The sequence below is a fragment of the Panicum hallii genome, chromosome 9 (assembly GCF_002211085.1).
Source record: "Panicum hallii strain FIL2 chromosome 9, PHallii_v3.1, whole genome shotgun sequence".
NCBI lineage: Eukaryota > Viridiplantae > Streptophyta > Magnoliopsida > Poales > Poaceae > Panicum > Panicum hallii.
The window spans coordinates 16,321,173-16,390,803 of NC_038050.1; the positions used below are offsets into that span (position 1 = coordinate 16,321,173).

Below are 69,631 nucleotides of genomic sequence, written 5' to 3' on the forward strand. Positions count from 1 at the left end.
TTGTTCTTCCTCTCCTCTTCTTCATCATCGCTTGAATCATGGCGATGCTTACTCTTGTTGTCCTTGTTTCTTTTGTCCGGCTTGGGGCAATTTGGACGGATGTGTCCTTTTTCGCCACAATTGTAGCAAATCTTGTTCTTGACATCCATTGGCCGGAACATTCCCTTCTTGGAGTCAAAGTTGAAACCTTTCTTGTTGATCTTCTCATTCAAGCGTGTGAACTTTCTCATCATGAGAGCGAGTTCTCCGTCATCTTCAATATCGGATGAGCTCTCATGATGATCATCTTCTTCATTGCTTGAGCTTGAGTCTTGTTTGACCATCTTGAGCTTGCGGGATTTGTTTGTCTTGGTTTTTAGAGCAATTGACTTGCTTGATGTTGGCTCTTCGGTCATACCAAGAATGCTCATTTCATGAGCGCGAATTTCGCCCACAAGTTCTCCAACTTCCATAGCGGCGAGATCCTCCTTTTGAAGCATAGCATTGATAATGTTATACTTGGGCTTCGGGAGTAGCATGAGGATCTTGCGGTTGATGGATGCACTGTCAATTTTGGATATTTCAAGTGCGTTAATGTCCTTGACAATGACATTCAAGCGAGAATACATATCATTGCAATTTTCATGAGCTAGCATTTTGAAGGAATCATACTTAGCTCTAAACAAGTGATATTTTTGTTCACGAACTTTGGTGGAACCTTCATGTATTTCAATGAGTTCCTTCCAAATATCACTTGCTAGGTCCATGCCATTAACTCTAGCAAAGACCTCCTCACTAATAGCTTCGAAAATTGCATTTCTAGCTCTAGCATTCCATTTTAATTGGTCGGGGGTGGGTTCTCCGGTGAATCCGACTTTAGTTGCCAACCATACTTCGGGGGCAATCGCATCAAGGTATGCGGCCATGCGAACTTTCCAATAGGCAAAGTTCTTGCCCTCGAAGTGAGGCGGCGAACCACCCATCTTGGCCATAGCTCTAGGCGGTGAAGCCTAATGATCCAAATGAGCAACGAGGCTCTGATACCAATTGAAAGGATCGATGGACCAAGAGGGGGGGTGAATTGGGCCTTTTTCAATTTCTAAAACAAGATAAAACAACCTTAACTTATGCAAAACTAGAAAGGCACCAATTCACCAACCGGATAGCTAAACAACCTACACAAGCTAGTTAAGATGAAAAGAGATAAAGCCTAGCAAGGTAGAGCTAACTAGTGATCCCTAAATCAAGCACATGAACAAATTGCATGAAAGATAATGCTTGAAATAAGTAAAGTGGACAAGGGACAACCGGATTTTTTCCCGTGGTATCGATGTGTTGGCACACACCCCTAATCCACGTTGTGACACTCACAAAGAGTATTGTCACCTCCCAAGTCACCAAGACGAGGGCGCTCACTAAGAGTCTCCGTTCACCATCCCGGTGTGGTGGAGATCAAGCCACGTACAAATCTCTTCTCCGGGCTTCCACAATCCTTGGCAAGCTCCGCGAGAATCACCTCGATCACCAAGATCGCCTAGGTGATGCCAATCACCAAGAGTAACAAGCTAAGGCCTTCACTTGAGCAAGAACCAATCACAAAGAATGGATGCACACAAGCTTCTCTCTACTCAAGTCCTTAATCTTGCTTCTTGAATGATTGAATGAACAAGTGTTTGAGATGTTGAGGCTCAAGGTGGCTCTTGACTATAGTATGAGTGTTTTGATGTTGCCTGGTGTCAAGAGTAGTAGAATGACCCATTGGAGGGGTATATATAGGCAGCTCACACGAATAGAGCCGTTGGAGAAAAAGCTGCCAGAAAAACTGCGTATCGCCGGTTAATCCGACGTCCCTCCAATAGTCATCGTCGGTTTAACCGGTGAATGTAAAACTCCCCTTTTTGAAAAACTAGCCGTTACTGTTTGGGAAGATTAACCGTCGTTGCATCGGTTTAACCGGTGAGTGTAATCATCCATTGATCAACAGAAATACCAAGTCACTGGACAACTGCACCGACGTCAAATTTCAAATAGCGTCGGTTTAACCGGTGAGTCTATTTGTCCAATGATCAACTGAAAACCGAGTCTCTGGACAATTGCACCGACGTCCAATTTCAAATAACGTCGGTTTAACCGGTGTATTGACTTGTCCAAACCAGCTGACCTCGTTTAACCGACGTATAGAAAACTTGAGGCGTCGGTTAATCCGGTGAATAGGATTTTTCTGATTTTGCCTAATCTGACTTGAGTCTTGAATGAAGTCCAAATATTCTTGAGATATAAGTTGAGAACCACTTATTTGAGCTTCTAGAAACCTGAGTGACCATTGTGTGCATCCATTTTTAAATGACCATGTCCATGCTCAAGTTACTAAGCCTAAACCCCTCTTAATAGTGCGATCACTACAAAACTATAAAACCTATACTAACCTAAGTGTCCTTCTCAACCTTATGACACTTAGGACTAGAAAGATCCTTAGTCTTGACATGTTATAGAGTTGAATGCCGAGATCGCCTTTTTGAATAATGAAAGTTAGGGGCCTCTTTTGACATATAACCAAATGAGCAATAATGATTTATAAAGCTGCACAAACTCATTAGTCACAATAATGGTTGTCATTAATCACCGAAACATACCTTAAGGGCCTAGATGCTTACAGCGCCGCTTGGCTTGTGTGCCACTCACGCGTCAGCGTCACGCCTCCCGCGCGAGCAGCGTCCACACCCGCGCCTGCGCGCTCCTGTTCGCGCACACCTCCTGCCGTGCGCATGCTGCTCCTGCTCCGGCCACGAGTCGCCGCTGCGCGCCGCGCCTCCCGCGCGCGTTCCGCATCTGCCGAACCATTCCCACGCCGCTCGCTGCTGTGCACATGCTCGGGCCGCCTTTCCTGTACTCGTCCGCGCTCGCCAGGGCCCACTCCGTGCCACATCGCCAGTTCCCGTGGCGCCCGTCTGCATCTGCTCGCCCGGCCGCCTGGAGCCGCTCACGCCACTGGCTCTCACGCACGCCCAGCATCCAGCATCCAGCCGAGCCGCCGTTTCTCCCGCGCTACTGGCCTCCACGCCCTCATGCCTGCTGCAGCCGCGCCGTTCCTCTTCTGCCTGGGCCTGCTCGCGCCGACCGCTTGCCTCCGCCTGCCACGCGCCGTGCGCCGCTCGGCCCAAGCCGCTCGCCGCTCGGGCCGCTGCGCTGGCCCCGAGCGCCCGCCAGCCCGCGCGTCCGCGCGCGCCCCAGCGCCTGCTGCTGCGCTTGCCCGGGCCCGCCGCTGCCAGCCGCCGAGCGCCGGCCCGCTCCGCTTCGCGCGCGCGCGCTTGGGCGCCGCGGCCGCTCGCCCGAGCGCTCGCTCACCCGCGCCCCGCACTGCTATGCCACGCTCGAGCTGGCCTTGCATCGCCCAGCTGCCACCGTGCCGAGCTGGTGGAGGAGATAAGGGTGTAGCCGGGAAGAAGATAAGGGAGAGAGAAAGGAAAAAGAAGGATTCAATGGAGCTGCCGCCGGTGGGAAGCAAAAAGAAAGGAGGTGTCAGGATAAGAGACAGAGGAGAAGGGGGATTGGTTTTCCCCAAGGACCTATACGTAAATACCGAAAACTGCAAGGGCCTGACTGTAAAACAGAATTTCCCGTTGATTTAAAACCCGGATGAAGAAATGCCCAAAACGAAAGTTGGAGAGTTTTTCAAACTCTACAACATTGCTTTAGGGCCCAAGTTCAAAAACTCAAAATTTATATTTTTACGCGTGAAGCTTTGAGCAAAAGTTGGATTTGAATTGTTTTTGTCCTAAAGAGCGTAATTTTATAAAATTCAGGATCTAAATGCAAGCATTTATGACATGTCATAATGATGGGATAGACTCGTCATAATGAGTGGATAGACATGTCATGATGACTTGCACTTTTACACTTTAGTCCTGAGTAATTTTGAAAGTTACTTTTGTAAATCAAACATTTGCATAAAAGGACTTGTACTTTTATAAAATCACATAAATACCCTTATTTTTACCAGTTTACCCAAATTTTTTACACAATTCAACACTTGCATTTCCAATGCAACTTTTGGATAAATATATATTTTTTTACAAGGAATAAAATAAGAAAAACATGTTTACAAAACCACTTTTCACTTATTTTGAAATTACTCTTATCCAATTACATTTTGCAAAAACAACCCTAGGTTTTTCTGTAATTACAAAAATACCCTTTTTACTTACACTTTAAATTTTCAAAAACTTCACATAAACACACATACGCTTTATACAAACAAACACATATTTCACACTAACAAAATATATCTAGTATTGCAAGTACACGAACTGTCACACTCACTCTCCGAGGCGACTTGAAGAAGTCATATGATTGTAATCAGGAGGCGATCCAGTACGCTTCGACTACGTGTGTGCCAGATGCTTCAGGGGAAGTACTCACGGCCATGCAGCAGCTCTCCCAAGCCGAGCTGGAAATCCCTTTGAGAAAGGCCAGCAAGTCGAGCATCCAGTCGACAGGCAACGTGGCCCTCAAGTCGATCCAGCTCCAGGAGGGTGACTCATCCAAGACCGCCGTTCGGCGCAGGCTTAGATGAGAAATAGGAACTCGCGCTCATCAGTTTCCTTTGGGCTAACCGAGACATATTCGCGTGGAAACCAGCGGACTTGCCAGGGGTGCCCAGGGAACCGATCGAGCATAGTTTGAATGTACACCCACAGACTGTGCCCAAAAAGCAACGACTTCGAAAATTTGCTCACGACAAGAGTGAGACAATTAAACGGGAAATAGCTAAACTCCTCGCGGCTGGCTTCATTAAAGAAGTAATTCATCTAGAGTGGGTAGCTAATTTTGTCCTTGTAAAGAAAAAGAATCATGAATGGAGAATGTGCGTTGATTACACCGATCTCGACAAGCATTGCCCAAAGGATCACTTCGGGCTACCGCGCATTGATCAAGTCATCTACTCGACAGTGGGTTGTGTACTCCTCTGCTTCCTTGATTGTTATTCAGGATATCACCAGATTGCGCTCAAGGAGGAGGATCAAATCAAAACTGCGTTCATCACCCCGCTTGGGACGTACGCTTACAAAACTATGTCTTTCGGGTTGAAAAACGCAGGAGCAACCTATCAGCGCGCGATTCAGATGTGTTTTGCTGATCAGCTGCATCGGAACATTGAAGCTTACGTGGATGACGTGGTCATCAAGACCAGGAATCCCGATGACCTGATTGCAGACCTGGAAAAGACGTTCAGCGGCCTATGCAGGTTTTGGTGGAAGCTCAACCCAACTAAATGCGTTTTCGGAGTACCATCAAGGAAATTGCTCGGGTTCGTTGTCAGCAACCGGGGAATTGAAGCCAATCCTGTGAAGATTACGACCATCACCGATATGGGGGCTCCGGCCACAATCAAAGATGTGTAGAAGCTAACAGGCTGTATGATAGCCCTAAACAGGTTCATCTCCCGGCTCGGAGAGAGAGGACTACCCTTCTTCAAGCTCCTGAAATGCCAAGACAAGTTCCAGTGGACGGAGGAGGCCGAGAGAGCCTTGCAAGTCCTGAAACATCACCTTCAGTCTCCTCCGGTCCTTACAGCACTATTGCCGGGAGAAGATCTACTACTCTACATTGCAGCGACAACTCATGTTGTCAGCAGTGCCATTGTAGTCGAGCGCAGCAAGAAAGGCCATGCGTTTGGAGTGCAGAGGCCTGTGTATTTCGTCAGCGAGGTACTCTCCGAATCCAAGGTATGGTACCCGGCAGTTCAGAAACTCTTATATGCAATTTTGATTACATCGAGAAAGTTACGCCATTATTTCGACGAGTACAAGATCACTGTGATTACGGATTATCCGTTGGCGGATATTCTTCATAATCAAGATGCCACGGGGCGTATATCAAAGTGGGCAGTGGAACTGGGGGCTTTGTCTATCGACTTCAAGCCATGCACTGCAATCAAGTCTCAAGCCCTAGTCGATTTTATGGCTGAGTGGAGAGAGAATCAAATTCCAACTCCAGTCGACAAGCCAGAGCACTGGACCATGTACTTCAATGGGTCTCTTAAGCTCGATGGCGGTGGGGCTGGAGTCCTATTTATTTCCCCAAGAGGCGAACAAGTGAAGTATGTCCTCCAGATCCTTTGGGAGGTATCCAATAATGAAGCTGAGTATGAGGCATTGCTTCACGGGCTACGTTTGGCGATATCACTAGGCATCAAGCTACTACTTGTATATGGCGATTCACTTCTTGTCGCTCAGTAAGTCAACAAAGAGTGGGACTGCAACAAGGAGACAATGAACGCTTATATACAAGAAGTGCGCAAGCTGGAAAATAAATTTTCCGGCCTGGAGGTTCATCATGTGGTACGGGAGCATAATGTTGGCGCAAATATACTGTCCAAGCTAGGATCCACCCGCGCACAGGTTCCAGCAGGAGTCTTCATCCAGGAGCTGAAACAGCCATCCATCAAGTCCTCACCTCAGGTAACCACTAATGCTGGCCTTCATCAGCCTGATCGGGAGGTTATGACGGTTGGAGAGGACTGGAGAGAGGCTTATATCGACTTCATCTGGGATCAAAGACTACCAGCGGGGATGGACGCAAGAAGCGTAGAGGCAACTCGTGTCATGCGCAGAAGCAAAGGTTTCGTCCTAGTCGACTGTAAGCTCTACCGGCGTGGCGCACGATCAGGGGTGCTCATGAAGTGCGTCACGAGAGAAGACGGCTACGAAAATACTGCGGGAGATACATGAGGGCGTTTGCGGCATCCATGCAGCTTCAAGAATGCTGGTGGGGAAAGCATACGCGTTGGTTTCTGGTGGCCCACCGCAGTGTCTGATGCTGAGGACCTCGTGCGGAGATGCCTAAACTGCCAATTCTTTGGCAAGCAATCTCACGTCCCAGCTCACAGTCTCATCACCATACCGCCATCCTGGCCATTTGCTTGATGGAGCCTTGATATGATTGGGCCCTTCACAACAGCGCCAGGCGGTTTCACCCATGTATTGGTGGCTATCGACAAGTTTACCAAGTGGATCAAGTACAAGACGATAGCCAAGCTCACGCCAGATCGAGTCATTGATTTCATCTCTGATATCTTGCATCGCTTCGGCTTCCCGAATACCATCATCACAGACCTAGGTTCAAATTTCACGGCCAACCAGTTTTGGGAGTTCTGTGAAAATACGTGCATCGAGGTCAATTATGTCTCTGTTGCACACCTAAGGGCCAATGGTCAAGTCAAGAGGGCGAACGGTATGATAATTGATGGCCTCAAGAAAAGACTTTATGATGAAAACAGCAAGAAAGGAGGAAAGTGGATACACGAGTTACCACATGTCGTCTGGGGCTCAGGACTCAGCCGTCCAAAGCCACAGGACAAATGCTATTCTTCCTTGTCTACGGCTCCGAAGCTATCTTACCGGCCGACATCATATGGAAATCCCCAAGGGTTGAAATGTACAATGAAGGCGAGGCGGACGAGGCAAGGCAGTTAGAGCTCGACTCTATCGAAGAGGCTCGCTGCACCTCTCTTCTTCAGTCAGCTCGATACCTGCAGGGATCCGGCGATATCACGATCGCAAGGTGAGGGAACGGTCGTTCAGTATAGGTGATTTGGTCCTACGCCACATCCAAGACGAGTCCGGTTTGCACAAGCTCAACTCACGGTGGGAACGGCCGTTTGTCGTAAGGCAGGTTACAAGACCGGGGTCATATCGGCTACAATACCTCGAGGGCCAAGATGTCCTAAATTTTTGGAACGTTCAGAACCTGCGCAAGTTCTACCCATGAGAAAATGTGCGGGGATAGCTGTTCTCCGGGCGCCTAGACGGCCTTTTTCTTCCGAATCAATTTGGAGGCTAAGTGTCACAAAATTCGAAATGTAAATTTCTTCTATTAACATACGGAGGCTATAGCCACGTTCATGTTTTATATAAATCGACTTCTTGTCATGAGTTTTGATGGAGGCTACGGTCACGTCCATGCTTCATAAGAATTGACTTTTTGCCATGACCTTTGATGGTCGTTCGCGATGACGATCGCATTTTTCCCAACAAGTTAGATCCATTCGATCGGTTTATACCTAACTTGTTGGACGGGCTCACATGAGGAGCTATTTCGACTACGCCTAGAGTCATTGCACTTAGGGTAGTTTTGATTTCTTGCCATAAGCATGGCAGTCATGCGACGATGCTCGCGTTCTTTCCTAACTGGTTGGACCTGCTCGTTCGGGTTATACCTAACTTGTTGGATGGGTTCCTACTCGGAGCTACTTCGACTACTTCCAGGGTCGCTGCACCCGGGGTAGTGTCTACTACTTAGCCTTTGAACTTGGATGACTATTCAGTTAAGGCACATACAAGTGGAGACATCAAATAAAAATATATATACAAGGAAACGGGTACTTATTTTTACATCTCAATCTTACAGTACACTTTTTACTATCTTTTCTGCTATAGGTTGGGCTTCTTGGAGGTACTCGTTGAATTGTTCTTCAGAGCACTCCGCAGCCACACCCTGCGCGAACGCCTCTAGTCAAGCCTCTGGCCAAAACGATTTTACAAAGCTCAGAGCATGGCTGACACACGCGATGGGGGCTTCAGTGAGGAAGCTGAGGACCTTCTGCGGCGCTCCAAGAAGACTCTCCAGCAAGGGCCGCTCGTCTGCTTTGCCATCTTCTTGTGGGTCCACCATGTCCACAAGATTCTAGGCGGCTCCCCTGAGGTCCTCCAGCTCCTTTTGCCGCTGCTCCTTCTCCTCGCCTAGCGTCTTGATCTGCTGAAGGCAATCGGTGAACTATTGTTTAGTGTCGACAATAACCTTCTGCAGCTTCTTGACGTCATCTTTATGGTGATACAGCATGTTCTTCACGTCAGTAAGTAGCTTTTCTTTATATGTTAAGATTTTTCTAAGCTCTGCGGTGAAGATATTTTCAGAATTCAAGATAAATTGTTAAATGAAAGTACTCGAGGGAAGAAAAGGCTTGCCTTGGTGCGCCTTCTTTTGTTCTTTGAGTTATTCCTGGAGCTTGGAGTTGGCCTTCTCGAGATTTCGGAGATTGTTCTTGAGGAGCCACATCTCTCGCGTTCGCTCCAGCTTCAGCTTGTAGAGCTCTCTTTGAAGATAAATGTTCTTCGTCAGCTCCTCTGATATGCGTTTTTCCTTCGCAACGAGCTCCTGGTGGCCACTCACGACTACCTTCAGTTTTTCAGTTTTCTTTTGCGAGTGCTTGATCACATCCTGCATAAGGGGGAAGATTAAGACAAGCAACCCGACAACGTATACTGGCAGAGGAGTTATCATGCCTTATCAGGGTAAAATTGTACATCTCTTTGGAGATCTTCTTGAAGTATCGAATGTTGTTGTCCGTCAGGATCAGATCATCCACCATATCTACGGTGATGATGTTCTGGTATCCACGTCCGGTCACCAGCAGATCTCCAGGGCTCCTTGAGGCCCCTACAACATCTTCAGTTGATGGTCGTCGGGTACCTGCAAGTCAAGATGCATTTGGTACATAATGTCTGTGGTCTAAGCAGCTAGCTTTGGACGGTCAGACACCTACTTGTGCCATCTGCAGGAGCAGCATCAGTGGCCTCGACTTGTTCTTCACCACTAGCTCTGGCTTCGGGTTGCTGGGGCTCGGGGGGTGTTGGGTCGGGCAGTGTTGTGTCCTCCTTCGGGGCTGGTTCCTCACGAGCCAGCGGCTCGGGGGCTGGAGTAGCCGCGGTGGGCTTTGGCCTATACCTCATGTCAGTCACGGACCAAATGCAGCAGAATCAGTTATATTACTACACAAGTCGAAAAGAATAGGATCTACATTATGCAAGAAAAGATCTAATCTTACAGTGAGGATTTCTTCATGACAACTTTCTTTACTCTTAGAGCCCGTGGTGTTTCAACCGCGGTACTCGTTGCTGGCAGTGGGGTCACACCAGCTTGTTGCGCGGTGCCCGCCACGGTAATGGTCACTACTCCTGCGGAAGTAGTCGACGGGTCCGTCCTATCAGTTTCTGCGGCTTCATCTGCTAGAACAACATCCCCGGCGAGTCCGGTCTCGACCACCTCTTGGCGCTTGGGGTCGGGAGAAGAAGCAGAAGGACTGCAAAAAAGACAGTGTTAGCATGCAACAATTCCGATATTTGACAATTTAACAAGGCAACAACTTCATACCTGGAGGGTTCGACTACATGCGCTTTCCACTTGCACGCTACCCGACGACCCTACGGAACCACAGGCAGAGTTTCGGTCGAGTAACCGGCTGCCCACCGAGGGATATACCCAAGGTGGTAAGTTTTGGATGAGGAGACGCCGAGATCAGGAACTCGAAGGTGCAAGGAACACAAGACTTTTAGACAGGTTCGGGCCGCATGGAGCGTAACACCCTACGTCCTGTATGGTGGTTTGTATTCCCTTTGGTGTAGAATGACCTCATGATCTTCCGTTTTGAGGGGGGTCCCTGACCTCCCTTATATATCCGAGAGGTCAGAGTTACAAAGATGCTAACCAACCTCCGTCAAGGGATCATACCAGAACATATCTCGAGTAGATCCTCTCCGTGTTGGTTAACTCTATCTCCTATTTAAACGGGATAAACAAGAGATAAACAAAATGAATAAGAGATAAGACGGGCTTAATCTCTTAGACTACGTAATGTGCCCAGCCCGGTGGCCCCGGGTCTGACAAGCCCCCGAGCTCTTCGTAGCTGAGTACCGCAGGCTTATCGAGTACTTTCGAAGCAGTCTTCGACTTCTTCTGAAGCTTCATCTTGAAGTCCTTCTTCGAGTACTTGTTTGGCTGCGTCGAAGCTATGAGGTGCTCATGCCCCGAATTTTTGTTATGGTGTGCGATTTAAAAATCGCACTCCATATGGAGTAGCCCCCGAGCCTTAGGTTGAATCAGAGAATCAGTCTGAGGGTCCCATTTGTCCGTAATCCTCCTTATTCATCAAAGAAATTTGAAAAATAAGTAGTCGATGCCACGTACCCCGCAGCCCCCGAGCCTTGAACCCAAATCTTCCAGGTTTGGGAAAAAGGATCCAAGAATCGTGGCATTGGTGCTACTCTGAAATCTCGAGAAAAACTCTTCGCTTTCTGCATAATGAAAGTAAGCCTCCCGCTGGTTTATTTAACCGCGTGGTGACTTAAGGTTTCTTCTGCACTCTCAGTCTTCCTATGAGTCTTCTTCGAGTAGTTTTGCGGCGTCCAGCCCCCGAGCTTACGAGCCAGGAGAGCTGAAGGAGCCATGTCGAGTAGTGCGCATCGCCCAGCCCCCAAGCCTGGGAACTAGCAGAACTGTGATGGCACGCCGTGCTGCCTGGAGGGTTGTTGCCGAAGCTTGATCTGAAAAAAGACAATGCATACATTATGTAGCATAATACGAAGATACCGAGTAGTACTCAGTAATAATATGAAGGAACCAAAATTTATTCGGTGTAAAAATTTCACGTCTTGCTCTTGCTAGGCCATGTAATTTCCCTGGTCAGTTAGCCTGTTACGTTTAAGCACTCGATCCCTGATGGCCATAGACCATAGCGTAGGGAGCTTAGCTGCACGCACGCGTAGGAGCATAGGCTTACAGAAGAGTCGAGGTTTCACGGATTAAGGCGTGTGCTACTCGAGTACTTTAGCAACCGTTAAGAGAAGACAAAGAAGTCGTCATGCGACAAAGAGGATGCGCGGTGCGCATAAAGTAGTCAGCGATGTGTATCTCTGGAGGGTTTTGTACCCATCGAGAGACATACACGCATAAGTAGTCAGCGAGGGCGTGTGTGGCAACACGCAAAGATCTATACTTCCATAGGGCGTAGTCCCATGAAGCCTCCAGCACTCAGAACACAATCTTGTGGCGTAGCCTCCGTAGTCAGTGTCATAAGGCCGTAGCAAAGCCGCCAGCACTCGGTGCATCAAGTCTGTTGCAGAGCCTCCAGTACTCGGTGCACCAAAGCTGTGGCTGTCGGTCTGGCATCCCAGGAGTAGTCGATCAGGGCGTAGCCCCCGAGGATTTCATGCCCATCGAGAGGCGTACCCGAAAAGATAGCCGATCCTGTGAAGAACAAGTCGGAAAAGGTATAAATCACTTAGCTTGATTCGTGGACGAATATTGACGAAGCCGTGGAGCTCGTTGATGGAGCTGCGACGGTTTGTTGATGAAGCTCGACTAGTCGGAGTCGATTCTGACTAGTTTTCAAGTCGAGACGAGTAGTTGAAGTAGTCGTCGGCGGGCTGCCGATCGTCCTCGCGAAGTCAAAGTAGTCGAACTCGTCGCTGCTGCGCGTGGATATTGCAGCACAAGCCGAAGTTGAACCGGGTCGTCGAGGTCGACTGCGGCGGTGCATCGACGTTGCAGCGCGAGGTGAAGTCGAGCCGAGTAGTCGAGATCGATGTAGCCGTTCGCTGAAGGATCCGATCTCGAACTCGACGAATCGACTCGTCGATGCACATGCGTGAAGGTAGCAATCCCCCACCTGGTGAACTAGAAAGATGCCGTCGAGTTCGCCGGTGGATCTTCGACACGCTCCCCTACCTGGCGCGCCAGCTGTCGGTGTTTAACCGGCTGCCCACCGAGGGATATACCCAAGGTGGTAAGTTTTGAGTGAGGAGACGCCGAGATTAGGAACTCGAAGGTGCAAGGAACACAAGACTTTTAGACAGGTTCGGGCCGCACGGAGCGTAACACTCTACGTCCTGTATGGTGGTTTGTATTCTCTTTGGTGTAGAATGACCTCATGATCTTCCGTTTTGAGGGGGGTCCCTGACCTCCCTTATATATCCGAGAGGTCAGAGTTACAAAGATGCTAACCAACCTCCGTCAAGGGATCATACCAGAACATATCTCGAGTAGATCCTCTCCGTGTTGGTTAACTCTATCTCCTATTTAAACGGGATAAACAAGAGATAAACAAAATGAATAAGAGATAAGACGGGCTTAATCTCTTAGACTACGTAATGTGCCCAGCCCGGTGGCCCCGGGTCTGACAAACTCCATGGATGGTCCGGGGGAGTTGTTCCTTTTTGCCTTCCCTTCAGCTTCCCTTTCCACCAAGGGGCTCCCGCTTTCAGTGGTCTCGCTGTCGGGCAGAGCCTCGGCTGCTTGAGCCCTTTTCGCTTCGGCTGCGGCACTGGGGAGAAGACGGTCTGGTTGGGGGATGTCGAGTTGTGGTGGGTAGCTCCGGTACAACTTTGTGTGTCCCTGCAGAAGATTTTCAGTTAGTAGTGGCAGAACAGCAGAACTTTTTTTCAACAAAAAGTAGTCGAATACTTACCGGTTTCGGAGGATTTTGCGCAGAAAACAACTGCAGGACGTAGGAAACTGCATCCATGTCCAGCAGAACTCGCCTGACCCGAATGAGTGCGGCATCGTCAGTCAATTCTTCTACGCACATCCGAGAGGGATCTTCAGCGCCTATGTACTCGAAGCCTAGAGTGTGGCGTTGTTGGATTGGCTTGATCCGGCGTTTGAAAAAGGAAAACATCACGGACGCTCCGATCACTCCTATTTCCTTATGAGCTGCTATGATGGCTAGCAACTCATCGACTTGGTCCAGGTCTCCTCTGGAGAGTTCAGTGTTCCACTCTGGCCTAATGACAGGGGTTTTCCGGATTTTTCAGGAAGTTGGGGGGCATGGTTCCCGATGTAGAACCAATGGTTTTTTCATCCAGGAATATTGGAGGGGAACTTGCAGGAAATGTACCTATCACCGGCTTGTTGTCTAAGTTGGATGCCGGCGCCCCGTACGATGGATGGATTTTTGGCTGTGGGTTGTGGCTTCACTCGGAAAAGGAAGCGGAAAAGATCCCAGTGGGGTTCGATTCCAAGGAAAAGCTTCACAAAAATGGATGAAGATGGCAATGTGGCAAATGGAATTCGGGTTGAGGTGATGAAGCTCAAGCCCATAGAAATAAAGAAGGCCTCGGAAGAAAGAACAAGAGGGGAGAGCCAAACCCCGTTCGGCAAAATGATAAAATGTGATGATTTCGTCTACATTTTCCATGGGAAAAGGTTCGGAAAAGAGGGATGCCAGTTGACAAGACATTTTTCTTGGAGCAAACCCTCGGAAACAAGTTTCGTGAGATCATTGTTGGAGCACTTACTGTGAGTCCACTCCCCAGACGGTGGCTGCGACTCCTTCTCCTTCCCATCCTTCTTGTTGGATCTCTTGGGCGCCATTTCTGGATCCGCTCGCCACGAGTTGCTCGGGGGCTGCGGAGAGAGGGGCGGAGAGATTCGGCTAGATTGGGGCTTTTTCAAGGGGGTGAAGGCGGAGTGCGGCTCTGATTTGGGGAGTCGGAAATTTCTTAGCAGATTGCAAATTGGAAGCACGGATTTTACTTGGCGTTACCGCGGGGTTAAATAACCAGCGGCTGGATACAGTTTTACTGTTTCGAAGTTCAAGAGTCGTTTTGGGGAATATTCGGAAGATGAGGGGTCGTTTGGTGGATTATTTAGATAAAATATTCAATTAACTATTTTTTCAGGGTTAATTGTCCCGAAAAAAGGGGGTTTTCGAGTTCCAGATCTAACTTCCATCATTCGTACTATCACACCAGTTATTTATCATAGAAATATTTTTCTCACTGCATGCCACGACCTTTGGATCGTTATTTCCAAGTCTGTGAGATTTGGATTCAAGGCTCAGGGGCTGCGGGATACGTGGCATCGACTGCTTATTTTTTCGAATTTATTTAAAAAGTAAGGAAGATTCAAGACTAATGTGACCCTCAGCCTGATTCTCCGATTCAACCTAAGGCTCGGGGGCTACTCCATATGGAGTGCGATTTTTCAATCGCACACCATACCAAAGAAGTAATTCGGGGTATGAGCACCTCATAGCTTCGATGCAGCCAAGAAAGTACTCGAAGAAGAACTTCAAGACGGAACTTCAAAAGAAGCCGAAGGTTACTTCAAAAGTACTCGAGAAGCCTGCAGTACTCAGCTACGAAGAGCTCGGGGGCTCGTCAGACCCGGAGCTACGGGACTGTGTACATAACGTAGTTGAAACAGGATTAGGAGATAAGGCTTGCTTTATCTCTTATTTATGTTGTTTTCTACTCGTATGAGTAGGAGATAAAGCTAGTTGGTACAGAAGAAAACTACTCGAGTTGTATTCGGGTACGATTCCTTGGCTAGTATTGGACTAGGATTCATGTAACCCTATCCTCCCGGATATATAAGAGGGGGCAGGGACCCATTCAAAACACAACATCTACATCCAAGACAATACAAACCACCATACAGGACGTAGGGTATTACGCACCTCGCGGTCCAAACCTGTCTAAATCTTGTATTCCTTGCACCTTCGAGTTCCTGATCTCGGCGTCTCCTCACCTAAACTTACCACCTTGGGTATACCCCTTGGTGGGCAGCCGGTAGAACACCGACATACTCCTATACACATTCACATCCTGCTGCGACAAGATTGAAAGACATGTCAGTACTATTCAATTTAAAGCTTTAATAAGAATACGAATACTTATCCATACATGTTTTGGAGGCTCCTTGGTAGAGTACATCTTGGGAACATATGGCACGGTTTTAGCGCCCATGAGTACTCAACTTACTCTCAGAATGGCATCAGATTTCTGAATGGGGTCTGCAGAAAATCGAGAAGGGTCTAACACTCCAAGGTGCTTGAAGCCAAACCTCGATCGTTTCTGAAGTGGCTGGATCCGCCTGCCAATCCACGAGTACATCACCATCACACCAGTGACTCTTGCATCACTCTGCTTCTTGATGATACCAAGCAGCTTTGGGATCTGGCTTTCATCCTGACAGGGCTTGCTCCACTCGGTTGTGATCCAAAGCGCCCCATCGGTTCTTTCAGGCGGAGAAGGTTTGTGGTTTCCTATGTAGAACCACCTCTCCCTCCATCCTAATAGGCTAGTTGGCAACTTGTAGGAGATGTATTTCTTTTCCATCCCCTGCCTCAGCTGGAGTCCAGCACCTCCGACTTTGTAAAGGTCTTTTTCACTGGACTGGGCTCTAAGGTGGAAAAGATAGCAAAAGAGATCGAAATGTAGCTCTATTCCTAAGAAGACTTCACAGAATTGTACAAAGATAGCAATGTGGAGAATGGAATTAGGGTTCAGATGATGGAGTAGGATTCCCTAGTAGAAGAGAAGACCACGAAAAAAATTAGAGGTCGGCAGGGCCAACCATCGCTCGACAAAGTATTGGAAAAGAACCAATTCGTCGGCCCCCTCATACGGCCTCCTATCCCCGGTGGCAGCGCGCCACTGGATGATGGTTTTGTCTTGAAGAAGACCCTCATCAACCAGAGCTTGAAGATCGGCTTCAGAGCACTTACTTGGTTTCCACCCATCTCCGGTGGTGGTGGCGGCCTTAAACTCCTTTTATTTCCCCTTGGAGGCACCTCGCTTGTTGCCGGCCATCCTTGTGGTCACGAGATGCTTTACTCGCATACGCTCGGGGGCTACAGTGAGAGAGGCGGCGGAGCAAGGTTCTTGGGGAGGATGAAGGGTTGTGCGACTTCTTCTCACACTGAGAATGAACTAGATCTAACACTGGAAGTGGCGGTGGTTACGGGACAGAGAAAGACGATAGGCTCGAGCAGTAAAAAGCACAAGTGAAAGGGTGAGTGAAACCCTAGGTCACCATGCGGTTAAATAACCAGTGGTGGGTCCAAGTTCGCTGTGAGGAATGCGAAGAGTTTTTTCTCGGATAAGATTTGTTTTGAGCGGTAATTTCAGAATTTTTTGGGAAAGTTATTTGTTTAACCATTTTTTCAGGGATAACGTCCCGAAAAAGGGGTTTTCAAATTTCTGAACCAATTTACCTATTTTAACCATCAATTCAACTTTTACTTCTTTTTCGCACAACCCATGCCACGATCTTTGGGATCCTTTTTTTTTCAAACCTAGGAATTTGGATTAAAGGCTCGGGGGTTGCGGGACATGTGTCATCGATGGTTTATTTTTAAATTTTTTTGGAAGATAAGGATAAAAGATTCAAAATTAATTTAACTCTCAGGCTGATTCTTCGATTCAACTTAAGGCTCGGGGGCTACTCTATATGGAGTGCGAGTTCAATCGCACCCCATATAAAAGAAGACTTGAAAACTACTCAGGGTATGAGCACCTCACAACATCTATGCAGCCAAGGAAATACTCGAAAAAGACACCTTCAAGATGAAGTTCGGGAGAACTCAAAGACGTCTTCAAAAGTACTCGGAAGCTTGCAGTACTTGACTACGAAGAGCTCGAGAGCTTGTCGGACCCGGAGGCCACAAAACTGCGCATATGACGTACATATTCTAGGATAAGGGATGGGACATGGCCCACGCTCTACATCAGTTGTAACTACTCATACCGTAGTAGGACGAACAGAAGAAAACTACCCGAGTACTACTCGGCTCCTAAGTTCGTATCCGGCTAGTATTTCCATTTAACCCTATGCAATAGGACATGACATATAAAGTGTGCAAGTACCCGTTAGTTCAATGTGATATTATCTAGAGGATTCCAGGAAATGTGTACCGTAAAATTTGTCTATCATACCTTGTTATGACGATCACTTTGATTGAGTATTGGCTCTGGGATTTGGGTAGGGTCGGTGACCAATAGACCAGGATTGCTTGGTTCTAGCGGCGTGCACAGTCGGGCTCTGGGTGGCATACTTGGAGCGCGGCCTCCACGGTTCACGATCGGAATTTGATGCTGTCTCGGCATTTCCTAGATTTTCAAATGTAAGCACTATATAAGTAATTAAGAATACTTATAGGAATTGATGAAGACAAACTAAATTGCATTCTATACATAAACAATAATTTTAGCAATTTTAGGAATTTGTAGTAGCATACTAATAATTTGCATTCTATAAATAACAATAATGTTAGCAATTATAGAAATTTTGAAAACAAACTAAATTGCATTCTATAACTACATAACATTAGTTTTAGGAATATTAGGAATTTTAAAACACACTAAATTGCATTACATAACTAAATAGAAATAAAAAAGGAAAGGCAAAGAGGCGGCGGCGTTCACCTCCCGCGCGCGTGTTGAAGTCTGGCGGCGCAAGATTGGACATATGTCCCGGCGAGCGGAGGGCGATGTGGTGGCGCGGCGGGAGTGGTGGTGCGCGCCAAGAGCTCGTGGCCACGGCTAGGCGTGGGCGCCGGCGGCGTGCGCATGTGTGAGGCGAGCGGGCAACGTCGCGGTGGGTGCGAAGACCAGGAACGGCGCCAGCAATGAGGGCGGGGGCGGCGAGATGGCGTGGAAAGCGGCAGTGGCGGCGCGGAAATCCGGCATCCTGCCGGCGTAGTAGACGAAAACGTGGGGACTTAGAAAAATTTATGTCAGGTTGTATTTGTGCTGGCGGATGCTTATGTCGCCCGCCTGCACAAATATTTTACCAAATAAAAAGGGTGCTCTCCAGGGGGCTCGACCTCAAGTCGCTGGACTCAGAAACAAACTACCTCATCACAACACCGTTCAAGTAAGTCCATCTAGTCTTGAATAGTTATTTTATTTAACTTTATCTGGATGATTTGTGGTGGCGGATTTTCATAAGGACCCGTCAACGCTAATAATTTTCCGGAAACACGCTGGAAAATCATTTAATTCTTAGAAAATAGTAAATAAGTTTCAAAACAATTGAATCTCCAAATACAAGACACATATGTACTATATTAATTGTTAATAATAGGTTCAAATGCATTTCAATTCAAAGATAAGAGATGGAGTCTAAATCTCAAAGTTTTCCTTAAGTTGATGAAACTCCTTTAGAGATGTGTCCTTTTGGTAAACATGTATGTACTAACTATTTCAAAATGGACTGAATGTTTTTTATATGTTCGTTGGTCTATTAAATTAACCCATGCAAAGTTATAGCCTTTTTTAGCAATTACAAGATTTTATTTTATTATTTCCATTGGACATCTAAAGATTAACTTGATTTATCTTAAGATTGCCATTTACATTTTTCTCCCTTTTTCGTATAGAAACTATATTGGAACTAGGTAACTCAAATATGATTTTGAAAAAAAATATTTTTTTGCTCTAAATAATAAGACACGTGTAGTTCAAATATGAATGTAAATCAATTTAGACCATGTCTGCCAGTGGATCTTGTGATTATCTATGGAGCTACCCCACCAGTAGTTTGCAATGTAGGTTTTCATTTTCTTACACACAGGGGCTGGCAGTTTGAAATAGCTCATCGGGTATGTAGGGGCCCCCTGGGCATTAGCCTTCAAGAGCACCTCCCGGCCAGCGCAGCTAAGTGGTTCGCACCCCAGCCATGGATAAAGCTCCTAATCCTATCTGCAGAGTAGTCAAAAGTAGGCTCAGCAGCCCGGCCCACTGCAGTCGGCAAACCCAGGTACTTCTCCCCCTAAGCTTCCTTCTAAATCATAAGTGATGCCCTGACAATCTGCTTCATCTCCATATCAGAGTTAGCACTGAAGAATACAGCAGATTTTTGCTTGTTTACGTCCAGAACCTCTATGGTAATTTTCCAAAATTCCAGCCAGCCTATCGGCCTTCTTCATCTACAGATCTACTTGCTCTTGTGCTGCAGGCCGCTGGAGGGGACTAAGGTAGAGCAGCAGCGACACTGTTGGTAGTTAAGGAATGTGAATAACTGCTTCCATTTTACTCCTGAAGCAGAGTTCTTTGAAATGGTGGGCTGGTAAATTCCCCAAGATGCTTGTGAAGTTGTGAGAGTTCTGTAAGTACAGACTTAACTTTCACCATACATTTGACTAGACTGGAGAATAAATTAATGCCCACATGTCCTATTAATTTTACATATATTAACTGTTTCTTTGTAGAAAGCTACTTTGAAGTGTGGAAACGTGGAATGCGATTCCAAAGATCTTTTGGTCAGACAAAGTTCTATTCCAAAGATCTCCTTCACGCAGGAGTGTCCTACACTTCTGCAAGAATATTTCAATATACAAAACGTCAATAGGAGACAAAGGGAATTTTGTTTCCACGGTCATCTTATTTCTGTTAATCCACAACGCCCAAGTAACAACAGCAAACTGACAAAGTTTTATATCAATTAATCCATAAATTAGTAATCCAGAACTCAGGGTTAGCATATCTGTCTCATCGTTCTGTCAATGAGGGAATTGAAAGTGATGCTAACTTGAAGTGCCATGATATAATAAAGTACACAAGGGTCTGCAACACTTCCTAGTTGATTAGAAATGAGTGTTTGTTAAGCAAACCATTGTGACAAAGAGAGAGTATCTGGTGCCTCTTTTTTCTAGCAGGAGCAGGTGCCAACTGTTCACACCAACTGGTTGGCTGATAATGGACTTTTGTATTTATACAAAGGGCATTATAATGAGTCAAAATTCATTGCATATTGCATACACATCACTGCAAAGCTATGATTTTAACTCTTAGAACAGTTCATCCTCAAGGAATACTGATGACTGGTGAAGGTGGAAAGTTCAGTTAACACGTTTGGTCAAATACTCAAATGAAAGCAAATAATGTTCAAACTTGAGGCAGCAGGGAGCATGTTGCAACCGCCTTACGTAGATATATTAGACGTTAACTTCCACTCCCTCTTTGTTGTTAATGTTTCCTTATGGAGTCTGAACTCTCTGAATTAATTGCGTGTAAAAAATTGATAAAGAAAATGTTTATAGAATCATATCCTTTTACATGCTCTCAAGAAGTATACAGTATACACATGTTTCCATGTTGTAGTATCAGCATATTTTGTTGCTGTTGTTGTTTTCTACAGGGATACAAGAAGTGAATGAAGTCTGAAGTTGTGCATATAAATAAATTTCCTATCACAACTGAGGCTAAAATGTCACTTTTTATCTTGCAAATTGTAATACTTATTGCAGTTCAGGTTTTCATTTTTCTTCCCTTTTCGCGAGATGAGCTGAGGCACATTGCTTGAACCAGTCCTTACTTCATCTGAACCTTTTCATTTGATAAACAAGAGCTACCATTCTTTCAAGCTATTAATTCCATCAGATGCTTTGTAAGCATCAGCGCTATTGCTCATGGCACTAGTGATGAGTGTTCGGTTTGTGTTTTAATCAAATTAGGTTATGTGGGACCACTGATAGAGTCATATTCTGTAGTTGTGTCCGACGATACACTTCTAGTGTGACCTGTGACGATATCCTGTAAAAGTGAAGTCTGGATGTACTTCATCTCCCATTTTTTCAAGAAAAGCATAGATGCTGGTTAAGTTCCTTCCTCTGTTGATCATGCAGCATGATTCATGCTAGGAAAGAATCAGGGAAAAGGAAAGCTGAAGTGCCTGGGATGAGGGTATCTACAAGTCTGGGTGTTACGGACATAGAGTATGGGATTAAGTATCAGAGGCTCAGGAATAAGGACTCAGATTTGGAACATGGTTCTGAAATAATTAACCTCTGCCTTGTACACAAGGTACATGACTTATCCTTGCAGTCCAAAGGCAGAACTTAGCTGCAGCAGAACTCCTTCGAAAGTTCATTTGATTGCCTTTTTGATATTGTGCTGTCCTGTGACCTGTCTTAGAAATTAAGATTTCATACATAGCCTCTCTCCATAATTGTAGCACTCTTATCTTATATTTCCTCCAGTTGCAGTGTATTATATTCTTTATTCCATCCCATCTGTGTATTCCTTGGGTCATTTGGCCCATGATAATTCCATTCTACAAAAGATGAAGTAACAAGGATTTTTTCTGTCTTTCTTCAATGAGGTGTGGCCATCTTATTATCTGTAGGTTGAAAGACTACTTAGAGATAGAGTTGCCAACAGGCACAAACCCAATGGGTTTTGCCATCCCAAACCCATACCCGCGAATATAAAACATGTTGCGGGTTTAATATCCTGCCCAAACCCATAGCCGTCAGGTTACCCGGTACCCACGGGTCGCCTGCGCCAGTTAACAGCAGGCACTGCACAACAGCACAAGTCAACAACAGCCTCAGTCATACAGACAGTATATATTCAGACTTCAGAGGAATATGCTTATAATCCTTATATACAAGGATAGTTCAATATGCATAGATGATAGATCATTAATGGCATACAAAACCAAGCACTAAAGCTACCAGGTTCAGAAGTTCAGTGTTCAGCTCATGATGAACAAGATCAAAACCCAAGGTAAATGCCTCACTGGTCAATGTCTAAACGGCAACAAATTTAAATGACAAGTCCCATCGAGCTCCAACATACATTACAACAAGTTCGCAATCGATGAATCAATCACAGTCACAATCAAAAGGAGAGCCATCAGCATCATTCATCAATTGATCCTTGCAATTGACTTGTTCCAGCAGGTTGCACTTCACCAAAAAAACAGCTCCGGTGGACTTCTTGAACATAGGAATCCTAAATTGCTAGCTCCTACATGAGCACAAACACACATTAGTATATGAAATCAATCATTCAGTAACTCATTTCTATTCAGATGCATTACAACAAGAGCATATTAAACCATAAACAGGAACAATCATTTTTTTTTTCAATCTGTTTACAGGAATATCGGAAGCATTTAATAGAACCACTAGTCTTTATTCAGATTTCAGAAGCAACTACTTCGACAGCAAGACAGGTTTTACCTACAACAACTCTAAACATTCATGCATTCCAGCAGTAAGGTGCAAACAAAGCATTTAGCGTTCCAAAGCAACTCCAAACAAGTATTAAAATCAGAAGTAATCTCTGGTAAGAAATAGTTAAATCTGAAGTAATCTCTGGTAAGACATGTTCTTGGTTGATGCAGCAGCACCAGGCTTTAGGAGGCGTCGCTTCTTCGCGGTGGCTGGAAGGCTGCGGAGGAGCGGCAGCGCTGGCCAGCGGAGGCAGGCAGTGCTTAATTTGCAAATATTTTTTTTGTGTGCTTCGGTGACATTTTGTACATTCCCTGAATCAGGCCCAAGAAAAGGACCTTTTGGATGCACTAGTTAAACTTTCTGAAATATCATATGATGGTAAGTCACCTCGTGGAATCCTTTTAGTTTTAAGTAAAAATTGATCTATTTGGTACTTAACTCTTGAACTAATATGTTATAATTTTATAAAAATAAACTAGTCCAGATTCCGCAGAAATGGAAGATATAATAATGATATCAGGAGAAATGCAAGGAATAAATGTTGATGGTAATGTCCATCAAAATCCACAAATTCTGAAGATTTCAGCTATCCATTTATTTAAAGAAAGGCAGCGTAGTCTACTAATCATGTACTGGAACTGTTCCGTGGGATTAGCAAGAAAGGGGAAACAAACTTACAAATAATTTAAGGGGTTTGAGCAGGCTGTGAATACTTCAGACTTCAGTGGATTACGGATATGACAAAAATTGACCGTTTGTCAACTTCAGTGCTCGATCCAAGTACCCTTCCTTGCATAAGGATTTGACAAGGATTTCAAAGGTTGCCATTGCTTTGTTGCCAATATGAACCGCCAAACTTTGATTCATCTTCAATTGCGCTTACATCAGTCTGCCCATGACGAGCTACAGAATTTGATTGTTGCTGCGAACGAGGAAACCCATTGTCATTTTGGACCTGTTGCACACCAAAATCTGCCTGGTGCTGTGGCAAATGAGAAGCATGTGGCAGCCCTTGAGGAACGCCATACCCCAGCTGGCCTTGGGGTGATCCATAACTCTGGCTCCAGTGTGTACCATGTGAAGGTTGGCTTTGGGAAGCCACATATGCAGGCGGTGCAGGTGGTACTTGATTTCCAAATCCTACTTGTTCTTGGTGAGGCGCAAAGCCATATCCTGACTGAGGCAGCCGGGAACCATACCCCGCTTGTGATTGATGGTTGCTATACCCTGAATTACCCTGAGAAGCACCAAACTGTGGCCGTGGTGGCTGAGGGGAAGCAACTGCAGACTGTACATGCCGAGGTGCACCATATCCTGGGTGCGGCGCTTGAGGAGCACCAAAAACTGAATGCCATTGCCGAGATGAGTCAAACTCAAGCTGCTGACTTTGAGTGTCTTTAAATGCTGGCCGTTGCTGTTGAGAGTAACCAAATCCAGGCTGCACTGGTGGACCTGAGCTAAAGCCAGGTTCTTTCCCTTGAGCAACACCAATTGCATTGCGAGGGCGATTCTCTGTTCTTGGCTGATACTCTGTCCTTGGCTGAGGTATTGGCAAAGGCTTTTCTTCAAAAGCTTTCTCGATTTCTTCCTGGCGATCAGACTTCTTGAAAATGTCAACAACAGAGTCACGGAACTCTTGAGAAGGCACAACACCACCCCTTACCATGTCCATCACTAGGTCCCGTGCTCGATCCAAGTCCCCTTCCTTGCATAAGGCTTTGACAAGGATTTCAAAGGTTGCTGTGTTTGGTTTGATCTCCTTGTCAGGCACCCTCCCATACACCTTCAAGGCATCATCAATCCAGCCAGCCTCTGTAAGTCCTTCAAACATACGGTTGAAGAAACCAATATTGAACTTTGGCCCATGCTCCCTCCCATCTGCCATTTTATAGAAATACTGCATGGTATCTTCCACACGGCCTTCCTTGAAGCACGAGTCAACAAGGTAAGTGTAGGTGTACACATCTGGAAGGACCGACTTGGTCTCCATCTCTTCAAAGAGCTTCTCTGCCTCAGCAAGCATCCCGTTCTCACAGAGCTTACCAATGATGTTGTTGAAGCAACCAACATCCATCTGGACATTCTTCCTGGGCTGGCGGTGAAATACCTCAATTGCCTGCTGGAACTTGCCCTCCTTAAAGCACTGGTTGACCATGACACTGTAGGATTCGGCGTTGATGCCAATGAAGCTCGGTGGTGTGTGGTTGTCCATCATGGTCTCCCACAGGTCGTTGGCATCCTTGTCCTTGCCATGCTTGAAGAGTGTCTCGAGCAGGACGTTGCAGGTGGCCGGCGTCATCTTGAAGCCCCGTGCGAGCAGGGACTGGTAGTTGTCCATGGCCTCCTTGTCCTTGCCCTGCTTCCAGTAGCCCTCCATGAAGGTGGTGTGGACGACTCCGTCGTAGACAACGCACTTCCCGGTGAGCTCGTTGAAGAGCTCGAAGGCCCTGCCCCAGTCGTCGAGGTCAATGTAGCCAGCGATGATGTTGTTGTAGACGAGCGAGTCAGCACCACCATTGCGGAGCATCTCACGAAGGAGATCCAGGGCGTCGCGGATGCGGCCGGCAGCGACGAGGCCCTTGGTGAGGTGGCGGTAGGTGACGGCGGAGGGGGAAAAGGGCGCGGACGCGAGCATCTCGCGATACACCTGCATCGCGTCGTCGACGCGGGCGGCCTCGACGTGGGCGAGGATGAGGGTGTTGTAGGAGACGATGTTGGGGACGATGTTGGAGCGGCGGAAGAAGAACTCGAACAGGGCGACGGAGTCGTCGTGGCGCCCGGCGCGGACCATGGCCGCGGCGACGGCGTTGCAGGTGAAGACGGTGGGCCGGACGCGGGAGGAGACGGCGGCGCGGGCGGCGACCGCCGCGCCGTCGAGATCCCCCGAGCGGATGAGGGACTGGACGCGGTTGTGGAGGCTGAGGCGCGGGCCCACGAGCGCGGAGGTGGTGTCGGGGAGGCGGGGCGCGTTGGGGTCCCGCGGGGGAGGCGGCCCGCGGCGGAGGACGTTCATCGGCGGCTCGATGCGGAGTCGGCGCTTGCGGCGGCGGCGCTCGGCGGCGGCCTCCTCGGCGGAGGAGAAGGCGAAGTGGCGGCGCCCCATGGGGTTGAGGAGCCCCGCAAGGGTGGGCGGTGGTGAGGAGCCGATCGCGGGGGCGGGGAAGGGCGAGGGGTGGAGGTGGGACAGGCGGCGGAGGAGCAGGAGACGGCGGTAGAGCGCCATGACCACCTGTGGTGGTCGGCGGCGGCGGGAAGAAGGAAGGCGGTGTGTTGTGGGCGTGCGGCACTGCGGCGGCCGCGCGGCCGGCAAGTAGCCAGTGGTAAAACCCTTGCTGGGAGCTGATGCGGGCCGCGTGTATTTTCGGCCTCTTGGGCTGGGGAATGGATCGTGTAGTGAAGAAAAATCCACACAACCAGGCCCATGCGGCCCATATAAGCTATTTGCGAAACTCGCGAAGTTTTACAAATGCCATGATCCACTGAACAAAAAAAATCCAAAACATGCTTTGTTGTTGATAATGCTCTGCTCTTCTCGTTCCTGACTCGAGAAATGAACATGCCTATATACCGACAGAGAATCACCATGAGACAAAAACATGTGACAGGCAAGCTTCAATGTGACTGTTTGGAGGATTTCATCACTAGCAAGACACATGACAATAGATCATACATGCAAGGGACGGGTGAGAAGAAGTCCAAGCATGTACCACAATCTCATGCCGCTTGTTTACGCACAAGGCACTGGATAGTATACATAGGATAGCCATGTATATTTACAGGTGTAAATAGAGTTGGTCCGAGTTCTCGAGCGAGCTGTTCGCCAATTACATTCAAATCGAGCTCCGATGGCCCCTTCCTAGTTGAGTAACTTCATCAGAAGCTTCTTCATTCCCGTCTTCCTTGCCGCCGTCATCAGCAGGTGCAGCAGCTTCGGGTTCAGGAGGCTTGCCATCCTCAGTCATCGTGGTGTGGCGGCCGGCGGGTGGTCTCGGTGGCGCGACGGCAGGGACGGGGGTGGAATCTTGGCGAGGTGCCTGTTATTGGCCATCCAGTTCCTGAGGGCGCGCCGGGGGACGCCGACCTGGGCGCAGAAGGCGTCGACGGCGTCGGCGCCGGCCTTACGGAAGCTCCACCCGACGCGGTATGCGAACTCCCGCATCCGGCTCCTCTGCTCCGCCGTAGTCTTGGACCGCTTCTTGAGCGGCGCCGGGGGTGACGCCACGGCCATCAGCGTCGCGTGAGGCCGGTGCGCAGTGGAGAGGCCGCCCGAGGACTCGCCCAGCGCGCCGGGGGAGGAGGACGGGGGCGCGGGGGCGTGCAGGCGCGTCTGCGTGACTGGCGGTGGTGCCAGGAGCTGCGGGATGACCGGGAACGAGCTGGTGGTGCCGCCGGTGGGGGTCGCCGATGAGGGGGATAGCCCCGCTGCAGCAATATCCTGGATCTTGACATGATTTCCTTCTCCGCCGCCTACCAGGCTCGTCGTCCCAGGCGGCGTCTCGTCGCTCGAATTCGTCGGCTTCGGCAGCACATCCTCTTTGCCCTTGCCATCGTTGTGGGTGTTGATGTTGTCCGGCTCTCCGTTAGCATTGAAATAAGCCACTGCAGAGCACCGAGGCAAAAAGGAGTCAGTTCAGGTAGGTAACAAATAGGTGCATGAATGGATTGATAAATGGTGATGATTAATGAAGACGGCAAATGACTAAACAATGTCCATATTTACTTATTTAGTGGAAATCTGATGGACAAGGTTCTGTGGAACACAAAATTTGCGATTGTAAAAATTTACAGTTGACAAAGGGTCAAAGTTTGCCGTATCCGCAACCCACTGTTCTTCAAAGTATTCACAGCCCGGAGCCCACTCAAACCCCTTAATTATTTGCAAGTTTCTTTCCCCTTTCTAACTATTCCCAGGGGACAGTTCCAATTCGTGATTAGCAGACTATGCTGCCTTTCTTTAAATAAATGGATAGCTGAAATCTTCAGAATTCGTGGATTTTGTTCCTTGCATTTCCTGATATCATTATTATATCTACCATTTCTGCAGAATCTGAACTAGTTTATTTTTATAAGATTATAAAGTATTAGTTCATGAGTTAAGTACCAAATAGATCAATTTTAACTTAAACTAAAAGGAATCTACGAAGTGACTTACCATCATATGATATTTCAGAAAGTTTAACAAGTGCATCCAAAAGGTCCTTTTCTTGGGCCTGATTCAGGGAAAGTACAAAATGTCACAGAAGCACAAAAAAAATTGCAATAAGAGCATATAGATGCAAATCAAGTACCGTCATACTGAGTTTAAGGGGAATCTCACTTTGAGTATCAACTTTGCTTTCTCTAAATTAGCTGGATATGGCTTCTCTCTAAGTAGTCTTTCAACCTACAAATAAGAAGATGGCTGGACCTCGTCAAAGAAAGACAGAAGAAATCCTTGTTACTTCATCTTTTGTAGAATGGTATTATCATGGGTACAAATCACCAAGGAATACACAAATGGGATGGAAGAAAGAATATAATACACTGTAATTAGGAGGAAATATAAGATAGAGTGCTACAATTATGGAGAAAGGCTATGTATGAAATCTTGATTTCTAAGACAAGTCACAGAACAGCACAATGTCAAAAAAAGAAAAGGTTGGAAATCAAATGAACGTTCAAAGGAGTTCTCCTGCAGCTAAGTTCTGCCTTCGGACCGCAAGGATGAGTCATGTACCTTGTGTAGAAGGCTAGCAGTTAGGCAAAGGTTAATTATTTCAGAACCATGTTCCAAATCTGAGTCCTTATTCATGAGCCTCTGATGCTTAATCCCATACTTTATGCCCATAACACCCAGACTTGTAGATACCCTCATCCCAGGCACTTCAGCTTTCCTTTTCCGTGATTCTTGCCTAGCATGATCAGCACAGGAAGGAACTTGACTAGCATTCGGTTCGCTATGCTTTTCTTGAAAAATGGGAGATGTGCATCCTGACTTCACTTCACAGGGTATCGTCTCACTATCAAGTGTATCGTCGGTGCGACCTTTCTGTCAACAAGTACAATCCACCAAAAGGTCCAGATTAGTAACAGTGGACTATGAATACTTCTATTGATTTATTTTGACAATAAAAATGTATAAACAACTATAGCTAAAAACGTTATTAAACTATGAAGGCATAAAAGCTTCTTTTCATCATTTACAGTTCCACAAAACCAATAAAAACAGGCATGGTAATGAAGAATGGTAGATGGTTTCAATCATGATAGCGTGCACGTCCTTTTCAACATCGTTATGATTCAGCAGTTCTATTATGTATGGATAATAATTAAGATAGTTACAGAAGAAAACACTGAAAATGCGAATCCAAGAAACTTTGCATACCACCATCGCCACAGAAACTGCCACTGGTAACTGAACAGAAGGGGCATGCCCATTTACAGATTTCAACCTTTTAGCAGACACCACTGCATGGGGTTCAAAATAAGGTCCTTCTTTGGCCCAATTAGAGATATCTGATTTCCCAATGTCCCTGTTTCGATAGCCATGACAATCGATGAGCACCAACTCGTTTAATTCTATATTATATTTTATTTTCGTGGAAACAAGCAAACATTAACACCTTGTGGTGGACATGGAGTGCTCTGATATTGGTGACTGCTGCAACAGACTGAGGCAACTTGTGGATGAAGTGGAGACCTGTCCAGTTGAGCCATTCTTTTCATGAACCATGGCATGTGCATCAAAGGAAGGATCAGTCTTTGTAAGAACAGACAAAGTCACCAAACTAAATTTCCTGCTCAATAAGAATAAAGGTTAGGCATGTGAAACTGCAGGGAAGAAAAATCTTTTAAAAAGCATACACTTCATTCTGAGAAAAAATGACCAGACATACTCACCTCAAGAATTTGATATTCTCATTTGAACTGACCTTCACAAGAACTTCTTTATGCTCAATGTGTGATATTCTAAGCTCATTTCTCAGTTTAGTTAGAAGCTTGACCTGTAACTGCAAAAACATACAGGTAAAGAGTACTGAAGAAAATATCTGATGGGGCCAATGCAAATTATGACATCTAAAATAATTAATGAGAAGTAATGTTGGGTGTGGAGCCATGGGCTGCATGCCCTGGACCAGCCATCCCTCACGTACAGAACAAGTGAACAATCACTACAAGTATGCAGAAATAAAGCAAGTGGCATGGCAAGGTGGGATAGAGGAAAAATAATGAGAGGAACAAGCAAACAACCACCATTCCGAAGAAAAATAGACACAAAAACAAAATATCTCGGTCAAATCAGCATTGAGTACAAAGTTATATACATCAATAAGATTAAATTTATCCAGCAGTTTATATTTTCTATGATTTGAATACTGGTATTTAGAACCTGTATAAGAAATAGGAATGGCTAACAGATATACCCATGAGAGGTGGTTTGTCACAGCACAGAAAGCCCTTAAAACAGATGCATATGCTGACCGCTCCAAGCAATGAATCTGAAATACAGTATCTCCAGCATCTGGTAATACACATGCATCCTTCATAACTTCAGTATTGCAAGTGCTCCCTTTGGAGTGCAAGCCAGCACTGTGACAAGAAATGCAGCAGTCCATGTAAATTGTGTTGTACTATGTATACACACACGATGGTGGTCAATATTTGGGAGAATTTGCATGTGTAAGGATTAAACTAGGGATACAAGGAACAGGAAAGGTAAACATAAATGCCACAAATAAACATGAAATGGTACTAGATACCAAATAGAGCATCAAAACTTAAAGAGATTAGAAATCTGGTACAGCGGTACTGCAGAACATATAAGTTCACAACTCTTTCAATCAGCATATATGTTTTATTCTGAGAATAAGTGTTAGGCGTCACCTCAAAGAGTTGATTTGCTTATTTGATCTGGCCCTCCCAAGACATTCTCTGTGTTCACTCTCCAATATTTTAAGCTCATTTCTCAGTTCAGCGAGACATCCTTCTTTGGCCTGTAAGATATCAAAGGTAGCTAGCATGTAAAACACACATACGCAGCTGAAGAAATGCTAATTATCCTATCCTATCCAATAAAATTCACCCAAACAATGTTACATCTAAACATATAAAAAAACAGAACTTACATAAAAAACCAGAAGTATCTACCATATTATCATGTAGTGGCATAGAGGAACAGATCAGCATACTTTTCCTAATGTGTATTATATGCCTATTAGTGATATTTCACAAGTGAACTTAAGGAGTAAGAGGAAGTAAGTACCCTTGAGAGGAGGTCTGATTGAGCACAGAACGCTCTCAACACAGCAGCATATGCTGATCGCTCCAAGCAATGAATCTGAAATGCAATGTCTGCAGCATCTTGCATTACACAGGTAACTAGTACAGAATCTCCCATAACTCCAGTATTAGGAACACTTCCTCTTTGAACCAGCACTGCAATATGCACCCCTCAATATCAACTGATATGTAATGTATGAGACTAATAAGATGGGAAATTTTCCTAGCTTGAGATAAGGGGAACAATTCATTGAAATACAGTGATGAAGATAGCACACGTAACTAAAATGGAAAAATCAGGTTTATCAGAATTGCTTTTGGACTAATAAGAAATCTACACATTCCTGGAAAAAAAAAAGCAACAAATATACTGAACCGGGACAACTTGTGCTGCTGAATTCACCCACATGGATGTTCTCAGCCATAATTCCAACTACGAGTGGGTCCTTCCTATTTTACTGTGCTCTTGCAAAACCTACCAAGTCTTACAACATATATCGCTCCAGCATATTTCCAGAAAACCATGTCAATATCTGCTCCTCTTGCTTCCCCAAATCAGAGATCAGCACGCCTATACAGTTACCAGTGAAGCTATTGCATCGACTCTCCAGCAAGTCTCGAACTGAATTTCGGGGGTGGGGTGACAGGAATCAACCATGAGCCGCCTCAATCGCTAGCATCAAACAGCACCACACCAACACTACACTATCGCGCTGCACATACACGGACGCTCCGAACCGAAGCGTCACCAAATGAACGTGAGCAAGGGCTTAGAAGTTAGAACCCTATCGGAGGAAGGAAAAACCATCGGAAGCGCCTAACGGAAAGGGGAGCAGGAGCGAGCGGCACCACCACCGCGTAGCAATCACGCCATGCACCGTTCGCACCCGGCGATCGAGACCATAGCGCGGCGGGAGGAAACGGAGGGGAGAGCCGGGGAGGAGGTTACTCGTACCTTCCTGCGGGGGCGGAGAGAGCGGCGGCGATGCGGGGGCAGAACGAATTCAGCGGCGGCCGGGCGGGCGAGGCCAGCGGGGAGGAGAGACGAGGCCTGACGCTTCTCCTCTGTTTGCTCCGGCTCCGAGGGCGATATCAAAATTTTGAAATGGCCTCCGTCGGAAAGACGTGCTCCTTTTTATTTCGTGGTGTGGTGCATTCTGTTGTTTTTTATTTTTCTTTTTTAAGGACCGGACGACGGGTCTGGTGGGTCAGGCAACAATATGGGAGTGGCCCGGCCCAAAAGTCTTGACCCAATAAGAAACTTGAGCTTTTCTTGAGCCTGGCCTCTGAAGTCTGAAATGCTGAATTTATAGACCAAAATGCCATGTAGTAATATCTCAAAAAATAGGAGCACGAATGAACATCAAGATGCTAATTTCAGTCAGTTCAGCAGAACAATATCAGGGAAGCTCGTTCAACACCTGAATCAGACGAAGCAGACACCTGAATCACACAAGCCAGACACCTGAATCAGACCAAGCAGAAAGGAAAACCTCACAAAATGCTCTTCATTCAGAATATAGAACAGGTTCCACGCAACAAATCGAACACCAAATTTTTCATAATCAATATGACATAAGATGTTTATTGGTAAACACTTTGTGGGACACTTATTGTTCAAATGGACAACAATATGCTTATGTCGACAATGTACAAATGAACCTTAATTTAGGGGGGCTACTTTAACAGGAACAAACAATAGATGATTTCAGAACAAGCTGTGCACATATACGACGAGCCAGATGTATCCGAAAACAATAGGGGAAGCCAAGGGCTGGACGAAGGTGACCGTGTAGCTTTTACTGCACAGGGGTGGCTGCCTCAGGCATGGTGAGCGAGCTTCTTCACTATTGAGGCCATGTACTTGCCCTGGTGCTCGGCGAGGGCGAGCTCCGTCTCACTGGGTTGTCTGCTGCCGTCTCCAGCAAAGACGCCAGCACCATATGGGCTGCCGCCTCTAATATCGTCCATCTCGAACATGTTTGCACCAAATGTGTAGCCAATGGGGACGAAAAGCATTCCATGGTGCACTAGCTGGGTGATGGCCGTCCAACTACAATAAACAACCAAAGCATGGTCACTGGTCAGGAATAGCTAAGCATGATGAACACAGATACTTAAAACCAACTTAGAAATTACAACTCTGCTCAGTTAAAAATATATATATTCAGCTCAAGAAAATTTACAACTCTACATGCAAACAAGTAGGGAGAATAAAATTAAGGCACAAGGACTTCGATTCTTTTAGTTTTTCTTAGGATCAGAGAAACATTATTACTGGCCCTGTACCAAAGACTTGTGGTTCTAGAGCAGTTAAGTCACAAATCTGTACAAAAGTCAAGTGATAGCTCTTAATAATTTATGATCTGTGTATTTTCTTTGCCTTTATCTGCCTTAAAAAGACTACTAAAGCAATTACTCAAGTGAAGAAACTGAAAAGGATAGCAAACTGGCTAGAAACTGGCACAACTGCACATGGAAAATTTACCTAAGAAGCAATGATATCCAAAATTCACATGACACAAGGGACAATATTTTGTTTCCACAAGAGGAACCTAGATTAGAAAGTGAAAGCTTGTAGCCTCCACTTGAATGCAGGAATTTAAGATGGCGAATCTGATCTCTAACAGGAACCTTTCAATAATATATCTGTTTCTTTCGTTATGAGCCTACAAAGTTTGAATGTATTGCCCGTGCTTACGGCACTATGACAGATATTGATCAGGTACAAGCCTAAAAGGTACCGTACCATCGCATTAACTCAAGAGTCCTTTTTGTACAAATCATATCCAATGCCCTTAAATTCGTCTACGGCCACCTATGTTGTTGTTAATAGTCTCACTGTACAACACCGTGATAATCAACAATGGAGAAAATAGTAAAACAGCATCCAAAACTGCTGCAAATATGGTACTTCATTTCCATAGTTCGCAACAACCAAATCCATGTTAGCATTACCATGACACGGACGTTGTAGCTTTCTTTAGAAGCACTTGATAGCGAAATATGGAAAAATGTCAAACATGTTAACCATGTGCGTTTCAGCTTCAATTACATGACAACGCTCATTTTAGTAATTGCTCATTGTCATCTATATGATTTATCATCTCCTAGTTGTAAACATGCATTCAATGAATTGTGCACATGTATGGATGGAGTGCAAGCACAAATCATCAAACCTGTGATAAATAAACAGATCATTCTAAAAATTGGCGAGAAGGAGCACATCAAGAACAGAATTTCAACAAAGCAGAAAAATGGGTGTGTTGTTAATCAAAACTACTAAGCCATGCCTTGATTATCTCACACATGGAGCTTAAACCAAGGGGCCGCAAAAACATCACAAATCCAAAGTTTCAGACCAGTTAACCAACCTGGAGTATAGCAGAGTATGTTTAACCCTGATTAAAACAGGAGGAAAGAAAGTGACAGACCTCAATTCCAGTCAAACACTTACCAACAAACCACTTGTAAAACATCTCAAGAATTATGGACTATTGTAATAAGTTTAAAAAATGGCCTATGGATGCAATAGCAAGTGTTCCTATCTTGTCCACTTCAAATAATTAACTCTTCCTTCCACTGCATCGTAACGCATTACCAGAAAATTGAAAGAGTAAGGAGATGCTTACGCCGTGGTCTCCTGGCCGCCGCCCTGCGTTCCGGTGCTGACGAAGAATCCGGCGGGCTTCCCGGCGAGCTTCTGCTCCTGCCAGAGCGAGCCGGTGGAGTCGAAGAATGCCTTCATCTGCGCGGCCATGGCGCCGTACCTCGTCGGGAAGCCGAACAGCACGCCGTCGGCCTCCTGCAGGTCCGCTGCCGACGCGATGACGGGGACCGCGGGGTCCTTGGCCGGCGCCTGCATCTTCTCCAGCACCTCCGGCGGGAGCGTCTCGGGGACCCGCCGCAGCACGGCCTCCACGCCGTCCACCGCACCGGCGCCCGCCGCCGCGCGCCGCGCCAGGGACTCCACGTGTCCGTACATCGAGTAGAACACGATGTACAGCCGCACCTTCCGCCCGGCTCCCGCCTCCGACGCCGGCGCCGCGGCGGCTGCTGCGGGCACCACCTCCTCTGGCGCCTCGCGCGGCGCCGCAGCCGCGGCGGACGACGACGAGGGCGCGGCGGCCGGCGGCTGGCGCTTCTTGCTGGGGACGCAGCCGCCGCCCTTGCCCATCTCCGGCGGCCGCGCTGGTCAACAGGCGGCGCTCTCTCTCTCTCTCTCTCTCTCTCTCTCTCTCTCTCTCTCTCTCTCTCTCTCTCTGCCTCCCCTTCGATCCAATCCAACCCAACACACGCCCCCGCCCCGCCCGCCGCCGCACGCGGGAAACCTGCGCAAAGAACCCGCAATTCAGCGACGCCTCCGAGGAAACCGCGGATCTGAGGGAGGAATTCCTGGCTCCCCAGAAGGGCTCTCCGCGATCAGGAACCCAAGAAATGCGATCTCGGGGACGGCGGAGGAGGCGGGGGGATTAGACCTCGGAATTCGGCGGGGCTAGTGGTGGGGTGGAGTGAGGAGAGGGCGAGGAGTGGAGATGCCAGCTCAGGGAGGGAGGCAGCGCGCTGGAGAAAATGGCTTTGTTGAAGGAGTGGGGTAGAAGGTTGGCTCACGCTGGGTTGGATGGGCTAGGTTCATGCAAAATTGAGGTGAAGATCACATGATCATTAAGCAGTAATGACTGTCACCACCTTTTGCATTCAATAGATTTCTTGATTCAAAGGTCCGTATGATATCAAAGGCCATGGCGATGAGATCGAATTCTAAAAGAATATGACCAATAGAAACCATGTAATGCAGTGTAGTTGAATGATTGAGAAGTCCAGGGAAAAACCTCTCTAGTCCTATCTCGATGTTGCTAGTGAAGGTCCAAGTATGTTGCTAGCTAAGGAAAATGCGCTAAAACTTGTTGATGTATCAAGTGCTAGTACACTTTGAACACAATTTACGAATATTCAAAGCCACATACTTGCAGATTGCTCACATTTGTAGATTTTTGAGGTTAAGAGAAAAATTTTCGAGGTCGACACATGGAGTTTAATTTTTATTCCGTGGCATCTATCAAACATTAAACTTGTCCACGTAGACATAATAAGAGTTCACGGCTAGAGAATGTGAGATTAACAATTACTTGTGTTTCTCAATAAATGAACCAACAGACAAACTCGAGCAAATGTTCGCCCCAATTAAAAATGGAACAAAAAATTAGCAACTTTTAATTTTAAACCCCAAAGAGTAAAGCATCAAACTATGATCATTTGTGCTGCACATTGACGACATGATGCGCAATGTGCAGCGACTGGAACAACAACTACACGTGCATTCAGCCATCCTATCGGATCGGAAGATCGACGGTTTGGATTGACGTATTGAAGAGGCTGTTTGGAAGGGCATCACCTGAAACAACTTCGCCAGTGAAGGGTGGCCGCAAACATGGATTATGTTCAGGAAAGGTGGCTCTAGATGGATCAACAACAATTCAGACAATAGAAAAAAGTGTGGAATAAAGAGAAAACGCAAATTAACGTGCTTTATTTCTTAGATGCTTTATTTCCAGCATTTGATTCTCTGGAACCTGCTCTATTTAGGAGATGCAGCCGCGCACACGCTAGACTTTCTTAGAGCTTGTCTGTTGTGGTTTTTCTTGTCAAAAGTTGTCTTCTGAGGACTGCCGGTAAAAGCCGGCTTTTGAAAGCTGGAGAAAGAGTGAAAGGCCGAGTATATTGGCTTCTGGATGAATATTCCTCAAAGCTGAAGCCAGCGAAATAGCACTTCACATAAGCCAGCAGAAGCACACGTACAAGCAAAAGCACATCTGGATCCGCTTTTAGCTTACAATATAAATACAACCTCTGCTTCTCATAAGCCATTTTCAAAAGCCGACAGTTGGTTTCAGATTTTTTGCTTTTGACTAGAACTCATAAGAAAAGGTTGAAATAGTGCTAACAGTATCTCAGCTTATCTAGAGAGGAGGATCCAAAGATGAGAAATATATAACACTAGCGCCTGAGCTTTAGCCAAATTAAACAGGCTTTAGCTCCTCATCTACTCTCTCTCCCTTCCAAATCATAGTTTATTTTAGTTTTGTCACAAGTCAATCTTTCAAATTTTGATTAAGTTTATAGAAAAGTTACCACATTTACAACATCCAACTATATATTTTTTATAAAATCTTGGTCAAAGTAAGTTAAAGTGAACCGTAATTTGGAACAGATTGCATAAATATATAAAGGCAATTCTTAATATCTTGTAATTTCTTTATTATATACGTTTATTCAGTAGGTAAACTTTGGACTTCTCAGGAACACGCGAAAACTTCTCCTACATCTACGAGAATCCATGAACCCATTTCATTTGAAATTCTTCGACGTGCGAACAACCCCACCCCCTCTCCTCTCTCCTTTTGCCTGATTTCTGTGGAGGTTCCTTTAAACAAAAGGTTTCTTTTACCAAGTTAAAAAAACATACTGAAAAGGACGCATTATAGCGGGCACACACAGAAATGCTCCATTTCGGCGCTTTACATTTGAAGGCACGCTAGAGGATGTTGGTTGGTGACTGAATGCATCTAGAAGAACTTTCCTTGATCATCGGCCAGCCGCCCCGTCCTGCTCTTTGTTTTTTGTCCACAGCGTACGTGTCCCCGCTCGAGTACGTGACGGCAGGCGCTTTCTTTATCGTCACCAACCATTTTTGGTCCACGCTGAACATGGTGCATTAAATGTGGATGCATGAATATTACATACTTGCGGTAATTACGCTTAAGCATGTGCAACAGTTTAGACAACTGTTGTCTATTTGACACACATAGACAGCTTTACAATAGGTTGTCTGTTTAGCTTGCGGTGATATTTAATACGTACTTTAGTTTGTTTGTGTGATATTTAATACGTACTTTAGTTGGTCTTATTTTTCGTAGGAGTATGGACCAGAGCAGTAGACAAGATAGTAGACAATAACACACTCTTTTCTTATTTAATAATAGCTACGTCAGCTCATTTTGCCTTACGTGGACTCATATAGACAGATGTTGTCTAACTGTTGTACGTGCTCTTAGGAACTGTTTCTATAGACTAATGTTAAGTGCTAAACTTAGCACCAATTAGCACTTATACTCTTGCTAAAAATTTTAAGTCTTGGTTAATAAACAAGTTTATTAGCTCACCATATTAGTACTTTGTTTGGATAAAATAGTGCTAAACTTTAGCACTTTGGAGCATTACCACTAGGATTCAAACACCTCCTTATTATCTTTAACAAGCATCTCCAACACATACTGCTCCATCTCTCCCTCGGTTTGTTCTGCTTGTGGTTAATTATACGGGCTTCACATCTCTCACAAGCGTTTTTTTACTTTTGATGATGGATCTCAAATGATGTCAAAATTTGAAAGTTCAATTACAATACCCTCAAAATTTGTATTCATGTTGAGAGGAGAGATGTAAAATTTATGTATCTTTCAAAAAAGTCCAATTTACATTCTCGAAGTAGCATAATAGTTCGATTTTCAACCTCCAAATATAAAATCAGATAATAAAGCCCACCCGACTGTTAAAACCGGATAAATTTGGCCCTTTCGATAATTTCAAAAGTGGTTTTGTATTTTTTTTAGAAAAATAAAAAACTAGTTAGAACTAAAAAATCAAAACTAATGCATTCTAAATAGAAAAAATATAAAACCGGTACCAAAATTTTTCTAAAAATATAACCTATTCGTTGCTGTTCTATTTGAATCTTATTTATTTTTTAAAATATGCATAACTACAAGCAAACAAATATTAGAAATATGAAAAAAAATTATCCGAATAATTAACAAGTTGTTATCGCCATAATTTGACTGGGCTAGAGGATGGGCCGAGAGCAACATGGGCTGAAGGAGACAATCGTGATAGTTCGCGAATCGGCTTCTATGCGAGCGTATTAAGGGCCGGGATGGCCGTGTGTCTAGTAAGGATAGTTTAAATATAGTAAGTTAGAGATTGTATCGTAATCAGCTAGGGTTAGTTAAAAAGATCAAGTCTCCGGACTATAATATGTATCATGAGAATTCAATAAGGGAATCACCCAACATTCGCAACAAACTCTCGGCGCATCGCCACCCCTTCCCCAAGGGTTTCTCTAGGTAATCGATATGCTGCTCCGATCATGTTCCGTATGGTCGGGGTAGCGTCGTATCTACCTGCTTATCTTTGTGTTTCTCGTGCTGAAACATTATTGATGGCGAGTAACACTAGTTATCTTAAACGATTATGATACTGCATTAGTTCTTGATAGTATATCTATGCTCTGCTTGCTGGTCGTAATCGTTTAGTTGCCCTTGCGTGCGAACTCAGGTGCAAGGGCAGCACCTTGCTCTGTTTTCATCTAGTAGATCTAATCTGTTATGGTAATTCTTTATACTAAAAGAATTTAGTTTAATATCCGTATGATTAGACCCTTCAAACGGGTTGAATGTTCCGGCTGCATGTTTGGTGCTTTATGGTAATCTAAGGAGGGATTGTTCCGGGAATCGGTTTATTAGTTGGTTTTTAGGTCTCTTTTTAGGTTAGCGTCTTGTTATGTTTCATGCTTGTTAGGCTTAACCACGCGTAGGATGTTCCGGTTGTACGGTGAAGATTTTTACTGTCGTAGATTGGATTAGCTTGGTGATTACGGAGCAGGCTTCTATCTTTTTAATTGGGTTCGTACGGACATTCGAATATTAGTAGATCCGATTTGTTAAACGGGTACAATCGGCTTCTTTCAGCCAATTCCGAGGGATACTTGGAGGTCTGATCGAGTACAAGGATAGGTCCGACCCAGTGCGGAGGCACCATCGGCTCTTCTAGCTGATCTTGGGAGTTATTTTAAGAGCCGATCGCGGCTCGGACTAATGTTTGACATGGCTGTGCATGCAGGGAAATAATTGATAACGATTTCTACACCTTCCTGATCAGGTATAGGTCAGGTGGCACGCCTAACACTTCACCAAGCCAGGGCGTGTGCCGGACTTCTGGACCGTTGACCGAGGGGCCGGGACCCACCAGCCGTCTCGGAAGCCTCCCGGCTCCTCGTGTTGCCTGTCACTGCTCGCCGGTGGGTTTTGACCGACAACACAAGTAGAGAGCCAATAGATAGGTTACACTTTTAGAAAAATATTGGCACCCTTTTCGTATAGTTTTGATTTAAAATAAATTATTTATGGATTATTTATGAATTTTTACTTTAAATTTTTAGTTAAAAAACTAAATTTGTCTGATTTCAATAGTTGGATGACTCTCTTTTTTGATCGAAGTCAGCAGGGGAGGGCCCCACCGATTTTTATATAATTTTTTATTTGATCAAGGTCTATGTTTAATTCACTTCCACGAGTAGTCAAATCTAAACCCGTCGGACGCCGGATGACCCTTATCATCCTGATTTTGTAGTTTAAAGTTGGAAATCAGACTTTGTCATAGCACGAAGGTGCAAACTGAATTTTTCTCTATACCTTTCACACTAAGAGTGCTTATTTAAGACCGATTTGAATAAAAAGGAATTTCAGCTCAACGCCGCTTGGAAAAGATTAGTTCTACTTTTAGCCCCATTTCAGGCAAGCAGATTAGTCTGGACGGCACTGCAAACCAGAACCAGGAACGTAACGACAGCGGTGGCGCCGATGCTCACCCTCACCCCCAAGATTCCACATTAAACAACACATCAGATCCGGCACACAGTGCTAAACAATACAGGCTTAGGAAAGACCTCTGATCTTCTATGCTACCTGTACTAAACTCTTTTAGCCAATGATATATCTTCATCATGCTATAGCTAACTAACTGTGGTTTCTTTTCCTGGGGGTTCAAATCACAGTGCTTTGTCATGTGCGAACGGAATGTGAGAGGGTATCTAGCTATAGCCTATAGGAGGAGCCTGGCAGCCTAGCACACGGTAGGCAGCTTGGCACCAGGACCGGGTCCAGCCAGACCAGCCCGGCCGGGGGGGCGGGGGTGTCCGGCGACAGCAACCCCCATTGACCTATCTGCCGCGCTGCAAGGCTGGTCCAAGTCCAACTATGCTGCGCGAGCGCGGCGCGGCGCGTGCCAGACCAGCCTCTCGCCGGCGCGCAGCAATACAATCCTTCCTCCGACGTACGCCGAGACGTGCCGTGTCGACGGTGTGGCGTCGCGCTCTCGTGTGCCGTCGCTGGTACCGTACTTCCATTAATGGAGGACCAGAAATAACATAAAGGTCAGGATGGCCGAGTGGTCTAAGGCGCCAGACTCAAGTTCTGGTCCTCTTACGAGGGCGTGGGTTCAAATCCCACTTCTGACATGTTTTTATTATCATTCCTTTTCTTTTTCTATTTAAAAAATGTTCCGTACCATTTGGCGACCTTGCTATTTTCTTTTCGTATTTGCACGACACAGTTTCCACCCATTCATTATGTGTTCCAAAAATCCAAATTCATACGATGCCCTCTTTTTCGAATATATGTATACGTATATATCAAAGTAATATTTGTGCTTTACAACAAGGCTGGGTTCTGGTATACTGTATATATTTCAAACGGGAATCAAATTTCATTCTAGACGAAATTGGGATGGTTCTCAAACCACATTCATCATCGATCTTTAAGCCAGCGAACAAATACAATCCCTTTTTGCCAATGGACAACATGACCTCATCGTATATATTTTCATGCTGTGACAGTCAGTAACGAGCCATCACAAATGGACACATGGGTCAAACTGGCAAAACATTTCTCTCACTAGACCTTTGTTTATCATATTGTTTAAACGGAAAAGCTAAACTTGTTTAAAATCAATGAAGTATATATCACCGACTTCCACAGAGTTGACCGTTACCATATCCTCATGGATATTACTGCTTTCTTGAGAAGAAAGATCAAAAGTACTTGCCGGTTATGATATAAGGTCATGGCCAAAATCACTATGAATATATAAGAAAGCACATATGTGATGCGCTTGATTATGCCACGATGTTACGAAAAAAGTCTACATACCTCTCCCCAAACTATTCATAGTGGACTACTTCACCCCCAAACTATAAAACCAGATATTCTACCCTCTGAACTTTTCTAGACCGATCAAATAACCCCCAAGTGGTTTTGCTATAGTGGCGCGGTTTTATCTTTTTCTTTTTTTATTTATTTTTGCTGAATCTTTAAAAATCATAGTAAATCATACAAAAATTATAAAATAGAAAATCTAATTTTGTTGGACTCCACATGAGTAGGTCTAAACAGTGAAATATAATATCGTATGTTTTAGTACAAATTTTTTGTTGTAACTTTAGATCTATGCTTTTTTATAATTAATCGAAATAATTCATAGCTGCAGTTTCTATGGTCCAATTATGGTGAAATTTTTATGGTTGGCAAATTATTATATGCTTAAACTGCAGTAAAAACTTCATACTCAGTCCAAGCATACAATAATTTTTCCACCATAAAAATTTCACAACAATTGTACCATAGAAGTTGCAGTTATGAATTATTCCAATTAATTACAGAAAAGGAGAGATCTAAAGCTACAAAAAAACTTTATACTAAAGAATACCATGTTATATGTTCACTGTGTAGATCTACTCATGTGGAGAGTCTAAAAAAACTGAATTTTTCATTTTATGATTTTATGTGATTTACTATGATTTTTTAAAGATTCAGCGGAAATAAATAAAAAAGAAAAAAATAAAACTGCGCCACTGTAGCAAAACCACTATCCAAAACCATTTGGGGGACTATTGACCGGTTTTAAAAAGTTCAGAGGGTAGAATATCCGGTTTTATAGTTTGGAAGTGAAATAGTCCACCATAAATAATTGGAGAAGTTCCGTAGACTTTTTCCTGTTATCAGAGCATACAGGCGGATCTAAGGCCTGGCAACCCAGCTGGGCTCTATTTAGCAGAAGTGCATTGCATGCACGGTTAAGCCAGGGAAAAAAAGTACTTTTAGCATGACCCTGGATAAATGGGCAAGGCACACAACAAGGACATGCACCCTAGCGCATGATCATATTGTAGCATTTGTCCAGTTTCTACTAAATCTCTTGACCCGCCACCATTGGGAAGCACACCATCGCATAGAATTGGATAAGAGTAGGCTCAACGAGTTAGGGTTTGGGTTCCAACAATGGTGGAATTCTAATCGGAGATAGCGTAAATTGATGAATGATCATACAACATGAATGACTCCATACCAAAAATATGAATACATATAAGCTATCTACTGATCTACATCCATATTTGAGGTAACGGCTATAGAAATATTGGGCTGGCCAAGATACAAAAGGAGATCCAAGATACATGACTTGTGAAACCATATTAATATGCTAATAATAGCATCACATGGGTCTAGAGGGACGCCTAGGAGGCCGGTCGGATCCACAAATAGAGTGGTACCGCCATCTTGACGGAAATGGAAGGGATTTAAGGTAAGGGAGGAGAGAGCGAAGACACCAAATAAGTTAGTGGATGTTGGAGGTGTACTCCCTCCATCCCAAAAAATAAGTCATCTTAGGAATTCTAGGATAAATTAATAAGAAGGTAAAATGACCATATTTGCCCTTATTTATTATCCATATTTGGCACTAATTGATTCTTGCATGCACATGCACTTTTTAAATAGTGTAAGATGACTTATTTTTTGGGATAAATTTTAAATCCTTGTTTTTTGGACGGAGGGAGTACATGATAGCGATGAGGTTGACGCTATTTGTAAATAGAAAAAGCAACCGTTGGGAGCATGGTGGATGGCAGTGCCGCTAATAGTGATGCTATATTGGCCAAGGAGAAGGTGGTCCATGTGGCAACAATGGAAGAGGCAAAGATCAAGCACAATTGCCCACTATTTTGGGGGCAAAGATTAGAAGATGAAATAGAAAACGAAAAAAGAAGAGATTTAAAGGGAAAATGTAGTGCATCAGAAGAGGGTCACGGTACTAACATGCTGCATAGACGTTCCCGAGCATAGTGCTCGCAACATATAAAGCATATTACTGCATATTCATAAAGACCACCATATATAGCAACTATAACCCAAAAGTAGTAGCACTGCTTCTTGCCAAGCTCAACACGAGCATAAATATAGCGGTAGCTTGATGGTAAGCTTTCTCAGTTTAACGCTTGCATAAGATTTACCCTAAAAATCCGTTAGTCACACGTGAGGAGTTACAAGAGAATGCACATATTTCATCAAGATTTGCTTTAAAAATCTGTTGGATATGGAGTTTCGAAAGATTCCGTAGTTTCATCGAGACTTGCACCAAAAATCCTTTACTTCACATATGTTTGAAAAGTAGTTGCGATTTGACAATCTATGTGGGTGAGAAATAAAGCATGCATGCATGCATGTACACCCCTTTAGATTCCACACGTACCGGAGACGTAAAAAAGAAAAGGCAAGCCACAAACCGCGGCCACAACCAGCAGCTTCGTCACGGGTTCACACCCACACCAAGCGATGAAGCGAGGGCGCAGAACCGGCGCCGCGTGTCACGTGCCATCCTCAGGCCCCCACAGCTGTCCAGCACCGCGTTCCCATCCCATCCCATCCCTCCTTAACGGGTCGAAACTCCGCCTTGGCGCCAACCCGCACCGCCAAAACCAACTGACCTCGTCCTTAGCGGGCGCGGCCGACCCGGCATCCGCTCCCCAGCCCCGCGTCTATATATATATATATATATATATATACCGGAGACCCGAGGGCCCCTGCGCGTATAAATCCATTCATCCACGGCTCCACCACCTCGCGACGGACGAAACCTAACCCGCTCCCCGCTCTAGCCCCGATCCGCCGCCGCCGCCGTCACCATCCACCGCCACCGCCACTATATAACCGGCCTCGTTTTGAAATCCCCCCTCCTCCTTCCTCACTCCACTGGGTGCCATGTCTGTGGCGGTGGATCCGGTGGCGGCGGGGCTGGGGACGAGCGGAGGCGGCGCGATCGGGGTGGGGGTGGGAGGCGGCGCGGCGGCGATGGACGGGGCGCGGCCGGTGGACCTCGCCAGGCACCCGTCCGGCATCGTCCCCGCCCTCCAGTGAGTCACGAGCCACCCACGGTTTGCGTGCATTGGTTGAACGATCTAAAACCTGGACGCGCGGTAGCTCCTGAATCCGACGCGGTTTGATCGGGCTGCTGCTCGGATAAATCGCTTTGATCTGATCGGAATGATGGAGGGCGCGTGGGTCTTTATTTATTCGATGGGTGAGCTGGGGGATCAGGTCTATATGTTTCTTGCCCAAGGGTCTGACCCCCTCCCCTCGTATTTGTAGATTGATCATGGGTCGAATCTTGAAATGGTGTGTCTACGACTTGAATTCTTGTGGGAAATAGTAGTTTATTTTTGGTGTTAAATTGGTAGAACAATGGACGGAGTTCCAGATTAACCTGTCGCAATTGATAAATTATCCTGTTAACTGAGAAGTATTGAAATACGTTTAGTGCCTCTCCTACCCCATTAGGAGTGGCAGATAGTTGGTGCCTCTGCCCAACTTTAGATGAGATCTGACCAACCTTTTATTCGATATCAAAGGAACATTGTCTCAACAGTCAATTTGGATTGCCAGTTGGATCTGAAAATGATTGCCTTACAGGCTCGTAATGCAGAGTACAATCCAAAGGTATACTTCTTTCTGTTGTCTCTTCCCATCTCCTTGTAAACATAAGACACGGAACTGTTGCATTTGGTTGTTGGCTGGATTCTGACCTTTCATCGACTCTTGTAGCGTTTTGCTGCAGTTATCATGAGGATACGGGAGCCGAAGACAACAGCTCTAGTGTTTGCTTCAGGGAAGATGGTTTGCACCGGAGCAAAGAGTGAAGAACATTCAAAGCTTGCTGCAAGGAAGGTAAAGCTGCTTCTAATATTATTTTTTTTTTTGTTTCACGTGCTTAGCATCGCCGGCCCTCTCCATTATGCAGGCAGAAACTGTTCGTTGATCCTGCTTTCAACCCTTTGCTGAATTTTTCTATACAACAATTTTTATCTGATGTTCTTTTCTAGCGCAGTATGCGCGAATCATCCAGAAGCTTGGGTACCCAGCCAAGTTCAAGGTAATGGCATTGTGCCACTTGGATTCATGCCAGAATCTATTTCCTATTTCTCACCTTACACAATGGGTTCTGCTGACAAGCAGGATTTCAAGATCCAGAATATGGTTGGCTCTTGTGATGTAAAATTTCCGATTCGTTTGGAGGGCCTTGCTTATTCACATGGTGCCTTTTCTAATGTAAGTTGCTTGCCCAATATGCATTATCTGAAGCTTTGGATTTTTGTTGCCCTGTCTTGAGTTCATTATGTCAGTTGCATAGTAAGACTAAAGGAGGCAAAATTTGAATCTTCTCTTTTAATGTCTTCATCTAGATATGTTTTGTAATGATAGTAATTAATGGTTAAAAGTTTTCTGCAACATGGTTTTGACCTCATCGGCTACATTTGACTACATTTTATTTATTTATTTTAGTTCTTCCTTAGGCCATGGTGAAAAAAATGCACTGTATTCACAATTTCACATGATAGTTCTGTTAACTTGTTGCTTTCTTGATATTGGCAGTATGAGCCGGAGCTCTTTCCTGGGCTGATTTACCGTATGAAGCACCCTAAGATCGTGCTCCTAATTTTTGTTTCCGGCAAGATTGTTCTTACTGGAGCCAAGGTGCGCGAAGAGATATACACCGCCTTTGAGAACATCTACCCGGTGCTAACTGAGTACAGGAAATGTCAGAAATGGTAAGTTAGGCCATATTGCTTCTTGTGCCAACACAGCCTTTTTTTTTTACTTAACACGAATTACTTCTGTATGAACAGATCGAGAGGAGGATATCCATCAGCCAAATGGGACTTCTGCTGCAGCCGATGTACATAACAGACCTGACTGCCTGATTTTTGGACATGAGCTGCTGCTCGCGTCCGATTCTAATTTCTTGTTTGTTCAAAAGGAGGGCAGTAGTGCAAAAAAGAAAAGAAAAAAAGCTCCCTTGTGAACAGTCTGAGCAAAGAATGGCTCTGCATTTATGATGACTTGAGTTAAACTGTTACCGTCTCTTGACTCTTGGTAGCAAGTTCCTAGGTGACTAGGAACTCTTTATTAGTCATGAAATTTTCCTAGCATCACAGAACATGGAATTGTCTTCGTGGTTTTGGTAACAATGCTCAAATGTGGTGAAATCAAGCAGTGAATACTGGAGTCATTTGCCATCCTTATATGGAATCTAGCGCTTAGTAATATACTCAGACTGTTCAAGACAAATCAAGGTTTTCGTATAAGAATACAACAATAAACTAATGCTGACATAAGTGAAATCTGTAAAGCTAGATACTAGCTTAGTGTCACCTGCAAAGAAAATTGGGAAGGAGTCGATGAGGGCGCTCTTGGCAAGGGCCTGGCTGTTGCAGGCCTTTAATTATGTCAAGTGCTCAGGTGGACGAGACCATTGTGCATGATCTGACAGCGAGGGGGTGGTTTATATTTAGGTGCATAGTTATAACTTTTCTAGATGCATTTGCATATATGTTTATATTTAGGTGCATAGCAAAATCTATAAATCTAGAAAGCTAAAATGGCTAATAACTTGAGATGGAGGAAGTATTTAGCATTAACGGCAATATTACCCTCGATCATTAGATCAGATCTATGATACTAATACTACTTATCTGCGTCTGTGGACAGTGGTATTGTCGGGTAGTGTAAAAATCCTCTCACCCACACCCCAGCAGGGTAAAGATGAAAACCATTCCCTTTGTGTAGGACATGGCAAGATTCAGAGATGCTACCGTGTAAGTGTAACTAGAGACTGCACAATTGCACCATTGCGCATTGCTGCAAAGCTAAGGAAAGGAAACTGCAAGCGCAACCACATGAGCATATGGAACGGTAACCATCTATAAGAACACAAGAGAAAATATTCACAATTAATGATGTTAACAAGATGCGAGAGTTGATGAAATGAGATAATTATTAGCGCATAATATAATAGTGTAGAGACAGAGCAGAGAGATCTGGTAGCCACAGCGCTTATCATTGTACGTCTTCCAGTTACATGCTAATGGAATGGAAGGTAATATATGCAGACAAATGAACAGCACTTAGCAGAAAGAACATTCGTATTTGTTTTATGACGCAGGCTGCTGTGCAAAGACAATCTCTTCAAAGCTAGAATGAGTGAAATGATTCCTGTTTCCTGTATGGCAGCATCATGGCTACCATCAGCCTCTATAACTTTGAATAAATAAGCCTATCAAGTAAAGATGCAGACTATCATTTCCTTCAACAGACTAGAGTTGTCTCCCAATTCCCATCATATATCTGGTAATAACCCTAGTCTCCTATGTGTCTACTTATCCTAGACAAAATAATATAGCAAGAACAAACTGTCAGTCTACTAGGCGTCTACTTATCCTTTTTGAGATTCCTCGAAAGGCTATCACACAACTAAAGCACTTGATGGAATTAAAAGAAATAATAACTGGAAAGAATGGTAGCCCTTGTTTATCAAATGAAAAGGTTCAGATAAAGTAAGGAATGGTTCAAGCAATGTGCCTCTATTCAGCTCATCTTACGAAAAGGGAAGAAAATGAAAACCTGAACTGCAATAAGCATTACATTTTGCAAGATAAAAAGTGACACTTTAGTCTCATTATGATAGGAAATTTATTTATACGTACAACCTCAGACTTCATTCACTTCTTGGTATCCCTCTAGAAAACAACAACAACAAAATCTGCTGATATTACAGCACGGAAACATGTGTATACTGTATAACTTATCGAGAGCATGGAAAACGATATGATTCTATAAATATTTTATTTATATTTTTTTCACAAATTAATTCAGAGAGTTCAGACTCCATAAGGAAATGTTATCAACAAAGAGAGAGTGGAAATTAACGTCTAAGGCGGTTTCAACATGCTCCCTGCTATCTCGAGTTTGAACATTGTTTGCTTTCATTTGAGTATTTAACCAAAAGTGTTAACTGAACCCTTCACCTTCACTAATCATCAGTATTCCTTGAGGATGAACTGTTCTAAGAGCTAAAATCATATCTTTGCAGTGATGTATGCAATATGTAATGAATTCTGACTCATTATGATTCTCTTTGTATAAATATAAAAGTCCATTATCAGCCAACCAGTTGGTGTGAACAGTTGACACCTGCTCCTGCTAGAAAAAAGAGGCACCGGACACTCTGTCACAATGGTTTTGCTTAACAAACACTCATTTCTAATCAACTAGAAAGTGTTGCAGAGCCTTGTATATTTTATTATATCATGGCATTTCAAGTTAACATCACTTTTCAAGTCCCTCATTGGCAGAACGATGAGATAGATATGCTATCCCTGAGTTCTGGATCAAGGATTAATTCACTGCCGACTGTAACAACAAATATTATTGGCCGATTCTTGAACCAGGTTTGCATACTGTAGAACCATCTCCACAATCCCCTGGTAAATCATAGAGTTACCTAAACAATCAATCTTGACCTTCTGGGCACTGAGATGCCACACCAAATAAAAAAGAACGAAGGGAGAACAGAGCACCATGAGAATATGTAGAACTTTGTCTGACCAAAAGATCTTTGGAATCGCATAACACGTTTCCACGCTTCAAAGTAGCTTTCTACAAAGAAACAGGTAATATATGTAAAATTAATAGGACATGTGGGCATTAATTTATCGCTCCAGTCTAGTCTAGTAAAATGTATGGTGAAAGTTAAAGTCTGTACTTACAGAACTCTCACAAGCATCTTGGGGAATTTACTAGCATTCACACCATTTCAAAGAACTCTGCTTCAGGAGTAACATGGAAGCAGTTATCCACATTCTTTAACTATCAACATAGCCGAATTTGATTATGTTGGTCCCAAGTTCAAAGCGCAACCAGAAAAGATTAGTTCTTAGGCCTGAACACACAAGACTTCTAGTCATTCTAACAACCAATAGCACCAAATGATGTGTCGCCGAGTACAAATGGGTACTCTGGGAAGCTAACAGAAGCACTACTCTTAAGTCAGTCAGAACTTGCAGGAGGCCAATAAACACCACTTTGATTTTAATACTAAAAGGTAAGAGCGAACCGGATATTTTTTTTATTACAAAGCTTAGCTAAATCTCCGATCCAGTTTCCATGCATCATTTTGGGTGAATTGAGGTAATTGTCTTTTCATCCTTTTGAAGTGCCACTAGGAAATGATACTATCTTTAGCATAGTTTAGCATCAGACATAATGAAAGCCAAGTGGAGCCCATTTCCCTAATATCAAGATAATGAAAGAGAGTATGAATTAAAGAGAATGCAACTGCAACCTTTATACCCCCACCAACACTGCACCAAAGCATCATCATCATAGTCTGAACTCATGCCAACTGATCACACAGTGACAAGTGATGCCTCTACCAAGTGAAGCATCAGAGTTTCGGTGTAGGATTCTTTATTTTAGTGTGTATGTGCAATCCTGCAAGAGGGTTTGCAGTTGTTGGCCGTCCTTATCCTAATTAATGGAGTTAAGATATTCTACGACAGGTAATCCCTACAATCGGCATGACAGCGACAGTGGCCCTTCGAATCCTTATCAAGTATATAGTGTGTGCGTGTGGCCTGATAAAGTCAAATCGCTAGCCTGCTCTGCAGAATTTTCAGAATATGCATCCTACTGCAGAGCATTACTTCTGGTCAACATTTATATGCTCGTAGCAGCCAGGGGCATCGTTGTCGGTACCTGAAACATGCAGGCTTCATACCAAACGCCAAACGCAAGGTGGCTTGACCAAGCATGGCAGATGGCATGAATACTGCTTGGGCAGGCAGCAGCACCATGTTGAGGGGTTTTTTTTTTGTCTTTCGTCAAATACTGCTTGGCTCACAGTGTCGCTTGTCAAAATATGCGTTAGCGTAGATCAGCAGAGTAATTCGTAACTTCAGGTAGAACACGGATCACACTTTACAGAATGTATTTCTTTCATGGAGGCCGGCCGGGGTCTTTGTCATGGATCAGCCTTCCATGTCACCAACCTATCGTAATCGCTCAACCACGCTGCTCCTTCACCAACACCATCTTTTTTTCACCACCTAACAATCTTGACAGGGCACGGAACACGCTTCCTTCCATTCATCGAACTTAACAAATATAATCTGCCCCCTTTTGGCAAATCCTATTCTAGCGAACACCCAACAAACACCTCCCCCCTAGCTAGTCCCATATCTCGCCAAGCACCGGAGTTCGTTCTAGGTCCAATGGAGTGCTTGGATCATGCATAAAACTTAGAATCTTGCAGGCCTAAGAACTGCAAACAAATCTGATGGGGTCCATATGGAAGTGTACCTCTAGTAGGAGCACGATAGAGGTCAGTATGCATCTTTGCAGGTGATTGGAGCATGTGGAGGAAAGAAGGCTGCCAGCAGCAAGCAAAGCTTACTTTCTTGATCCACCGAATCGGACAAAAGAAAGTTCTTTGTTTGTTTTTTGTTTTTCTGCGGTACACCAATCAGGAAGGGAGAGAGAGGTTGGTGCGACGATAAAAGGGTCAGTAAGACCGGTGACGGTTTAAGTCGTCTATGCATCCAAATATTTCGCTACATCAGCAAATTCGCTGATATGGTGATATTACTGGGAGGAGGGAGAGTTTTATAGGATGTGTGGAAAAGTTTATCATCATGATATTTCTCCAGCATAATTTACCAAGTTCTCGGTGTTAGTAACTGTACAATAAACCATACATTAAGGAGAATACATTAAGGAGACTGATCTTAAAGAGGATGGAGAATGTACCCGAAGATCCAAGCATGTCGCCGTCGCCGCGGATGGAGAATGTACCCGAAGATCCAAGCACGTCGCCATCGCCTTCGTCGTCGCCATCCGGCCAGGGCTCCCGCAAGGATTGCAACAGCCGCCGCTCGAGTCATCTTGACCTCGATCGCCAGGGAAGCGCGAGAGGACGCTGCTGCGATTTCTGGATCAGACAAGGGGGCAGACACGGGTGGGGTGACCTCGCGAGGTGAGATGAGGTGAGGTGACCTGATCGATGATGATGGGGTCGCGGCTGCCGCCCGCCGGCCGGGCGCCCGGCGCCAGCGCCACCAATTCCACGGCGCGGCGTGGCGGATGACATCGTCGTCGAGGTGACATGACACGCACGAGCGCGCACCTTCGTTGCAGGTACCGAGCACCAACCCCGGCCGTAGGATCAGAAAAGGTTCAGAGCGGGGTGCGGAGCAGCTAGGCAGCCACCAATTCAGACTTCGGTTGACCTGCCAAGACCCCGCGGCCTGCAGCCCGATTCGCGGCAGCGGCGCCAAAGCTTTTCCTTTTCCCGAAATAAAGTTTTTTTGTGTGAAAGAAATAAAGTTTTTGTTGTTGCTACGCTAAGCCTTTCGCTGTTTCATCGCTTATTATAGTGTCTGAACACTAGTGAGAGGTTGCAATGAAAAAAAAAGACATAAATTTTGTACGAAAGAAAAAAAATCCCATGTCAGTGGTGCAAACAATTTTTTTTCCTTTTTATTAATGTTCTTTAAAAAGGGATGGGGCTTTATATAAGGAAACACACGCTGAGGCTAAATATAGTGTGGCACGGAGGAATCCACGGCTACCGAGGAAGGATGAGTAGCAGATAATGGGTAGTTTGTGATGACAATACTACTAATGGAGACGCTTGAAGAACAGGGAAAGGGGTTGAACAGTATTTGAGATGACGAAGAATTAAGTGAACGTATTTAGTATCATTAACGGTATGGTATGCAAGCCCTTATATTTATGGAAATTTTTTTAACTCCACTAGTAGCTAAACGGAACCACAGAAATTTTTTTCTACGCTACCCTTTATGCCAAAACAATACAAAGATGATCAGGTTTAGCCTAGAAACTAAGCAGTGAAAGTATCGCTCAGCTTTTTTATCGACGTGAAGTGGTTGTTTAGGATCGATTAAATGGGCTTATGGGCATGGCTAGCCATCATGTAGCATTTAAATAGGCATACAATTTGATAGGACGAACAATGAAGATAACAGAAAATAAATATGCTATTTTATAAATTCAGATATACTTTAATTTGACTCAACCACGACTTACACATCCATCACACCAATCGTATCATCTCAAGAATAAGAAAAAATGCTATTAATCACAAGCATTTAGTAAAAAAAAGAAGAACAAATGGGTGCCCATGACCTTTGAATGTGATGAAGACAGTAGCAGAGATAGCGTGCTGTGTATACCCTAACTATATATAGCATGCAAGAGCATCTCCAGCAGATTACTCGTATCTCTCTCCAATACCAAAAACTATCCTTTTGGTAATGGAAGGTGCTCCAGCAGATTACCAATTCCATCGCTAATAAATAAATTTTTGGTAATCGTCAAAATATACCTCCCTCTTACTTAAATATAATAGGATTGCTCTCTCCACACTATCCATTAAGTAATCTACTGTAGCGTTCACCATCAAAAATACAAAATAGTATTAGCAATGGAGAGAGAAACTATCAAAAATATAAAAATAGTATTAGCAATGGAGAGAAAAATATATAGAATATGAGTGGTGAGTACCCACGAATTGACGACCGCAAACATAAGTCGTCTTAACATGGGTCAAGGAGTAGCATTTTTTTTCTTCCTTAGCTGTACGCCTGTACTCGGCGGAAGAAAAGCTCGATCACTTGTCACTCAGCTAAGCACAAAACCTGAGAGCGGTCAGCTCAGCATGTGAGCAACAGTGTTCAATTTTGGCGCATGAAACGCGTGTCCTTGCTGTGCATGCTGACGTGCACTCTGCTCGTGGTGTAACGGGCTACCAGCATGAGCTGTTGCATCGCCTTCATTCTTGCCTTCTCCTCCTCGTAGCAGGAGTACAAAACTAGCGGCAGCCTAGCACTAATGTGTACGCGATAATTGCGTAGCGCTTTGATTAGTTCCTCCAGTTTGTCTCATGATTAAAGCCCTAGGCGGCTAAGCCTTCTGACGGCGACGATGATGATAAAGCCGGGAAAGGGATGTTCCACTGGAAAAACGTCCTCCGCCGGCTACCTCCTCCGACTCTTCTCCCTCCGGCCGTTGGAGGGGGGCGGGCGTGGGGAGGAAAGTCGAAAGGAGAAGAGAATAATTTAGCAGCAGCGGCAACCTTCCATCTCTATCTCGCTCTCTCTCTCCGTCTGTCTTCCTCCTGACGAGAGCCCGGTCCAGCGTCCTGTTCCTGCGCCCGCAGCGCGGCGACCCCCGGCGGAAACCGAGAGGCCGGCCACCGTCTTCTTTCTTGGTCGCTCGGCGTGCTCTGCCTCTCCCTCCCTGTTTCGCTGCTGCTGCTCTCCGCGCGGCCAGAGAGAGAGAGAGAGAGAGAGACGACCAGCGGATCGCCTGGGTGTTCTTGGATTGGAAGATAGAGAGGAGGTGAAGGTGGAGATAGAAAGAGATCGGAAGGGATAATTAAGGAGTGTTTCCTTCCCATGGGGAACTGCTTAGGGGGGAGCTCCTACGTCAACAAGGTCTCCTCCACTGCAAAGCCAGGTGAGTGAGTCCAGTCCACTGGTTCTTGCCTTGCTCCTTCTCCATCCTGCTTCGACATGGCAAAGATGCATGCTTGTTGCTTGCTAGTAGGCAGTAGGCACTCTGTTTCTGTTTTTCCAGGCGACCCGAATAATCCAAAACCAGAGGATTCAAAATTGCAAGCTTATTTAGCCGTAATCTAATCTAATCTAACCCCCTCTCCAAAGGCAGTTAATTACCAGCACAAAGCTAATTTAATTAGACCCTAATTAATTAGGTAGTAGATCCTTTGTTATTTTTTTTCGATTTGCAACTGGATGCTCGTGGCGCTTGAACAACCCCTCTGCTTTCTCGCGGGCTGCAGAGTCTCCACCCAAGATCCAGAGCCCCTCGGAGCGGGACCGGAGCGAGGAGCGCAAGCTTCCGTCGAACCCTGGCGAGGTGGAGGCCCTGCGTCGCGGCGCGTCGTCGGCGGCGCGGAACCCGCTCGTGGCCTTCTCCTTCGCCGAGCTCCGGAGGGTGGCCAACGACTTCCGCAAGGACGCGCAGATCGGCGGCGGCGGCTTCGGCCGCGTGTACAAAGGCTCCTTCTCGCCGCCCGGGGACGCGGCCCTGCTGCCGGTGGCCGTGAAGGTACACGACGGCGACAACAGCTTCCAGGGCCACCGCGAGTGGCTGGCGGAGGTGATCTTCCTGGGGCAGCTCTCCCACCCGAACCTGGTGAAGCTGGTGGGCTACTGCTGCGAGGGCGATCACCGCGTGCTGGTGTACGAGTACCTCCCCCTGGGCAGCGTGGAGTCCCACCTCTTCTCCCGCACGTCGCCGCCGCTGCCGTGGGCGGCGCGGATGCGGATCGCGCTGGGCGCGGCGCGCGGGCTGGCGTTCCTCCACGGCGCGCAGCCAGCGCCGGTGATCTACCGCGACTTCAAGACCTCCAACATCCTGCTGGGCGCCGGGTTCCACGCCAAGCTCTCCGACTTCGGGCTGGCCAAGGACGGGCCCGTCGGGGAGGCGTCGCACGTGTCGACGCGGGTGATGGGCACGTACGGGTACGCGGCGCCCGAGTACATGATGACGGGCCACCTCACGGCGTCCAGCGACGTGTACAGCTACGGCGTGGTGCTGCTGGAGCTGCTCACAGGGCGGCGGTCGCTGGACCGGTCGCGGCCGCCGCGGGAGCAGGCGCTCACCGACTGGGCGCTGCCGGCGCTGCCGCACAAGAAGAGGGTGATGGGCATCGTGGACCCGAGGCTGCTGCAGGGCGGGGACGGGGACGAAGGCGCGCCGCCGGCCCGGGCCGTGCAGAAGGCGGCCATGCTCGCGTACCACTGCCTGAACCGCAACCCCAAGGCGCGGCCGCTGATGCGCGACGTCGTGGCGTCGCTGGAGCCGCTGCAGCAGCCGCCCGAGGAGCCAGGCGCCGCCGCGTGACCGGACGGAGAGACGTGCGTGCACGAGCTTGTCTGTGGAAGGAAGGTGCTCGATCGACCCTGTCGTGTCCGTGGAAGCGAAGCGGATCGACGGCGTGACGGTCGGTGGAGCTTGGGGATGGGCTCATGGGCAGAGATGATGATTGTTTTGATCGTTTCCATTCCAGTTATTGGGCGTGGCCACGGGGACTGTACGTGCTGACTGCTGAATGGAGGTCGAGCACGGCTGGTGCTCCATTGTTTGTACGCGTGTAAATCCGACGAAGCTCTTGTGCGTTACAGTGTTCAAGGTTAATCCTCTTGGAACTTAGGCTCCGTGCCTGATTTCGTAAGTCGGCGTGGCAGCGGCGGCGGCGGGAATTTACGGCTGGGTACGTCATATATAAAAGAAATTCGAAGTAAATATACGCAATAATGAACGATAAATTATAATCATTGTCGGAGGAAATCTCCAGTCGGGTGGCGGAAGGCACCCGTCTAATATGGGTTTGGAGGGGATTTAGGAACGCTCGATCGATGCGCGGATGAACGCAGGAAGGACGCGAGGATTTAGAGTGGTTCGGGCCGCTGGAGCGTAATACTCTACGTCCACTTTGGTGTTGTATTGACTGTGTAAACCTGAATGGAGGACTACATGCGCTTGTGTATGTGCAACCTGTTTTCTAACGAGTACACTCTCCCTTTTATAGTTCAAAGGAGGTGCTTACACTATGCGGGACCCCGACAGGTGGGTCCGGCCAACAGGGACCTGCTCTATGTGATATGGAGATCTCCCTCTCCAGTCCCTTGTCACTGCCTTTCCGGTTGGGAAGATAACGTGCGTATCTACAACCTGGATGTGGTCGTGTGCTGTCCTGCAGGCACAATGACCGCTGTCAGTGTTACCCAACAGTGGTGCTGTGTTGCCACTGTTGGGTGCGATTCTGGCATGCGTGGGGGCAGTGCTGACTCGCCGCGTCGTTGCCTCCGCGCGCACCGTAGTAGCGCACGCTTGGGCTCTCTCGTTACAGCCCATCATTACGCCGCGCACGGCGCCGTGATGGGACTGCACGCCGCTGGCGCACAGTACACGGTGACACGACGCGCCGCCTTGGAAACAGGCGGGCTTACCGTGGTGTCAGCCTACCTGCCCCATGTGTCAGGGGCAGACCACACCTTTTGACTTGGGGGCACCTGGCCCAGCTACCGCATTAAATGCTGGTAGGTGGGCTGAAGACCCGCGAAGGGCCTCATGCCACACGCACGTGGCAGGGCCAGCCTCGCCCCCACCGCAGAGGCGGCACATGGCGGCACCGGACCCCTCCCCGGAGGGTAGGGGTCCGGGCCCCCGAGGCCGATCGAAGCGGTCAGGCCCGTGATGGTCCGGCCATCACACGTGGCGGCCCCGGACCTCCCTGGGAAGTCCGGGTCGGCGGCAGCTACCCGAGAGCTCCCTTGCCTTCTGTGGCATGCGGAGGCCCCGGACCTTAGAGAGTTCGGGGAGGGTCAGGAGACCACGGTCCCAGCTGTCGGGCCCGCGCCGTATGCCACGTCACCCAGAGGGCGAGGGGGAGATCACGTATGGTGATACGCTAAGGGTCTGGACACCCTAGCAGGAGGTACCCGTGTCTGTATGTACCGACAGAGGCCCCCGGGCCCACCTCGGGTGAAGAACGAACCCGCAGGTGGGGCCAGTTTCCCAGCATTGCGCTGGGTGGACAGCTCGTTCCCCCCGGGGGAGGGCATGGATGACCTTTCCCCCAAAGTGGGATCCCCGAGGGGCCCATCCCCCGCTCGCACCGTGCGCGTCAGGCGGTTCAGATTCTTGTCTTATTCGAGCCCGCCCCGTGGCTCGGGCGGTCCAGATTCCGCCTTTCCCCCTTCCATCCCGTAGTCACGCCTCTGACCGGCGGGCCCAGGCCCACCGGTCATTTGGTGTGAGAGGAGGGGGCCTGGTGTAGGCAACCATTCGACTTTTTCCCGGTCGCCGCGGTGCGCAAGAGGGGAACAGCTTTTTGCATAAAAGGTAAGCGCCGAAAGGAACGGCTACCTTTTCGCTCTTGCCATCGACAGACGCCGTAGCGCCCCTTCGTCTTCGCAATCTTGCGATCAGCTTCCTTACGCTCGGCTTCCTTCTCCTCCCTGCTCCCTTGCGATCCATCCTTAGCGACCTCAACATCCATCGCGATGTCTTCGCTTCCTTTCCCGCGCCGCTTCCAGAGCCAGGCTCAGTTGAACTCAGTGCGCCGCCTTCTGGGGTGGTCTGCGCCAGCGCTAGCCGGGAAGATTAGGGCCGGCGAGGTCCCCCTCCGCGACCTTGCCGCGGGGGAGTTCGTTCTCTTCAACTCGTACATTATGTGCGGGTTGGTTCCTCCGATCTCCTCCTTCTTCCTCCTGCTCCTGGAGGAGTTCGGCCTCCAACTTCAACATCTCACCCCCCACTCCGTCCTCCTCATGGCGGTCTTCGCCCACTTCATGGAGATGTTCGTGGGGGTGCGCCCCTGCACCACCATGTTCGGGTATTTCTATGCCTTGGTCGGGTCCGGGAGGAGCAAGCGCGAGGTCGGCGCTTACTACTTCCAGCTCCGGCACGGGATGGCGAACTCCTACATCGCCGCCTTCTCCAGCTCCAAGTGGGAGGACTGGCGCGAAGGCTGGGTCATTGCAACGGCTGACCCACACGACCGCCTGGAGCTACCAACAGACGCACCCCAGGGCGATCGGAGCACCTGGAAGGCCAAACCGACGATTCCGAAGGAGCTCGACCCGGTCCTTTATCGGGTCAAGAATCTTCAGAGGAGCGGCCTGACATCCATGATGGTGCTAGGCGACTTCCTGAAGCGGCGAATAGCCCCCCTGCAGCAGCGGTCCCGAATGGCCTACATGTACACAGGGCTAAATGACTGTTGCAGGACCGCGCGCGAGCCCAGCGCCGACTTCACCAGGGCGGAGCTAGAGGCGGCGGTCCGGGCGATGACCGGCGAGTCGTTCAGCCCAGAGTCCCTGGTCCTCCCGAGCGGGGTCAAGGCCCTGTGCGAGGACTAGGCGCTGCAATCATCAGTCCTGGCGACGATGCCGACCCTGGACGAGAGCGGCCTGGCGGTCCAGCAGCTGGGAGGCGACCCTAATCGTGGGCTCCAGATCCCCGGTGCCACTCCGGACCGCCAGCAGCGTGCCAGCGAAGGTCCCGAGGAGCCGGGACCCGGAGGTCCGGCTCCCGCCGGGAAAGGGAAGGAGAAGGTGCCGGTGCCGGAGCACCGGCACAAGGACAATGCGGGTGCTGCCCCGGTCCAAAGGGGCGACGAGGCCTAGGGGATGGGGCCCGCACAGAGCAGCCAGGCCGAAGGGAGCAAGTCCCGGAGGCTCCAGCGTGGCGACGGCTCCTTAGTTGGGGAGCCGGCGCCCAAGCGCCAAAAGACGGCGGGAGCGAAGGAGCGGAGCGGAGCTCCACCACCTCCGCTGCAACGCCAACAGCCGGAGAGGAGGCCGGGGGAGGCGCGAGGACCTCTTCCGAGGCAGCAGACTCCCCCACCACCACCACCGACACGATGTCCGGCGACGCCACCACCACCAACCGAGCTCAGGCCGCAGACCCCACCACCGCCGCCGGAAGCACCGGCGGCCGGGGACACCCACCAAAGGTCCGGGGGGTCCTCGGCAGGGAGGAAGGTCCCCCCAGCCGCTCGGGGCAGATGGGAGTGGTTCAACTTCACGTAAGTAATCTTCTTAGAGCTCTTCGTTATCCCTTTTAACTTCTGGGCCTTAACCATATCGGTGATATGGCAGGCCCCAATCTTTAGAGGCACCAATCGGGGGATCCGGCCCCTAGCCAGTGCCGGAATCTTCGACGTCGGCTCCAGCAGGGCCCCCGTCCGAGATAGCTCCAGAAGGCTCCGGACCTATAGGTCCGGAGCCAGAGGCCACTACACCGCCACGACCCAAAGCTGCCCCCCAGGAGGAGGACACCAGGCCCGCTGCGGCGACCGAGGCACCGGTAGCCGAGCCAGGTGCCGAGGCCGGGCCCTCTCCTGCTGAGCCGGCAACAGAGGGGGCCGCTGCCACGGCAGAGGCTGCAGCGCTGGAGACAGCGAAGGCGGCGGAGAGAGCGGCACCGGAGGCCGCTGAGGTTACCAGCGCCGCCGCCCCACTAGCGGTGGTGCTGGGAAGGCCCCTCCTCCCGAGCACAGCGGAGATCCCCCTCCCCCGGCTCCTTGCCAAATGCCAGTAGGCTCAGGAGGAGCTGGAGGCTGGCATTCGCAGAGAATGGGAGAAGCTGGGGGCGGAGCACTTCCGGCTCTCCGACTGGGAGCACCGCCTGGGGGACCGCATCAAGTCCGCTTCCGCCCGCCACGCTGAAGAGCGTGCCAAGCTCGTGCTGGAGCGCGAGCTCCTGCAAGAGCAACTGCAGGTGGCTCGCTACTGGGAGGCGGCGGCGCTCCAACGGGAGAAGGCGGCCACGCGGTGGGAAGTGGAAGCCCTTGAGCGGCAGATCGCGGTGGAGGAGAGGATGCTGGCGGCAGCAGACAGGGAGCGGACCGCCCTGGAGCTGGCCGACCAGGCCAAGAAGGCGGCGGCAGCGGTCGAGGCGCAAGAGGCCTCTCTCGCAGAGCTGGCGGCAGCCGCGGCGAAGAAAGAAGAGTGGCTGGCCGCCCGCGAGGCGGAGGAGGTAGCCCGGCTCCAAGAGCTCCAGAAGCGTGAAGAGACCATGGAGGAGGAGCTGGCAGCCGAAACCCGGAGGCTCTAGGAGCAGGAGGCGGCCCTCCAGGAGAGGGAGGCCAAGGTGGAGAAGCTCCTGGCGGAGCGGAGCGCCAGCATCGACCGGATCACGAGATGGGTCGGCGCGGTGAACCCTCTGCTAGAAGCACTCGGAGCCAACCCCATCCAGGTGTCGGAGGCTCCTTCACCTCTTGGCGCCGCTCTCCAGGTCCTGGACTCCACCGCCGAGCGGCTGCGGGATGTGGAGGCCAGCATCCAGGACCTCCTGGAGACGGAAGGGCGTGTAGTTGCTCGAGGGATGGCGGAGTACATCCTCACCAGCTTCCGGAGCCACGACTCCTGTCCTGGTCGGACCCCTCCGAGCAACGGCAGCTGCTGCGCGGGAAGGAGTCCAGGAGGCGACTGACATGGTCGCGGCACGCGCCCGACGTCGCCCGGAACCTGCACAGAGCGGAGGTGCCTCCGGGACACCAGATCAATAGTTCTAGAATCTTTTTATCGTTTCTTTTGTAATATAACTTTTGCTTTTGTAAGATAACTTCATAATGTTGTGCATATTATCAGTAGTGCATTAAGTATTTCGTGCGTCTACTTTTTTGCGAAAAATTTAGCTATTTTCCTGGTTGTCGATCTGTAAAGTGTTCTCGAGTACACCGAGGTCCCGTGGCCCCCTGGGAGGTAGTCGCGATAGGTCGGGACTAGCTGCCATAGAACCGAGTTCCTGCACATGACTTAGGATCGACGCTTAGTAGACGTCCCCACAAGGTCCCGGTCCGGCTAGCGAAGGCCTACTGAGTTGCGTAACGAGTCAGAGCACCGGGGCCACTGTTCACGAATCTAAGGGGTCCCGGCCCTCCGGGTCCATTGTTCGTTCGAGGTACAACGATACTCGTCCTAGGGGGGCAGGGCGTGTAGTCTTAGGGTACAGAACCAGGCTAAGCGGCTTCACGGCCCTGGACCCCGGCAAAGAACGAGCACGTCTCCCTGAAGCCAGTTCCCAGGTGTCCGGTTCCTTTTCTTCCACGAGACAGGTGTCCCGGGCAGAGACGTAGTGTGGCAACTTAGGTAGGGCCTTCGGCACGACACAGACGTGAAAAACCACATGGGGGTTAGCGTAATCGAGGAGCAAGGAAAAAATAGAACTGCATAGACTTCAGGGACACATTGAGAAATAAATTTTTCCTTAACGAATTGGTACAGAAGAGTTGTGCGATGTACGCCAGGGGCCGGGTTTACGAGGGCGGACCTCCACCACCCTGGTCCGCACGTTGGAGCTACCAATTACAAAGGAAAAATTTCCTCTCAACTAGGTCCTAGGGATAGAACTTACGGAGGTGCTCAATGTTCCATGGATTGGGTAGTTGCATGCCTTCCTCCGTAGCCAAACGAACAGATCCGGGTCGGTACACCTTTGTCACCTTGAAGGGCCCCTCCCAGCTGGGGGAGAGCTTATGCAGGCCCTCTCGGTTTAGGATTCGCCTTAAGACTAGGTCCCCGACCCGGAGCTCCCTATTCCGCACGAACCGTTCGTGGTAGCGCCGTAGCGCTTGGTTGTACCGTGCGTTTCGGACTGCTGCTCGCCATCTGCGCTCGTCGACGAGGTCCACGTATTGGCGACGCTGCTGTTCCTGCAAATCCTCATCAAAAGCCTGGACTCGTAGAGAGCCCATGGTGATCTCCGGAGGAAGGCACGCTTCGGCCCCGTAGACCAGGAAGAAAGGGGTTTCCCCTGTCGGTTCCCCCACAGCACACTCGGAAGTTCATCAATCCACCTTGCGCCATGTTTCTCAAGATCACAGTAGGTCCGAATCTTGAGCCCTCTAAGGATCTCAGCATTAGCCCATTCGACTTGGCCATTGCTCCTGGGATGCGTCACTGAGGCGAAACAGAGCTGGATGCCAATGTCCTCGCAGTACTCCTGAAAGTATTGGCTCGTGAACTGAGTCCCGTTGTCGGTGATGACCCGGTTCGGGACCCCGAACCGGCACACAATTGACCTGAGGAAAGCAGTTGCTGACGCCTTGGTGATGTTGACCACTGGGGTCGCCTCCGGCCACTTGGTGAATTTGTCAATGGCGACATAGAAGTACCGGTACCCGCCGACGGCCCTAGAGAGAGGTCCCAAGATATCCAACCCCCATACGGCAAAGGGCCAAGAGGGAGGAATCATCTGCAGTGCCTGAGCTGGAGTGTGTATCTGCTTTGCATGGAGCTGGCACGCTTTGCAGGACCTTACCAGCTCAGCTGCATCCTGGAGCGCTGTCGGCCAGTAAAAGCCATGCCGGAAGGCTTTACCGACCAGCGTGCGGGATGAAGAATGACTTCCGCACTCGCCTCCATGGATTTCCGCGAGCAAGTCGCGGCCCTCTTCCTGGGTGATGCACCGCATGAGGATGCCGCTGGCGCCAGGGCGGTAGAGATCCCCTTCTACCACCGTGTACCGCTTAGGCAACCGGACAATACGCTCAGCAGATGCTTGGTCTTTATGAAGGAAATTATCTTTTAGGTAGTGCCGGACCTTAGAGATCCATGCATCGGGATCTTCCTGAGATTTCGGGTGTGGCTCCCTGAGGTCTTCGGGACCCTCGAGGGACGACCCTTGGCGGGCTCCACGGATGGAGCACCACCGGGACCGCTAGCTTCGAGGTGCTAGTCCGACCCCCTTCGCCCAGGTCGGCAGGCTGGGCGGAAGGCATCAGCAGGCGTCTCTGGAAGACGCCCTCAGGCACGGGTGCCTGAGTCGATGCGCTCGCGGAGAGTGCATCAGCTGCTGAGTTGGCCTCGCGTGGAACATGTTGCAGTTCCAGCACATGGAAGTCCTTCTCCAGCCTCTTCACGTGAATGAGGTAGGCTGCAAGCTGGGGATTGTTACAGCAACATTCCCCCCGGACTTACCTGATGACGAGTTGGGAGTCCCCTTTGACCAGGAGCTCCCGGAGTCTCAGGGACAAAGCCGCCGTGAGTCCAAAGATTAAGATCTCATACTCCGCCATGTTGTTGGTGGCCTCAAAGTCGAGGTGCACCATGTACTTCAACTGTTCGCCATGTGGGTCGATGAGGACCACGCCAGCCCCTGCCCTCTTGCTGCGGGCGGACCCGTCAAAGAAGAGGGTCCAGTGAGGTCCGGTGAACACCGGAGCCCTGACTTCTGGACGTGGGGGGTCCGTGCCGTCACCCGGACCCCCAGGGATGCTTGGCGTTGGTGTCCACTCCGCGATGAAGTCAGCAAGGACCTGGCTCTTGACAGCATGGCGTGGCTGGAAGTCAAGCTGGAATCCAGCGAGCTCAGCTGCCCACTTGGCGATGTTGCCTGTGGCGTTGGAATTGTGGAGGATGGCCCTCAATGGGTAGGAGGTTACCACCACGATCTTGTGGGCTTGAAAGTAGTGGCGGAGTTTCCTGGACGCAACGAGTATAGCATAAATGAGCTTATGCGTCTTAGGGTACCTGGCCTTTGCTTCGTGAAGGACCTTGCTGACATAGTAGACCAGCTTCTGGACGGTCCTGACTCTGCCAGGTGGACTGGTTCCTTCAACTTGCGCTGGGGGCACGTCGGACCCCAGGTTGCTTGGTACTTGTCCAGGTCGGGACCCGGCCGGAACCCCCGAAGTAGGGCCGGTTGTTGGAGTGGTGGAGGCCGAACCTCCTTCTCCTGCAGGAGGGTCCGCGGGGGCCCCCTGCGGGAGATGCTCGGCCCTCTCAATGACCAGCACCATGCTGATCACTTCGGCCGTTGCTGCAAGATAAAGAAATAGTGTCTCACCTAGATCCGGTGCAACCAGGACCGGCAAGGAGGTAAGGTACTGCTTCATCTCCTAGAAGGCACGTTCTGCCTCTTCAGTCCATGCGAATGGACCGGACCCCCTCATCAACTTGAAGAAGGGGAGCGCCCTCTCCGCCAGCCTTGAAATGAAACGGCTGAGGGCTGCAAGGGACCCCGTGAACATCTGGACGTCCTTAAGGCGCGCAGGGGGTCTTATTGCCTCGATCGCCCGGGCCTTATCCGGGTTGGCCTCGATCCCCCGGTGGGAGACCAGGAAACCAAGGAGCTTACCCGCCGATACGCCGAAGACGCATTTCTCGGGATTAAGCTTGGTCGAGGTCGCTCGTAGCATGTCGAAGACTTGAGCTAAATTTTCTAGGAGGGAATTTGATTCTCTAGTTTTGACAACGATGTTATCAACATACACCTCAACTATTTCTCTAACCAAATCACCTAAAGTGATATTCATTGCACGAGCAAAGATGGGTAGAGCATTAAGCAATCCATAAGGCATTACTATATAGCAATAAAGACCATCCACTGTTATAAAAGATGTATGCTTCCTATCATCCTCAGCCATTTTGATTTGGTGAAAACCAGAATAGGCATCTATGAAGGACAGCAAATCACACCCGGAGGTGGAGTCTACAATTTGGTCTATACGCGAAAGTGGATAAGGGTCTTTTGGACATGCCTTATTAAGATTGGTGTAGTCGATGCACATCCGAAGCTTCCCGTTTGCCTTCGGGACCACGAAAGGGTTGGCTAACCACACTGGGTGGCAGACCTCCTCAATGAAGCCGGCCTGCAGCAGCTTGCGGACCTCTTCACGGATGAAGTTTTGCCGCTCGATAGACTGCTTGCGTGGCTTCTGTCGGACCGGCCTGGTGTCGGGGTGGATCTTCAGATGGTGCTCAATCACCTCTCTAGGGATCCCGGGCATCTGTGACGGTTCCCAGACGAACACGTCAACATTTGCACGGAGGAAGACGATGAGCGCGCTTTCCTATTTCTCTCCCAAATTCCCACCGATGCGGGTGGTCTGGGAGGTCTCCGCTCCGACCTGGACGGTCTTCACGGGTACATCGTCCGTGTCAAACGGACGGACCTTGGGTGCCTTGGCCAGGGCCTTGGCACGCGAGGTGGAGGGGTCGGGCCCCTGGGCGCCAGCTTCAGGGGCAAGCCTTGTTGCTAGCGCATGGAGCTTTTTGACCGCTACGACGGCAGCGGCCCGGTCACTCTGGATGTTGAGGACGCCTGCCGGAGAAGGCATCTTCAGGACCAAATACCCGTAATGGGCAATGGCCATGAACCGGTACAGGGCCGGTCTGCCTATGATGGCGTTGAAGGGGAGGTTAACCTCCGCAACCTCGAACTGCACGTTCTCGGTACGGAAGTTGTCCTCCATCCCAAATGTAACCGGTAAGGTGATGGTTCCTACCGGGTACACCGGGTCCGAGCCCACTCCGGAGAATGGGCGCGAAGGAGTCAGCTTGGACTCCGGGATCTGTAGGTGCTTGAACGCTGCATAGCTGATGACGCTGAGGCCTGCACCTCCGTCGATCAGCATGTGGTGGAGGCGGATGTTGGAGATGGTGGGTGCCGTGACAAGCGGCAGCACCCCAGCTCCCGCCATATTCTCCGGGCAGTCCGACGGCCCGAAGGAGATGGTGGTGTTCTTCCACTGCTGGTGCGGCGCCGCCGAAAGAGGACCTCTCGGCGGAGGGTCTTGATGTCCCGCCGGGAGACGAGCTCCGAGCTGCCGCCGTACATCACGTACAGCTTCTTACGGCACTCATCACCACCGAACTCGGAGTCGGACTTGAGGAAGAGACCCTTGAGGTCCTTGTTGGGGGTTTGGTACCCCAACTCCCTCTCCGCGGCGGCCTCTTTGGCGTCGGAGACCTTCTCCTTGCCGGACCGTCGTGGAGGGGAGGTGCCTTCCCTTGAGGCTTGGTCGCGCCTCTTGCTGAGGCGCTCTGCGAGTTTTTGGATCTCGCGGCACTCGGTGGCGCTATGGCGTGCCCCAGGGTGGACAGGACACGACCCGGGGTCGGTGCGCTGTTGCCATGGGCGCTTGCCACAGGGGTTCTGGCCCCCGGTCGTTGCTACTGCAACGGCCGGACCCCCGATCCGTGACTTGTCGAAGCCACAGCTCTTCTTGTTCTTTTTCTTGCCGCTGCCAGGGGTAGCGACACTGGACCCACTTGTTTGAGTGGGTCCTGCCTGGGTTGCAGAGTGCCATGCACGGCCTTCTGCTGCCCTGGCGCATTTGTCCGCCAAAGCGAACAAGGTCGTGATGGTTTCCACCTGGTGGGTCGCCAGCTTCTCCAGCATCTTCTCATCACGGACCCCCTGTCGGAAAGCCGTGATAATAGACGCATCGGAGATACGCGGAATCGTTCCACGTACTTTGGTGAAGCGGGAGATGAAGGCCCGGAGGGTTTCTCCGGGTTGCTGCCTCACGGCTTGGAGGTGGGGCTCCACACCGTGCTGCTGATACGCACTGGCAAAGTTTGCCGTGAACTGTGCGCACAGCTCCCCCCAGGATCGGATGGATCCTGGGGTAAGATTCATGAGCCAGGTCCGGGCTGGCCCGGTCAAGGCTACATGAAAGTAACTTGCCATAACGGCATCGTTACCTCCAGCCGTCGTGATGGCGGTGATGTAGACCTGCAGGAATTCTGACGGGTTAGAGGACCCATCATACTTTTCTGGCAGGTGTGGCCGAAACTTGGACGGCCAGGCGACGGCGCGAAAGTGATCTGCGAGCGCGGCGCAGCCCACCCCGGACACCGGTGCCTGGTCAGGTCCCTGCGGGGTCGGAACCACCGCAGCGAATTCGGCATCGAGGTTGCGACCCTCGATACTGAGCCGGCGACCACGCGCCCGCTCGATGGAGACACGGGCGTCCTCTCCCGCACGTCTGCGGTTGAGCTCCGCCCGGAGGTCCTCGGTCCGTGCACTCATCACTGATGGTGAGTGCACAGAACCGGATGCGCCGCCCTGATGACGGCGTTGCCTGGAGGCAGACCCCCCCCCCCCCCCCGGCTGAACAAGGGGAGGCTGTCACACCCTAAAATATTTAATTTTAGGATGTGACTATCTCTTGCAATGTGTTCATCTATCAAAAGGATTTTCCGAGAATTTTAAAGATTTTTCTGGCAATTATTCTATTTATCCAAGAGCTAGATCCATTTTGTTTACTTGGAAAGCTCTAAAATTCTTTTTCTATGAGTCCCAAATATTTTATTTGGAATCCTCGTGACCCAAATTACCTCCCGAGTTTTCCTCGGAAAATTTTGGGATTCTTCCGGATATATTTTTCTTGGTTTGAAATATTTATCTGGACTTTTCTAGATTTATTTTAAACTTGAAAATGTGTTCTAGAAAATATTTCTGTTTTGATTCTCATTGCAGTCGGACCGAGCCGTATCTTTATTGTATATCCTTTTAACCTTATCCTCTCCGAATCATTAAGAAGTTCCATCGAGCTCCCGATCCTCTAACAGATCTCCCCGATCAGGTCATGCTCGAAAAAGACGCCTCGTGGCTCGTCTTCAGTGTTTTTCCGATGATGTTCGATCACCATCAGCTCCAACGACTCGGCCTGATCCTTTCCTTCTCTTTTCCGCGTTCACGAATAACCCGTTCGCGTTCAACTGGCTCTGTCAGCTCGTTTTCGTATTCAGCCCTCACCCGAACCTGTTTCGGTGCATAACCGAACTCGCTTGGTCAATCTCGTTTTCTTTTTCCGTTACCTCTTCTATCCTCTCTTTGCTCGTTAAATTGTGGGACCCGCTGGTCGGTCCAATCCCGTCTCCCGTAAGCAATCTGGACTCAAGAACGAGTCCCAGCCTGATGCGCTGCCGCATCCTTATTCTCGTTCGAGTCGGAGCCCAGCACGATATCTCCAGGCCTATTTAAACGTGTCTTGCACCTCCTGTTCCCCGGTAGCCGGCCCTAATTTGTCTTCCCTGCGTCGGCTCCTGCGTGCCCTATAAATTCTCGCGTAACCCTAATTCCGCAAACTCTTTGCTCGTTTCGGCTGCTGCTCAACCGCCGCCGCGCACCCTCCGTGCAAGCCCTCGCGCCCTCCTAGTTGCCAAATCTCAGCTCCCTGCGTACCCTATAAATCCTGCTAGCATAACCCTAACCCTAGGTCGCATTTTTTTTCTCTGCCTGTGCCTCCCCTATCGCCGCCCCTGTGGTCTCCTGCACGCTCCTGTTACCTCTTCCCTCGCGACGCATCTGCCCCAGGAGCGCCGCCGCACCAGACCAGGAAGCCGTGCGCCCAGGCCTACACCGCCGTCGCCCAGCCCCCTGCGCTGCCTCCTGCTGCCGCGCTTGCTCCTGTGCGCCACCAGCTGCACCGCCCGTGCGCCCCAGCCGCCCCTGTCTATGCCTCGTGTGCTCCTCCTCCTGCACCCGTGCGCACCAGCAGAAGCGCCGCCGGCCAACAGGGCGCCGTACCCCGCCTCTGCGACGCCCCAGGTGCCAAGCCCTGCAGCCGCAGCCTCCCCTGCGGGCCGGCCTTGCCCAGCAACCTGCGCTCCCTGCCGAGCCTGCAGGCCGCCGCCAGCACAAACAGCAGGAGCGCTGCCACCCAGAAATCCAGAACAGAGGAACAGAACAGACCCACAGCCACCTCCTTCCTCCGCGAAATTCGATCTCTACGATGCGTCCCCGGAGTAAGTTAGGTATGGAACGGAATCCCCTCGTCGTCCTCTTTCATTTGCCCCGCTTCCCGCGAGCTCTCGTGCCCTAAATCAACGGGAATTCGAGCTACAGTACCCGCCGCCACCATTGCTGCGTGATTTTGAGCTTTTTCAGATTAGGTCCCTGGAAGATTCTGTAATTACCGTGAAAATTCCTGTGTCTTGCAAAAATTGTAGGAAACCCCCTACATCTTTTCCATCTTTTTCAATCCAGCCCCACCATGGAATTTTTCAGATCTAACCCTAATCTTTTCCTATTTTGCAAGCACTATTTTCTGTGTCTTGTATTTCTTTTCTGCTAACCCCTAAAGTCTATAGTTAATTGCGTATAGGTCCCTGCAGCGCTGTTTTATGCGTAGTTTCCGCGTTTTATATCCGTTTCGATCCGTTTTTTTTTGCGTTAGTCTTCTAAAACCCTAAGCTATCGTTTAGTAGCGTTGTTGTGCCATAATTCCTGTTTTTAAAATTAAATATCAATTTAATTTGAATAATACCCTCTCATCTAGTTTTCCGAAATAAAATCCAATTAAGTCTTTTCTCCGATTTTCATAATTAATGTTAATTTGATTAATATCAACTTAAATGTGTTTGTAATTCAATTTGTTTAGTTCAACTCGAATCATAAAGTTATGCGTTTAGATGTTCTCACAAGTTTTCTTTTCTAATTAATTATTTAATTAGTATAATTTATACATAGAGAATTGTATATAAAATTTGACTAAGTTCTACTTCGTCTTTATAAATGCAAATATAATATGAGTTAATTATAATTAGGGATATTCTCTTTTGAATATCTTTTATATTAGTTTTCT

At 48.1% G+C, this 69,631-nt stretch overlaps 5 protein-coding genes, 1 long non-coding RNA gene and 1 other non-coding gene across 9 annotated transcripts; 4 read left to right on the forward strand and 3 right to left on the reverse strand.

Annotated features, from left to right (window-relative positions):
- Nucleotides 1–19,158: 19,158 nt before the first annotated feature.
- On the forward strand, nt 19,159–21,547 carry LOC112874871. Its single transcript, XR_003225056.1, has 3 exons — nt 19,159–19,299; nt 19,371–19,647; nt 19,751–21,547. It is a non-coding gene; the product is annotated as an uncharacterized LOC112874871 (long non-coding RNA).
- A 311-nt stretch (nt 21,548–21,858) lies between these two features.
- On the reverse strand, nt 21,859–25,795 carry LOC112874870 (pentatricopeptide repeat-containing protein At1g10270-like). Its single transcript, XM_025938434.1, has 2 exons — nt 23,180–25,795; nt 21,859–22,292 (listed from the first exon to the last, which is right to left on the reverse strand). The coding sequence occupies exon 1, from the start codon at nt 25,722–25,724 to the stop codon at nt 23,316–23,318; it is 2,409 nt and encodes an 802-aa protein (XP_025794219.1). The 5' UTR covers nt 25,725–25,795; the 3' UTR covers nt 21,859–22,292; nt 23,180–23,315.
- A 390-nt stretch (nt 25,796–26,185) lies between these two features.
- LOC112875613 lies at nt 26,186–32,132 on the reverse strand. Of its 2 annotated transcripts, none has more exons than XM_025939528.1 (11): nt 31,716–32,132; nt 30,744–30,916; nt 30,365–30,474; nt 29,905–30,070; nt 29,381–29,484; nt 29,104–29,277; nt 28,866–29,013; nt 28,218–28,529; nt 27,819–27,884; nt 27,654–27,711; nt 26,186–27,100 (listed from the first exon to the last, which is right to left on the reverse strand). In XM_025939528.1, the coding sequence occupies exons 2-11, from the start codon at nt 30,876–30,878 to the stop codon at nt 26,460–26,462; spliced, it is 1,914 nt and encodes a 637-aa protein (XP_025795313.1). In that variant the 5' UTR covers nt 30,879–30,916; nt 31,716–32,132; the 3' UTR covers nt 26,186–26,459. The 2 variants fall into 2 exon arrangements, with proteins under 2 accessions (XP_025795313.1, XP_025795312.1); XM_025939527.1 differs by having other exon boundaries at nt 29,381–29,490.
- A 173-nt stretch (nt 32,133–32,305) lies between these two features.
- Nucleotides 32,306–35,277, reverse strand: LOC112875614 (probable NAD(P)H dehydrogenase (quinone) FQR1-like 1). Its single transcript, XM_025939529.1, has 4 exons — nt 35,239–35,277; nt 35,025–35,091; nt 34,393–34,986; nt 32,306–32,813 (listed from the first exon to the last, which is right to left on the reverse strand). The coding sequence occupies exons 3-4, from the start codon at nt 34,935–34,937 to the stop codon at nt 32,582–32,584; spliced, it is 777 nt and encodes a 258-aa protein (XP_025795314.1). The 5' UTR covers nt 34,938–34,986; nt 35,025–35,091; nt 35,239–35,277; the 3' UTR covers nt 32,306–32,581.
- A 5,690-nt stretch (nt 35,278–40,967) lies between these two features.
- Nucleotides 40,968–41,051, forward strand: TRNAL-CAA. The gene has a single exon. It is a non-coding gene; the product is annotated as a tRNA-Leu (tRNA).
- A 3,472-nt stretch (nt 41,052–44,523) lies between these two features.
- LOC112875955 (TATA-binding protein 2-like) lies at nt 44,524–46,853 on the forward strand. Of its 2 annotated transcripts, XM_025939966.1 has the most exons (7): nt 44,524–44,777; nt 45,273–45,360; nt 45,466–45,588; nt 45,749–45,793; nt 45,877–45,969; nt 46,294–46,469; nt 46,548–46,853. In XM_025939966.1, coding segments are annotated over exons 1-7 (678 nt in total). In that variant the 5' UTR covers nt 44,524–44,625; the 3' UTR covers nt 46,549–46,853. The 2 variants fall into 2 exon arrangements, with proteins under 2 accessions (XP_025795751.1, XP_025795749.1); XM_025939964.1 differs by lacking the exon at nt 46,548–46,853 and having other exon boundaries at nt 46,294–46,473.
- Nucleotides 46,854–53,683: 6,830 nt separating this feature from the next.
- Nucleotides 53,684–55,951, forward strand: LOC112876456 (probable serine/threonine-protein kinase PBL16). Its single transcript, XM_025940576.1, has 2 exons — nt 53,684–54,234; nt 54,578–55,951. The coding sequence occupies exons 1-2, from the start codon at nt 54,174–54,176 to the stop codon at nt 55,642–55,644; spliced, it is 1,128 nt and encodes a 375-aa protein (XP_025796361.1). The 5' UTR covers nt 53,684–54,173; the 3' UTR covers nt 55,645–55,951.
- Nucleotides 55,952–69,631: the final 13,680 nt, after the last annotated feature.

Bases quoted from the DNA above. Each gene is read 5' to 3' on its own strand.
- LOC112874870 (XM_025938434.1), bottom strand. From the start codon at position 25,724: ATGGCGCTCTACCGCCGTCTCCTGCTCCTCCGCCGCCTGTCCCACCTC.
- LOC112875613 (XM_025939527.1), bottom strand. From the start codon at position 30,878: ATGGGAGATTCTGTACTAGTTACCTGTGTAATGCAAGATGCTGCAGAC. The intron at 29,491-29,904 runs GTATATCTGTTA...ATGTTTTTGCAG, and splicing joins TGACAAACCACCTCTCATGG to TTACAGGTCAAGCTTCTAAC. The intron at 27,712-27,818 runs GTGAGATTCCCC...TCCCTGAATCAG, and splicing joins AAGCAAAGTTGATACTCAAA to GCCCAAGAAAAGGACCTTTT.
- LOC112875614 (XM_025939529.1), bottom strand. From the start codon at position 34,937: ATGGGCAAGGGCGGCGGCTGCGTCCCCAGCAAGAAGCGCCAGCCGCCG. The intron at 32,814-34,392 runs GTAAGCATCTCC...TGTTTATTGTAG, and splicing joins GGCGGCCAGGAGACCACGGC to TTGGACGGCCATCACCCAGC.
- LOC112875955 (XM_025939964.1), top strand. From the start codon at position 44,626: ATGTCTGTGGCGGTGGATCCGGTGGCGGCGGGGCTGGGGACGAGCGGA. The intron at 45,589-45,748 runs GTAAAGCTGCTT...TTTCTAGCGCAG, and splicing joins CAAAGCTTGCTGCAAGGAAG to TATGCGCGAATCATCCAGAA. The intron at 45,970-46,293 runs GTAAGTTGCTTG...TGATATTGGCAG, and splicing joins CACATGGTGCCTTTTCTAAT to TATGAGCCGGAGCTCTTTCC.
- LOC112876456 (XM_025940576.1), top strand. From the start codon at position 54,174: ATGGGGAACTGCTTAGGGGGGAGCTCCTACGTCAACAAGGTCTCCTCC. The intron at 54,235-54,577 runs GTGAGTGAGTCC...CGCGGGCTGCAG, and splicing joins CTCCTCCACTGCAAAGCCAG to AGTCTCCACCCAAGATCCAG.